At 38.5% G+C, this 72,089-nt stretch overlaps 4 protein-coding genes across 4 annotated transcripts; 2 read left to right on the top strand and 2 right to left on the bottom strand.

Moving 5' to 3' along the window:
* The first annotated feature begins 52,641 nt into the window (after nucleotides 1-52,641).
* Nucleotides 52,642-56,571, top strand: LOC106643495 (uncharacterized). Its single transcript, XM_089597517.1, has 7 exons — nucleotides 52,642-52,707; nucleotides 53,184-53,623; nucleotides 53,838-54,101; nucleotides 54,144-54,585; nucleotides 54,691-55,146; nucleotides 55,231-55,629; nucleotides 55,690-56,571. The coding sequence occupies exons 1-7, from the start codon at nucleotides 52,642-52,644 to the stop codon at nucleotides 56,569-56,571; spliced, it is 2,949 nt and encodes a 982-aa protein (XP_089453643.1).
* A 36-nt stretch (nucleotides 56,572-56,607) lies between these two features.
* On the top strand, nucleotides 56,608-57,291 carry LOC149373284 (uncharacterized). The gene has a single exon (XM_089597516.1). The coding sequence runs from the start codon at nucleotides 56,608-56,610 to the stop codon at nucleotides 57,289-57,291; it is 684 nt and encodes a 227-aa protein (XP_089453642.1).
* A 7,048-nt stretch (nucleotides 57,292-64,339) lies between these two features.
* LOC149373283 (uncharacterized) lies at nucleotides 64,340-65,965 on the bottom strand. The gene has a single exon (XM_089597515.1). The coding sequence runs from the start codon at nucleotides 65,963-65,965 to the stop codon at nucleotides 64,340-64,342; it is 1,626 nt and encodes a 541-aa protein (XP_089453641.1).
* A 614-nt stretch (nucleotides 65,966-66,579) lies between these two features.
* LOC149373282 (uncharacterized) lies at nucleotides 66,580-67,566 on the bottom strand. The gene has a single exon (XM_089597514.1). It carries the CDS (start codon nucleotides 67,564-67,566, stop codon nucleotides 66,580-66,582), a length of 987 nt encoding a protein of 328 aa, XP_089453640.1.
* Between the last annotated feature and the right edge of the window lie 4,523 nt (nucleotides 67,567-72,089).

The raw sequence follows: 72,089 nt of genomic DNA, 5'->3' as shown, positions 1-72,089 counted from the left end.
CTTAGAAGGAAACAAGACAATTTAGTACATACCAGTGAGCCTAACTCATTGGACGAAGAGTCAGCAAACACGAGCGATGAAAGGGACCTTGACATGCGCTGTAATATTAGAGAAACTAAAGAGTTGTTTGAACATAGGTTAAACAACGTAGCGTATTTCGTATCCACAACAGGAGCCCTGTGTGACGAAGGTGCAAGAAGGCTCATTAAGGCTAACAAGGTACCTGCACAGCAAGAACTAAGATTGGGTGAGATAAAAAAACAAAAATTAACAAACAAACGATACCAATTCACCCTGTGTGTCACGGATAACGAAGTGAAATCTCAATCTCTGATAAACGATAGATTAAGAAGCCTATTTAGGGATTTACGATCAATTCTAATAAAAAAGAGCTTGGCCACGTGTAGCATTACTAAGGCAGAATAAATCTGTAACTTGGACTGGATGGCCGTAATCAGTATAATGAAAGACACATTCAACATCAACGACATAAAGGTTATAATTTGCAAAAATACTTTGCAACATGTAGAAACCAGAGATTGAAACACAATATCTTACGAAATGCATAAGTCATCTATAGAACGATACAAGCAATTCTAAAATATTTGCCAGCATTTGCGAAGAATATTACTGGGAAGGTTTGAAAGATGACATCTAGCGTTGAATTGGGCAGCACTTAGAATGCCAACTGAGGAAATCAATTAGGCTAAAAACTTAGCAACCCATGTTAATAACAGATACCCCTGGAACTGTATTCGACAAGGTCGCGTTAGATATCGTTGGGTGCGTACCCAAAACGAAGAATGGTAACGAATATATCCTAGCTATGCAGGATCAGCTGTCGAAATTTTGCATGGCAATACTAAAACAATACTAAAGGACGCAACATCTACAACAATTTGCAATGCTTTTGTAAAGCATTTTATTTGTATTTTTAGAGCTTTTAAAGTGATACTGATCAATCAGGGACAGAATTTCCTATGCGATTTGATGAAGGGAGTCGCGAAACATTTTAAGATCTGAAAGGTAAATACAATAGCCTTTCATCTCTATTTTAACAGATCATTGGAAAGATCGCATCATTTCCTGGGCGAATATTAAAAGCAATACGCCAGTGATAAAAAAGACTGGGACGAATGGGTAGAGCTAGTAACTCTAAATTACAATACATGCGTTCAGGAGAGTACCAAACACAAGCCATACGGAGTTGTATTTGGAAGATTAGCAAGACTACCGTCGACAATCCCTCTGACAGAAGGAAGTATATAAGCAACATTAGGAAAGTCGTGTATGATAACCTTGTCTTATCAAAAATAAAATTCACGGGATATAACGACTAAAAAATAAACAAGAAATTTTTTAGGGTAGATGATTATCTATACTTATTAAAAGGAGTTAAGTAGGGCAAATTTGGATATTACTTCTCCAGACCCCATAAGATTCTAGAAGTATTAAATAACCATAATATTAGGATTTAAGTTGGTAAGGAGCACAAAATTATTCACGCAAATAGGTTAAGAATTTCCCATATGTTACCTAAGAAGAAAAATTCCCTACTAGTGATAGTAAATTAATTAGCCTTAATTCTGATTTCAGAACTCTGAAGATGTTGGTTTACGTCCTCACTCGCTTTGCCTTGATCCATACCAGCAACGAGTTAATACGTTACGTAAGAACGGTCAACGTTTCTACTATACAAACCTTAGAAGTAGAACCATGTGACATCGCAGCCAGCACAGTAAACGAAACTGAATGATACATACAACTCTTACAAATAAATGAATACGTGCGTACCCCAATACAAGCATGTACGATAAAGATAAATAGATCAATCACCTACTGCGGAAAATTTTCATTCAGTTTGGTGATCAGAAACGGAGAAGCTAGCTTTATAGAGAGAGTCAGCCGAGAAGACTGTAAACTGATGATGAACAAAGGAATTTACGTATGTGGTGAGCTCCAATTTACTGGTATCCAAAAAAACATATCGAAAAGTAGACCAGCTACCTTCACTAAAAAGGCAACTGCTGACACGCACTGTGACGGAACTTTTTACTCCGATCGTTACGGTTCGTGGGATGACGTCTCAGTCATCGACGAAATCCAATTTGGTGGATAGGAATACGAAGCCCGTGTGGATCTGAACCAAGACGCAATAATTCTACTATCAGGGACTAGAGGCGCGTTTGAGGCTGGACACTGCCTAGATTAAGATAGAAATAGTATATTTTTGCAAATCTCACCTTTATTCACTTGTAACTTCAAGAAATATAGTATACTATTTGAGGGGATAGTCAAAAGAATGTACGATGTAGAAAATAGAGAAGAACAAGTCGTCTACTCCTATCTATCAAACGAGGTTACCTTCGCCTCAGCCGTAAAATCCAGGCTGAATATTTGTGGATACAATGTGATCAAAATTGAACACCCCAAACTGCTTATTTATGAAACAGTAAGAGGGCAATCATTTTTAATCAACTCCCGCAAAAGTACAGACGATATGGATCTCTTTTCTTATGTAAACTTCAAATTCAGATACGTAGAAAAACACATCTGTGACCGAGTACAACTACTGTATAGGGATATGATGATACAACGCTGTAGAGTAGAACGTTTGACACTGGAAAACGACCTAGCTTTCGTTTACAAATCTCCTGATCTTTTTACTTAAAATGTAATAAAAGGACCTGGATTTACGGCAATAGTGACAGGAGAAGCTATGAGGATAATCGAATGCATCCCAATTGAAGTCGCCCTGGCCAGAACAAAGAACTGCTACGCAGAACTACTGGTAACACACAACGAAAATACGATGTTTTTGACACCCAAAAACCCATATCCTACAAGTGCATGGAACTACGACCACATCCAATGCTGTATTTTCACCTCTCTACAGAATAGACGGAGGACGGTTTCCAGTGCAAGGAGTCCCAGTGGAAGTAAAACTTCCAAGAGCGTTAAAAATGATGTCAAATGCTACTTCGCAATACACCAAAGTAGCCCATTTAGCCACCAGTGGAATAAATACTAGCAAAAACCTGGACAGATTGAGAAAGCACATAACTCTTCCAATAGAGAAAGATGCCTCACTTAAAAATATCGCAAGGGAAATGCACTGTAAACCAACTACAGATAGTTACAGTACTACCTCCAAACTATTGAGTGAGCGCACCTTAGACAAAATAGTTATTTTAATATGGAAATGACTGTGGGGCAAATTCTTAGACTTTGAAAATGCTAGCGCAGGCTTCATAGGACTTTTCGTTATTCTATACGTCTCGCCTACAGATGGTCCACACATCTATTGGGCGCAATTGGGACTTCGCTTGCAAACTTACTGCTGTTTTTAGCTAACGGACCCACCGACAATCCAAACAATACTGCTGAACGAGGGTCACTACCACAAAGTCCTTTCATCTCATATCACCAACCTGAACCTCCTGACGACCCCATCATGATCCATAGAGACGACCACCACCAAATTCAGTTAAAAAATAAACAAGATAAACAACCCGTCATCTATACCTTAATGCAAAAGAGCGAAAGGACGATAACCAGTTCTTCAGGACAAACTAAGAACATACTATAACTAAAAGAGCGAGCAAGACGGCGTAGAAGTTAAGCTATGATTTAATGTGAGGAAATATTGGTTTTTGTATTCAATAAGTAAATTTAATGTACTCAGTGTACTGTTTCTAGGTCATCATCAGAAGCCGTTTCAGCGGGGGGTGGGGGGGGTGTAACATTTACAGCCAAATCTTCAAAAATTTTAAATTATCAGATACACTTACTCCTCTACACTGTCCTTGCTCTCTTCTATCCTTATTCATCCGCCCAAACAGTATCAAAAAAGAAAGGAATTTAACGTTTCTTATCGTTTTCAAGAAGAAACCATTTCAAAGAAGACACATCTGCTTGCAGTGCACCTTTATTACTCTAGATAAATTTTCCGTGAGAACTTAGACGCTAAAAACATGCCAACTTGGGGAAAAGTTCCAAGAAGTGACAAACAATAAATGTTGTTTTAAGTCAAATAAAACAAAGCTACACATTTCGTTGGCCATTGGTGCCCTCCTCACTTCCACACTGAAACAAGCAATCCTATGCCACCACTACGACGTACAACTAAACTGCCTTTTCCCCCTTTCCTTCACACTTACGAATAAGCACTCGTGAGTATTATATTAAAACAAAATATATATTCAAAGAACTGTATAAAAAATAACAATTACTCGTGGGTGCATGTGTATATGTGTGTGTTTGTGGACGCTTGTCCAGCGCAAATACTCGACGAGCCTGCAGTGCAAAATTGTGGACGGGGCAGACCTACGTGGGCTACTCGAGGGCCACTGCTCTTTAGAAATTACGGTCAACAAGGGATCGATACTTACGGTATCACGAACGTCACTCCTTGACGATATCTCTCGTAGGCCAAGTTTACTCGGGAGCAGTGGAGCGGGTACGCTGAGGTCAGTAGGCGTCTCTACTGGCAGCGTTTGAAGGCCAAGATCGACGGTATCAGCCCTGGTGACCCTGAGTCCAGCGTCGCTTGCTATCCTGGCAGGACCCGAACACTCAGCACCAAGCATTGCACCAGGAACAGCTCAAGCACAGCCAGTAGAACCACAACCGCAGAAACAAAAAAACTCTGGAGGACGCTTCTCACGTCCACCAAAACAAAATTCGCTTCTCACGGGAAAATCGAGAATACCTAAAAGTTGCTTCTCGCGCGCTTGCAGTCCCAAGCTAATTTGCCCTCTTTTTGGCTTTTACCCTTTTATCTCTTTTCCTAACAGTCCTCTTCGCTTTTTCTCCTTTCCCTCTTTTCCTATCTATCCTAGCCTACCGATGATGGCTCGACGGTATCTCACCGTCACAGTTTATTGTTATTATCATTATTATTGTTTGTATTATCATGGTACGATTACTATTACTACTATTGCCACTGCTGAAACTATTGCCATTATATTTGCTATTGGTATTTTTATTTTTATTATTACTGTTACTGCTAAGCAATTATAATTATCAATTTTTACTATTGCTTTCATCGCTTACTCTTCTATTAATAATTAGCACTACTTTAGTAGTGACATTAGTTATAAGAAATGCCAGATGTAAGGAGAGATGGGAGGGAAAAGGAATATTGTTTCCCCTCTCTCTAGTGTGTTGGACTGGGAAAAGGATTTTCTAAAATTTGAAAACCATAACATTCTCGAACCTGAATGGTGGCCCCGGATCATGTAAGGGCGTAACCTAGAAATCAAACTTTCCAATTCAATGATCGCTTTCCCAATTTGCACTCAGGACCTCTTCCCAATACCCCAACCATGCATGAACACAAGAACGGCACCCCCGAATTGATCCATGCGAAACCATATAAAAGGCCCAAAGCCTCCCAAACTAGCCAGTCTCAATCAATCAGTCCTACCATCCTTGACTCTCTTTTAGTCAAGGTCCTCTGCTTGACTCGTGTTAGTCAAGTTCCATTTACTGCAGCTCTTAATTGGCAGCACTCTTCCAAATCGTCATTGTTTCCTGCAGTCAAAATATCGGTCGATTTAGGTTGCCTCTAGTATTGGCAACCGATACAAAAAAGATAGTAAGCAAACAAAGTTTAACACAAACATAACTTTTTTAATTGATCTGTTCACGGATACCTTTGCACCGTTTCGTGAGAGTGGATGGCGTGGAGTTGCACCTTCCTCACGTACCTTACCACCTTGCATCTCGGCCTATCTCTGTCTATCTGACTGGCCGCACAGGAGACTTAAGTGAAGGAAATTCTGAGTGGAAGCTTAGCTCAAACCTCATACGTTACGTTGTCGTAACAAAAATTTTTTGGAGGCTCTGGAGGGATTCAATTTGCTAGAGAAGCCGTGTAGGGTCATGAAAATGACGACACCACCGTGGATACAACAGTGCACTTGATTCATCTGACAGGCATATGAATAAATTTAGAAGGAATAAACAAGTTTTTTTTTGCTTAAAAAAAAAAAAAAAAATAAATAATAATAATGAAAAAATGATGATTATAAATATAATATACACACCAAAAGGGGCATACTAAAATCCGTTAAGCCAACATGTACCCTATTAGCTAACCAATTTAAGGCAAAGAGGACTTAATCGAAATTGAAATAGCCATCGAATACGCGGAAAAAAGATCAACAACCATAGAATCACGAATCAGAGAAATTTTTGTTTTTTAGAAAATCATAATAAGGATTTGCAAACTACCCTTTAAGGGCATTTTATTACTACCAGTCACTCTTAAACATAAATTAGTACATTAAAAGACAGGATAATCTACTTAGAGAAAAGAGCATTAGGGTTATTAACAGACACTTGGAAAAAGCTTAATAATTTACAAGTATTTTCATATAAATTATATAGCATAGTAGGACGACAGAATATATATTAGTGATAATAAAAGTTATTTAAAAAAAATTAAAACTCTAGTCAAAGTAAAGGATCATTTTAAATTTTCACTAACCAAAGAAAAATTTATTTTGTAAATCTTATTATGAAGTTTACTTTAACCTGGAGCCCCTGTTTTATCGTGTACTTCACGGTTATTTTTTTTCTGACCACCCAGCCTCTCTGTGCCTAACTTTAACCAATACCTTGGTTTATGATAGTCAATGAATTTTGCTGTATTGTCTATAACAGAGTTATATTGGTTCTATGTGTGTCAACCTTTGTAGACTATGTCGTTGTGAGTTGTGTTGAGTGTACTATGTGCGGTAAAGATGCCCAAGTGATAGATAACAAAAACAAAAAAAAAAAAAGTCCCGGGCCAGCGATAGCGCGCGAATTGGTGCCCAGCTCATCCGCATCTCTAGCAGACAGAATTTAGAACTGATTCCGGCGTGGGAACCTCCTTTATTGGAAGTGGAGAAGGGTTCCGCGTACTGCCAGCAGCTGGGAGCGAGATGCTGCTTGGTCACGTTACTTTTAACGTTATGAGGGCTGGAAGAATTACCTAGTGGGTTTGCTCTTCAGCCTGTTCTTCATCCGTACCCTCTTGATCTAGTTACTCCCAGACTGCCCCCTCTTCCTCTTCCGCTGGTTCCAGTTTCAGCTCTAGCCGCTTCTCGATGGTGTTGAGGGGTGGAGGGAGTGGCTTGTTGACTTGTTCTGTTCTACAATTAAAGCGTTGAGGTCGTAGTCGTCGGCCCTAATTGGCTAGTCCAGTGACGTGGGGCTGGTTGGCGGTTCGTGGAAATGCCGCCTCTTCCACGTCTTTCTTCTCCAGTGAGTACAGCAACAGTCAGTTTTGACAGTACCTCTTCACTGTAGATTTGTCTTCTGCTGTCTATTGCCTACGGACACTTTGATTTCAGGTGAACTGCACACTATATAATGCAGGTTTGTTGTGTGACTGTTATCTTAGCAGTTTGTGCACAGCCTGAAAGGTGCCATCGACTTTTCTCCATGTTGCTTTCTTAAGAGGCAACGACGACAGGGCTGACATTTTCTTCTGTGTCTGTTAGATTACCTATCTGCGCAAGCGTGGATTTCCTGGATGGGCTACTGCGTCATAGTTTTGGTGCGCCGATTTCCACAGCTGTGAACATGCGTGAGGATGAGGGAGATGAAAGAGAGGTGGAGAAGGAAAGTAATGCTTCGAGTGCAGACAATACGGATGATGATGATGACACCACGCTGTCTGCTTCTAAGGTTTGTCTGCTGCTCAAACGTACCAAACATTATGTTGATATTTTGTTACAGCGATTGGGTAATGAAAGAAAAAAATCAGTTAAGTTAGCACTGAAAACTGCTGTAAGCTCTCTTGATTCTGCGTTGATTAGTACATCTTTTGCATATTTAGCTAAACTTGTGGTTGAAGATGAACGTCACAGTAGTGAACTTAAATTGCAAAAGATAATTGACAGATTACCTTTGACTGTCACAGAAAACTGGACATGGCCAGTTACAGGGAAAACCAAAACATTTTCTGATGCTGTGGAACGAGACGCACATAGTAATGTAGTTCTTGGTGATAGTAAGTTGATTCTAATAAGAAATGAGACTTGACTAAGAATAGGTCCTCTCAATGAATATGCTAATGAATATAAAACAGCTTTGCACACTAAAAATACGTTGAAAGCTATCTCTGCAACTGATCTGGGCCTAAAAGTTAGACGAGTTATATTGGCTTCTAACAAATCAGTAGTTGTTGAGGGTTAGGCACTACAAAATTTGATAATATGCCCTAATTTAGTAAAACCAGTACTATAAACTATGGCGAATAACACCACAAATGTAAACTCTAACAGATTTGTTATGGAACACGTAAATTCACAATTTATACCAGCCCACTTACATGACATTGAAGGACTTGTCAAAGACTAAAGCATGGTCGTATTTGGTATTAGTAAAACATTTTTTAAGCCTAGTACACCAAACAATTTGTCTCATATATCTGGACATCGTTCAACAAGACTAAAAGTATCTGACATTCCACCAGTATACGTTAAACGTCCAGAATTCTCAATTGCAGAAATCAAAAGCAAGTATTCCACTGTACTCTGTATCGTAGTGTACAGGCCGCCCAAATCTTGATTCTGGGCTAATGTTGAGACTGCAGTAAAAAATAGTGCTTGCGTATATGATCAGCTATTTTTAATGGGTGATTTAAACATTGAGTAACATGCCGATTCCACTCATAAAAATATTTTCCAGTGTTCTTTGAGTTCCATGGGTCTAGAGAGGTTACCTTTTAATCATACTCATCATAGTGCAGAATCAAACTCAACAATTGACTATATCTGCTTGAATGAAGTCCACTATGTAAAAACTTATGAGCAACTGAGACAGCTATAGATCTCTACATGTAGTGTACCTCCAAAGGCTGAGAAATGTCGATCCTACAAATGCATTGATGAAAATAACGTGCTTAATGATTTAAGTAAAGTTGGTTGGAGTTTCTTGTAGAATGTATATCTTCAAGACAAAATGAGTCTTCTTATATAAGAATTAACCAGAATACTGGACCACCATACGCTCTTTCGAGCAGTAACCATGAAGAGTAGGCCTAAACATGGCTTTCATCTGACATCAGGGAATCGATCAAAAAGCGTAGTTAGATATGGCGAGATTATCAACGTTATAGGACTGATGAGTTTCATACTGCTCACAAACAACTGCACAATGAAGTAAAATTAAATGTAAAAAATGCTATGCATGCATATTATTGATGTATTTCTTTAGAATGCAAAACAACTGCAAAAACTTGGAATACAGTTAAGTCATTGGGCTTAATTAGACACAATGAGCCCCTTACCGATTTCCCTATACTTTCTACAAAACTTAACAAGTGCTTTATTGAACCGCAAGAGTCTCGATTACTACCACTACCCCAAGGGCCGAGAATCTCACCAGACCATCGCTTTTACTTTGGTGATGTTGCATTACCGGATATACAGGAGGCCTTCAGCTCTGCACATTCTAATGCAACTGGAACTGATGGATTAAATCTAAGATTTCTTAAAATATGCTTGCCAGTTACTTTTCCATTTTTAATTGACATATTTAACTCATTAATTCAGTTTGGCATTTTTCATGACGTATTGTATCGAGCATTAGTCTTGCCAATTCCCAAAAAGATTAATCCTACTCTGGTATGCGACTTCAGACCAATCAGCATATTGTGTATTTTGAGTAAGATTTTGGAGGCAATTGCATTGAAACAAATAATGAGTTATCCTAATGGAAATAATACACTTGAATGTCTTCAATCTGGTTTTCGAAGGCAGAACAACTGCCACACTGTACTAGTGACCGCATAGTCGACGACATTGGGGAGACTATGGACAGGAACTGTGTTACATTAATGATAAGCCTTGATCGGTCACGAGCCTTTAATGTGGTCAATATTGACAAACTTATGCCAAACTTTTGACCATTGGCTTCTCTGATGTTGTGGCATCGTGGACTGGGTCTTACTTAACTGAAAGATCGCAGACCGTTTGTACACCTACTGGTGAACTTTCTCAGACACTCTTTCGTAGCTCGGGTGTACCTCAAAGAAGTTTACTTGGGCCATTGGTTTTTTCAATTTTTTTCAATCACATAACAGTAATTTGTAGAGATTGTAATTATCATATTCATGCTGACGACTTTTATTTTTATATGTGAGGTAAGGCCCAAGAGACCAGAAATATTATACAGAAGGCGAATAAGATTCTAGCAGATATCTCAATGTGGTTAGATATAAATGGCCTTATTGCTAATGATAAAATAACAAAAATGACATGGTTTGGCACTAGAGGCATACTGCCGTCTCATATAGGAAAGTCGTTAAGTGAAATTTTTTAAAAACTTTGATCTTACACCAAAAAAAGACGTAAATGACATGAAATTTGGAATTAGCGTCGGCAAGAAGGCGTAAGAGCACCTAATGCCCTTTTTACTCTGTAAAGTCAACGAGAAAGCGCATGGATTCCAAAATAAAAAGTCGTTATGTACTTGAGGAAGTTTTTGTTCTGGAAGTAGCATGAGCTGGGGCTTTGCTTACAAAGAAAAAAGGCCGTAAGTACAGAGCAAATGAAGACTAGGAGTGTAATTGTACTTAATGACTTTCTTGTATTGTAAACGCATTGGTTTACGGGGGGTCTTTGCAGCCAAAAAAGTCATTAAGTGCACTTGACGTCTTTCTTTTGAAGGAAATTATGCCAAGCAAAAGGCGCAAGTACATTTTTTCAAATTTTCCGTTGGAAAATCGACTTTTTTTAGTGATCAATGCAAAGATCTTGTCATGTTTACCCCAGAATCATAATTTCTGCAATTTAAATATTTTATTTTTATCATATTTGGAGCACAATTAGTTTTTATTTGATATTTTCAGTTCTGAATAAAGTGCACTTATCGACTATCTTTCTTGGGACGGCAGTATAAATAGTAGTCTGTATGAAAATAACTCATTACCTGATATATTATTTGACGGTGTGATTATTAGACTTGCGAAAAAAGTTAAGCTGCTAGGAGTCACGCTCGATAGTTTATTAATATTGTGACCACATTATATGATAGTCGCAAATAAATGCTTCTCTGCACTAGCACAGATAAGGCGCTTTAAGGACAGTGTCTTGAGTAACACTAAGCTGCTCCTGGTATGTACACTTATATTTCTACACCTAGATTACTATGCACTTCTTTTTATGGCCTACCATCGGAAACGGAGATTAAGATGACTCGTTGCCTGCATGCTGCCCTTTGCCTCATTGATGATATTCGAAAATTTTGAGGATACTACACCAGCTTCTAAAAAATATGGTATTATGCCATATTCTAGTAGAAGAAGATATGTTATGCTGTGCCATATACAAAGAATCCTTACATCGCAGAAGCCTACATACATTGCTGATTTATTAACTTTCAAATATGTCTCACCAACTGCAGCCAACCTCAGAAATTCGAATACTACAGAGTTACTTGCGACAGGTGTTAATCAAGATGCTTATAGACATTCGTTTACCATTAAAGCTTCTATTGAACGGAATGCATTGCCTGCTAATCTACCAACCATCCCAACTCCAGCATCGGTTAAAAACAAATTATTTAAACATATCATTAGTAAAGATTTTAGACTAGACATATATATATATATATATATATATATCCTTGTATACGTTGTTAAATGTGCAGTTAATCAATCCTATATTTTTAAAACTTTTAGAACACTGTAAACAGTAGATTTTATTGTATTTGATTTGTACTTTTTAATTTATTTTAAGTTATTTTAACTATTATTTTGTACTTTATCTCAATTACTTTTATTGTAATTAATTTATGTGTGATGTATCATGTATTATTCTGACCTGCATGTCACTTGCCTTATATAAACTGATTTTAGCTGTCTTGTCAAAAATTAAGCCTAGACTAGTACAGACCGCAAGTCCTTAGTTTCAATGAACACACTCTATCCACTCTACCTCAGCCGTTGCCTGTCCCTAACTTCGTCTAAGTCCGGGAACAGCATCATCTTCCAGGGCACCAGGACCCAGTTTCTCCTGGTTCGTAGGGATGGGTCTCTATCACATTTACATGTAACACATATGTATTACATGTGTAACACATGTGCAATGCATGTGATACAACTCGTCATGTTGATAGAGATTCTTTTTACCAGTTAATTGCATTTAGCGCAACTAAGCAAGTGATTTTCTGTCAATAAGCTTCTGTTATGCTCGGTTATTAAGAAAGATTGTCTTTGTTGACAAAAGAATAGGAGAGTTTTATTAAGTATCATTCATTTGTGTGTAAGTTAACCTCTGTTACTTTTTTATTCTTTTACAGTAATTGAAGAATTTTAGACTTAATATACTTAAGGTTATAGAACAAACGCTCATTTTTTATAATATGAAGTAGAAGACTTAATAAATAATTCATACCATGTAAGAGTGGATCAGTTACCTTAGACATTGTTTTTACAGAGAAAATTTCCATGTAGAAAGATCATGAAAAATTTTGTTTTATTCGTCATGCAATAATATATTTATGTTTTAATTATTCCCGGAGACATAAATATTCAGCAACTCTTGTAACTGTTTGGAGTTGTACGTCAATAATGATCAGTCATTATTGTGAAAAATATTCTAAAGCATTGAAAACCTTGAAGTTACAAGTTTTTTGTACAGGTTTCATCTGATAGTTGGAAAGTTTAAAAACAGGAAAGCCCTGTCATGACAAGGACTCACTAAAATAAGAGATAGTAAAAGAGTTATTAAGAAGGCAAAGTGCAATAACTGCTAATCAGTGTACTCCAATCATGAAAGTAAATTTCTTAATCAGCATTGGTATGTTCTAAGAAGAATGTATTACAAAGCTTGCAACGTTTCTATGCATGTAAGGATTTTTACAGAGTTATTTGTAAGGTTAAAGCTAGGGACGACCTCAGCTTACCTGTAACTTCACATAACGATGAAACTTATAATGCTACACAGGTCATTACGCCTCCTATGGAGGATTTTCAAATGGAAGTACAAGGATCGAAATTAGTAAGTTATTTTTTAATAAGTCACTCTTATTAAAAATAAAACTTAAAGTTATTGTACAATTATACACTGTTTTAAGAATGTTTTAATTATGATTTTTCTGATGTTTTAATCATTTAATTTAAATGTATGAAATAAAATGTGGTTCAACAATTGCAGATCTTACCCAGCTCAGAATTTTGTGTCGTGGGTATTGCTGGTTTAAGTCATCAATTGCTTGAATCTTTCTTGCTGTGCAATCGAAACTTTGAAGTTATCAAGAATGAAGCTTTTAAAAAGTTTCTAAAATTACTCAATCCTTTGTACATATTTCCGAACACTAATAATCTGAAAAATTCTATAGCCAATGCCACATTAAGTGCAATGAAAAAATATTTTTCGTCAAATTCGTATCTCATGGGTGTGTATTCCGAATGAGATGATAGCAACTTGTATGTTGTAAGTTTTTTGATACAACACAATAAATACCTGTTTCTGGATTTTGGAATTTTGACTGTTATAGATAGGTTGAAGAAACCCTTGAGTACCTTCATTACTTTTTGTATTATATTAGCTGTGGATACAGTTGGAGTAAATGTTGAGTATATCCTTTTACATTCTGAAATCACTCTTAGTCATAGAATAAATTGTAACGAAAAAGATCGCTATATTAGCTGTACATTCATCAACCTTATTGAAAAGTTGAAAAATTTACATTTAATGACCTAGCACAAACACCAGAAGATAGACTAAAACTTAAAATGTATGATAATACCTTATTGGCATTTGAAAGCTATTTCAATGGAACTGCTGATATTTTTTTGCTTGAGGCTGTAGAAAAATTATTAGAGTTGACTACTACTGATGCGTTCAGGTTTCACCGTTCAGTATTGTAAACAATAATAATATTTTCTAGCCCGGTTTTGTTTGTAGCTAACTATTTAGAATCGAAGTAAAAAGGAAGGTGTTTTATTTCACAAGACTTTTTAAATCAGTACATGTATTCATTTACTATTCGACAATTTGACAAAGAGATTTTCAAGGGATTTTCTACGTACGTCAGGAACGATGGCTTGGTTGAGACAACATCATCTTTGAATCTTCAAGATAGTTATGATTTCTGGGATAAAATATCTGTTGAGCATAATCGCTTTAGTAAAACTGCTCTAAAATTAATTACTTTACCGGAAAACTTGAAAAAAGTTAATTTACTAAAGGCTTTCTAAAAATTACACGATTCTCAAATGATAACAATTTTTATTTATGCGTTTCTTTCAATTTAAATTAATTGCAAATTCGATTCTTATACAATATGGAACGCACTGCCGTGCATGAAGCATTCAAGCGTTTAGTCTGAGATTAGTACAAAGTAAATGACGTCAGGTGCATGGCAAGCATGTCTAATAATTTGTACATGTAATGTTTCTTCATGTCAAATGTAATAAATACAAAAATATTTTCTTAATATTTAACTTTTTTTTTAACATCTTCCATGAAATTCTTACGGCTTTCTCACTTATTTTTTGTAATTCATGTTTTAATTTCATATTTTCTTATACATTAACAGACCCTTCATACTCTACATTACACTAACATTTAATTAAAAACATTTGAGATTTCTTGAATACAATACGAGTTACTGATTTGTGATTTTGCATATTCATTCAATGAAGAAGTTCATTCCAGATATAAAGTTTTTTTCTGCCCTAGAGTGCAAAGTGTGTTTACGGACGAAAAATTGCACTTTCGCCCTCGATGAAAAAAACTACACAAGGAACCCGGGAAGTTGGAACTTTACATTATAGTGACGATACGTACTATTGATGTCCAAGTTGAATGGCGTGATTTAATCGCGATATTTGTTGAACCTTACACATATGTTGCAGGGACTAGAAGCGTAGGGCCACGACCTGGGGCGAGGAAACGCAAAAATGCCCGAATACAGGCATCGGTTTTGGCGGCTCACCACAGGGAAAGAGAAAAACAGAGAGAGGCTAGAGAGCAGAGACGGGAGAGGCATTCAGAGTAAAATTTTCTCATAAACCGGACCTAATCAAGTGGGACGGTTGAGGGGTGTTCAGCAACCGTTGGCTCTCTTCTCTTGATCCTCTCCGGGAACACGGTCTTCTTCGTTCCAAGCCTCTCGCCTCTGCTTGTTTTCTCTTCTCGGTGTGCGTAAGTAAAAGGGGCTATCTAATCGGTTGTTGGAAAGAGTTTGTGAATTATCATTGCGATAATTCCTCGTCGCAGAAGCGATAAATCCCTTGCGGTGGCTTCGTAGGCGTACTCATCTTTCTTTGCTGACTGACTAGCCTATCTTTTTCTTTTTGAGGTTCATTTCTTTTGTTGTTCTTATATATCGTATTACCATGTCGTCTAGCCAATGTATCCCGTTGATTCTGCGATGAGCCCACGATTGTCACTCTTTATTTTTTTTATATATTATATCTGAGAAATTATTAACTCCGATAGAGTATAAAGTGTAAGGGATTTCAGTACGATATTTAATTATTATCTACCAATGCATAAAACTTGCTCACGAGAGAGATCGTATATGCGAACCCAAATTTTGTTGTTTACAATTATGATTTTGTGTTTAATGGCGATTAAACCAAAATAAAAACTTAAATTTGAAGTATGTTAGTATTATTAAGTATTGTTGAACTAATTAAAATTATGATTTGTACTAAAGCCACTTCAATCATAAATATCGTGTAAGACTCGTATGAAAAAGGCGTTTTCTCGTGATTTAAATATTGTATCGTTGTTATAGGAGAAGTAGTGCTAATGCCCTACAAAACAAGTTTATTCAAAACGTTGTATAATTTTAAGATAGGAAATAGTGAGTTGTACGAACAGAAAAAGCAAATTATTGAGTTTATTTTAAATCCACGATTAAGTGAGGTTAAATAGTGTCTTATGACTACGGTATGTTTTCTCATTTTCTTTTTTCATCATCTCGATTAATTAGTCAATGCGTTAAAATCAAATCTTGTAACTAACTTATAAGACAAAAGATTTGAATATACTTTGAAATTGGATTATAATCGCTTTGTATTTCTTTCTTTATACACATTGTGCTCCTGGTTTCACCATATACCTTACCCCACATAAAGAAAAATTCCCGCTATGTATTCTAAAAAAAACCATGTAATTTTTAGTAAAACACGTCACTTACAAAACTTAGACTAGGGTTCTCCGCATGCTCAACCACGTATCTTATCTCCTAGATGAGAGCACGATTTTTTATAAAAAAATTTCTACTGTACAAAAACTTCATATGTTTTCTTACTTTCTCATAGAGTAGATCTTATATATAATTGTCAAAAAATTATACCAAGAGATAACATGTTATAAATGTTACATAGAAACGAAAATATAAAGCAAAGTCGCTAAAACCGTTGTAGTCGCTAACCACAAAAACTACTGAACCGATTTTGCTCAAATTTTGCACACTAATTCTTGACACTTCCTAGATAGTTTTAGTATAGTTTTTATCTTAAAAAATTTAATAATAATAGCAATAAATAAGCTCAAACTTTTTAAAAAATACGCCAGCTCTTCACTCTAGATCAGTAGGATCTGCTAACTGACGTTGACGTATAATCAAGGCTATCTGCAACAGAATTGAATAAGTGTGGTTATAATAGGCCGGAGTATCTCAAAAATTTCTACAGTCGTTTACCGGATATTTATCAAACTGCATCGAAAATAAGTATAATAGTCGTGCAGCTGGGTATCCCGGTTGCCGATGGCACTCTTCTCTAGTGGGCAAGTGACTTAGGTCTACATCCACCCTGAATCTCCAGGATTAACAAGTGACACCAATAAAAAATTATTCTAACCGATAACATCTCCGGCGGAATACCAAGAGACGTATCTAGCCTGAGCACAACCTGCTCCAATACTTCAGAGTTGGGTGGCCGTTCAACTATCCCGCCAGGTGCTGTCAGAGAATTTTTGGCTACAAATGTTAGACAAGGAAAACAGCCCTGAAGGGCACAGGCAGCCGTAACGGCTACCTTCTCAGTGGTCGCGTCCCCAACGGCTAAGCCAAATTTTTTTGACTAACGATGAGTGGTTGGTTATTCGGGAAACGTTTCAAAAACGAGATATTCTTTGTTCAGCGGCGTACCTCCCTCCATCACAGTCTCCATACATAGAGACTTCGAGGGTAAGAGTTGAGCTAGCTCTTCATCATCGGGAACAATAATAAGAAATAGCAGGAAGTTTCACTACTGGCCCTTTTTAGGGACATTCTAAGTATTTACGTTCTCTACTTAACCATCAATCTCATCAGTTTTTTTAAGGGCCACTTAAATTTCAGCCACCTTGCCAACAGATACATTTTTACAACCATTTCCGAAAGCGATTCATCGACTACAAGACTATGTTAACTAAAGACGGCCACTATTAAACCAAGTCAGTCATTCACTGGCAGTCGTCACAAGCGGAGTTATTCTCCGCAAGGCTAGAGATCCCGGTGACCGACGACCCTATATTATTCTCTTGACTCTAAGCATTTAACCAGAAATCACCGAGTCTCTTCAAGGCCTGCGCTGAGAAAACCTGATAGCTATAAAGAAAAAATAAACTTTAGCAAACGAGATAGTCTCCAACGGGCAAGCATCACAAACTAATCTCCCCACCTTAGATCACCAAAACTGACTGAGTCTTACTTATTTATGAAGCAAAGTCGCTAAGACCGTTGTAATCGCTAACCGCGAAAACTACAGAACCGATTTTGCTGAAATTTTGCATACTGATTCTTGATGATTGCGAGATGGTTTTCACATAGTTTTCTTCTTGAAAAAGTTAATAACAATAGTAATAAATAAGCTCAAAGTTTTGATAAAATAAGCTAGCTTTACGCTTTAGTTCAGTAGGATCCGCTAGGTGGCGTCGAGATAAAATTGAAGCCACTCACAACCAAAGATAGTAAAAAGTTGTTTTAACATGCCCCATCAAGAGTCAATCATTTGCACTACACCTAGAACAGAATGTTCCGTCGTACAGCTGAGCATTCCGGCTACCGATGACACTCTTCTTTTATGGGCAAGCAAAACAAATCGGGTTGAACTCCGGATTGCCTAAATAACCGACTGTCACGAAAAAATGGGTGTTTGGGACGTCAACATCTTCAGTTGTATCTTACCAGGAGACCAGTATAGCCAGAGCACAACCTGCTACAACACTTTGGCCGTCGTGTGGCTGTTAAACCATTTGACCTGGTGCTGTTAGAGAATTTTCTACTTTAAATACAAGCCAGGGAAGACAGCCCTGCAGAGTACCGGCAGCCAAAACGGCGTTCTTCTTAGGGGTCATCCCAACGGCATACCTACAGAGAAGGTATTCTCCAGGCCCACTTTCCTGACTAACGATGAACGGTTGATTAACCGGGAAATGATTTGAAGAAGAGATATTCTTTGGTCAGCCACGTACCTCCTTAATGTACGCTCTCCGTACACAGAGACTCAAAGGATAAGAGTCAAGCTATCCGCAGCTGGCTCTCCATCATCAAAAATAATAATAAAGAATAGCTGCAAGTTTTACCACTGGCCCTTTTCAGGGCCATTCTAAGTATTTACGTTCTCTACTTAACCATCAATCTCATAGGTTTTTTTAAGGGCCACCTAAGTTTAAATTACTTTGCCAACAAATACATTTTCCACCTTCTAACCTCAAAATAGCACCTTCACCACTTGATTTTGGGTTCTCAGGTGGAAAAATAGTGTACGAAATTCGAAAAGGCTTTTTTACGAACCTCATTACGGCCTCTTGGTTCGTAAATCGAAGCCTTTGCAAACTCGTACGTAATATACTATTTTACTACGACATCCAAAGACGATTCACCAACTCAAAGACTATGTAAAGCCGGCCACTATTAATCCAAGTCAGTCATTCACTGACAGACGTCACGAGCGAAGTTGTTCGTCTTAATGCTGGGAACCCCAGTGACCAACGACCCTATATTATCCTCTTGACTCGAAAATAATAAACCTGAGCTAACGCGACAGTTTCCAACGGGCAAGCATCACGAGCCAACCTCTCTACCTAAGATCACCAAAACAACTGATTCCGCAAAAAAGAAGGTGCTTTAGACACCAACGTCTTTGACGTTATACTAGGAGACGTTGGGAAAGAGCTCTACAACTACCTCTAAAGCTTCAAACGTTGTAGTTTTCTTCCTGATCAGTGTGGTGCTGCAACAACAGATCAGAGAAGATCACCCTGAGGTATTCAGGCAGTCACAATTGCTGTTAACTTCAGTAAAAAAAAAATTTAGTTAATAAGCTTACTAGTATTTTTTAGGGCAATCGGACGTTAAACTACCTTGCCAACAAATATATTAGAATCTAACAAAGTTGACAGAAAACAGCCTTTAGGGGTCACAAAAGTCGTAAGCATGCCAAAAGTCGTAAGAGGGTGAATTGGAAGAAAAACTTAAAATGTATCCAATAAATACAATTTTACGCATCAAGAAACTGACGCAGAAAATTTATCGAGATTGAAACAGCAGCATCAAAATTGACAAATATAGAATCCATTACGTGAGAGATTAGCTTTTTATTGTACCCAGATAGTAATCTCTCAAATCTTCAAAGATCTAAATTCAGATTTATAAATAAGTATAAAATTTGTTTGTGTTTTTGTGGCAATAAGAAATGTAGAGTTAAAGCTCCAGGACTTTGTTGCTCTGGTAATAAAGTTGTGAGATAAAAGAAAAAATATTTTTTTTTAGTATACATTTTTTAGGAGTTTCAAATTTTAACGGCTTTAAAAATAGCCTTTTTCGTAAATTATAGGAGAGAAATTGCAAATCAACGGCTTCTTATGGCCAACGATTATTTTATGGCATAAGGAATGCACAGTACTTTTAAGCGTAATTATATTTTTTTGTTATTTCTTACAGCTTATTATTTGACCAAATAAACTGTATGGATTCCGAACAAATTTGTTGTGGATAAGAAGATTTTTGTTCTGAGAAGTATTAGGAATAGATCTTTAATTTCTTACTGAAAACGTTCGACGTTACATGTTAACTTACGACGGTGTTCCATTTAATAAGTCTGGGGCGAAGCCAAGACGGGGGGCTGCTAGTGTTATACAGAAATCAAAATTTTATCTTTTATTTTTAAGTCAAGTATTTTAGTTTTTTACAATATTCCTGACTTTTGCATCTGATTGAAGGTTATTATTATTTATCGTAAAATAAAATTCAGAGAAAAGAAATGTAAGATAAACATCAAAATAGTACATTATGTGACGAGTGCGCGAGGAACGTGATTGATGCACGAGTGGAGCATCTGCGCGCATCGCGTCTTGCGCACGAGTTACATATAAGGTAAGTATACTAATGCTTGGGCCACCAAAAAATTGGTCCCAAACAGTGGCCACAATCACAATTTTACGACTCGCGCGAATTTTTGGAGCTGTAAAAAATATTTTAATTAATATTCACGCTTAAAAATCATACAAAGTTCATTGTTAATAGTTATCTCGATGATACTTTAACCAAGAAAATAGAAAAAAGTGTTGCTAGAAAGTGATTTTGGTTGGCTGGCCAGGCTTTGGGACATTTGTCAACGTATTTTCACTTTTAGTGTGTCCTAATAACTGGCCAACGTTAATTGCGTGCAATTCACACGACTGGCCACTTATTGGGACTTGAAGTTTTGGCCACAGGGACAAGTTTTTTCTACAGTGGCCAAGAATTGGGACATTCCATCGTGTCATGTAATAAATAAAAGCTTTTTTTCTGAGTATGAAAAGAATCATTTCTTTTTGGTACAGCTTAAAATAGTGTTATAACTATAAAATAATACCTATTGGGACTTGAAATTTTACTTTTTTTTTCATGGAGTACTTTAGAAACTTTTCTACTTAGATGGCCAACGTTTGGTACATTTACCTTACGACTTTTTGAAACAGTATGTGAGAAGATCGACTTAATCCGAACACAATTTCAGCGCCAATAGATAGTCAAATATGATACTGACTTTACTGCGGGTAAAATCATACAAACCCTTACAGAGGTAAAGAAAGTGTTTTTTAGTGCTTACATCTAAAATATCAATGAAGAGCTTTGCAGTGCTGCTCGTATTCAGCTGCAAATGGATCCAAGATTGAGTTTTCATTCTCTGTTTGAATTATGTGTTCGCGACGGGCTCCGTCAGGCTGCGTATACTCGGAGTCTTGAACTTCCAGGACCAGCTATAAGCCCGTGTGAGTGTGAGTGAGAAGTAAGAACTTTTATTTTATCATCTATTACTTTTTTTCTCGCACTAACACGGGCAAATGGGCTGGTCCTAGAAGTTCAATAATAAGTATTATCATCAGTACACATCACATACACTTATAAAGCGCTAATATTGCGCATGAGCTTATATAACGTAACACAGGAATAAGTCTGATAAGCAAAGGCGTAGGGTTATGCTTAATAAATAATACAAATGTTTGTTTATACAAGCAACTAATATACAAACTAACGAATCCATAAATTTTTTTATGATTTAGCAAGGGATTATGGAATGGAAGTGGGTATTTTAAATTTTTATTTTAATTTACTTATATCTGTAAACGATTGTGAAGAAACAAATCCTGACATGAATGACATAACGGATACTATGAAAATGTAAAATAAATTGTATCCTCTATTAAACGATAAACAAAAATATTTTTTCGATTAAATATGTAAGAATGCACAAAAAAAATATTTTAATTGACGTTCCTAGTGGTACGGGAAATACATTTGTATACAACTATAATTCAATACTTTATTTTAACCGAAAGAAAATTTTTTTCTATAACATGGATAGGTATTTCTTTAACATTACTTTCTAAGGAAATGACATAAATAGTGACAAGTCATGTTAGACAACGTTGAAAGTACATTCTTGAAACCACAAATAGTTGATGAAATTCTTACAATACTTACGTGATTTTAATCATAAAACTTTAAGAAATAAATAAATTGTTGAAAGTGATTTTTGACAAATTCTATCTGTTATTAAAAAAAGGAACAGAAGTAAAATAATATCAGAAACAATAAAATTTTTACAATTGTGCCTATCACTTACAATATTATAATTGAGGGATAATCTTTGGTAAACTGACACCAAATTTTCAAAACTATTATTAAAAAAAAAAAAATGAGAATGTAAAAAGTCAGTTGTCGTTCCAACAAAATTGTTAAAACATGATGTATGTTTTAAAGTATTAGGTAAAGAGTCAGATCTAAATTTGAATAGTGTTATTCAAACAACACTCAAAGAGCATACTTTTTTTTTAAATAATAAAACTTTGAAATTCATTGAAGGAAAAACCATCATTTATTATACTGCAGATAGAACAAACATATAAAGATGTTGATAAGGCTGATGATAATATTTATATAAATTTTTCAAGAGAAGTTTTGAATGATGTTTATTAAGGTCTTTCATTTATATTATTTAATTAAATGTCTTACACTAGAGAAAAAATTCCTCAATCCCGTAAAGAATTTTCACAAGAATACGAAAAAAACAGTTTTGTGCAAATGAGAGTTGGCTTATTTTACAACTTATCAACAAATACCAATTTTTTTTAGTTTTCAGCTTATATCTCCACTTCTATTGCTCTTAGAGAAATTTAACGACCGTTAAAGTGTTCGTTATCAAATTTTCTACACAATAAACACTTTTGCGAATCCTTAAAGTGAAACATTGAAGTGTTATTATAAATTTTATGGTCAGTTTATCGACATTTCGCTTTGGTAAAAATATTGTATTTGATGTAAATAATGATGAAAACAAAAAAAAATCAATTTTGGTTGATTTTGACGTTTTTCCACGAAAAACTTTATTTTACAACTTAAACCATTGCAATTATTTCAGTCAATGTTTATATTTTTTTTCAATGAATGGCATTTTAGTTGTAATAAAAAACACGAATTTAAAATAAAAGAATGCTCTAGTTTACTCTGAAGCCGAGGTAAAAAAAAATGGATGTTTCTTGCAATAATGGACTAATAATTAAATTTTTTATTGTAAAAAAAAAGTTTGCATCATCTTTATGTATTTCTGCATCACACTGCCAGAGCACTTTATTAGTTTCATTGAAAATAAAGCTAAAAAAATATCAAGAAAGTGGCATCGTAACAGCTGGTGGCAGCTCTGCGCTTACATCTGTGCACCTCTGTTGCGACTAGGTAGTCGACCGATTGCAGTGCGCATGGGGAAAAACACGGGCAGTGGCTGGAGTTTGAACTAAGGTAACTTATTGTACATAATTTTAAGCTAACAAACATAGTATATTGCAATAAACAAATTTTTTATGTAGTGTTTTAATCCTTGAACTAGGATTTTCTATCCTTACCGAGTATATTTTCATTGTAATACAGGAAAAAAGTCGATACACTAAAAATCAAGATTTTTATTTTTCTAATGTAATGGGCAATTAAAAGTAGACCTGACAAATTTTTTTCATACATTGTTTTAAACAATCCTACATCACAATTGAATAAAGCCCTATAAGAATAAAAATCGTAGCTACGCTTCTGTACAGCTGTAAATATCCAATACATTTTGCTAAAATAATTTCTTGTTGATATGGAAAAGGCTGTGAAAATAATTGTAGCTGCAGGAAAACTTGCACAGAAATGTGTAAACACTGTTCAGGATACAATTGCTCTAATGTCGAGCACGTTGAAGTTACTATTAAGAAAGAAGACAGCATATACGGCGGTGTATTCAAAATACCTTTAATCCCGGACAGAATAATAGACAAAATGTACGACAAAACTGAAAATTTTGGTGTTAATTCAAATCTAAAAAAAAAAACAAAATAAGACAAAATCAAAGAGAAATATAAATCGTGTTTTTTATTACAGCGTCAAACTCAAAGAAAAACATTTTAGTATGAAATGAATAAATAAATACGGTATAAAAAAAACTGTGTTGTTGACATAATAAAAAATCATAAGGAGTATAATGCTCAAAATTCTTATTACTGCCTGAAATAAGCTCTTATGCCGAAAAATAAATTTAAAAAATCCACTATTCAGATGTAATCGCAATCATAAAAATTAACAACAAAAACATTTTTAAGAAAATAATACCTAACATCTAACTAATTTTACGGAATGCTTCCTATACGTTTCCAACCCCACTTTGTGACGTTTGCCAGACAAAATTGTTTGTCTTTCTAGTAAGCTTACAATTTACCTTAAAATAGGAATGAACAATAGAACGCTATTCATAGTAAAATGCGTGAAATTTCGTGTTTACTATGGAGTTTAGCAATATATAATTGTCAATACAAGAGAGCTATACATAATACGCAGACTTAGAATGCACTAGGGCTTGATTCTTTATTTTTTTCTTAATAAACCAAAATTCATAATATAAACAAAATTTATGAAAATACAGATGGCTCACACACGTACACGTAATACTACTGCATCGTCCGCAACACAAAAACGTCGTTCACACGATCAAAGACCCCAATAATAAAATTTATTTTTGACAAGAAAAAGAAAAGACCCCTAGGGATCAGTGTTGCGATATGAGGCTCTTTTACAGTCAAGCTTGAATCAGATGGCGCCAGGGCACGTCGCGGCTGTCATGGCCGTCGCACTTACACACCGTCAAATTTACAGTTGTGTATTGTGTCCGTGAGCCTATCTGTGTGATGAGCAAAGCAGAAGACATAACCTTTGTAAAAAATTGCTGTTGTTTGCAGACAATTTTTGTTTGCATTTACGTTTAAAGATAGTAAGAAAAATGAAGTGCAGTGTAATATCCTGCGATAAAAAAGTGAAATTTAAATTTCCTTCTGATAGTGTGATAAAAAAAAGTGGCTCGAAGCAATTGGGAGACCAACATTTTTGAAGCTCCCAAGTCATGGCTTATGCCTCGACCACTTTGCCTCCACGAGTTCTGCTTTTCTTCCACTGACTCTTGCTCCTTTTCCTTTTAAAAGCTTTTTCAATTCTGAAACTTTTAAGCTCCCATAATATTCTTTCTTGTCTTCCTTATTCATTTCAAAATTTCGAATATTGCGCTTTACCACTGCACTTTAATTTCCTATATACATACAATACTGAAAAGTAATGTTGTGTGAGTGAGACGGCCATGACAGCCGCGACGTGCCCTGGCACCATCTGATTCAAGCTTGACTGTAAAAAAGCCTCATACCCAAGACTTCTCTTGGGTGCTCTCAGCTAGTAGCGCAAGCGCAGAAGAGCCGTGCTCTCTCTCTCACTGGGCAGGTAGGAGTAGGGAAGCTCCCCTACCTATCCTTCAACTTAAGCTCCGCCCACTTCTCACAACTTAAATACTACCTTTGATCCCTGCTACTCGTATCTCTTGATGGTTGAGTGGATTTAGAGTTTTGCTACGGCTTGACTCGTAGCTGGGTACTCTACGATTCCTGACCATGACACTTTTTTTTTCTATTATTATTATTAGTATTATTTAAATCATTATTATTAATATTATTATTATTATTCTTCGTAGTATTATTATTATTATTATTATTATTATTATTATTATTATTATTATTAATATGAATTATCAGAGCCGTAATTAAATGCGCAATAAAAATACTCAAATTAGCAGATACTCTTTCCTCATCACGTTGCGGTAAGTATAGGGGCACGTTTTTTTTTTCAAGAAAAAATTAAAAAATAATTTAATTACTAAGAAAGAAATGATAAAGCTGTGACTAATGCTGAAAATTCGTTAAAAAAATTTAGTAGCTATGAAAAGACTTATAAATAAATGAGCAGTTTTTTTTTAAATAAAATTTCGCGTAACTCTGATTCAGTCATCGATAATTTGTGCTGCGGTCTATTATTTGTACAAAATTATTTATACATCAATGAAAATATGCATCTATTAAGAGTTGAGAATCCTTAAAAACACAGCAGTCATTATAAGCTACTGCATTGCATGAGAAAAAAAAGTGCGCCTACAGGCAGCACAAAAACAAAAGCTGCGCGTGAAAATCGCGGCTCACTCGAAGCATTTGCGAAGGTTGTTTGTTTTGATTTCGTGACAAGCGTTGTTTTTCAAGTATACATGTGTGCAATACTGTACTGCAGCGTGGAGGACTATTTTTTCTTTCTTTTAGCGTCAGCCGTTGGAGGAAGCAGGTTTGGATATCACAAGGTAATTAAGTCATCCGTATGTTGTTTTTGTTATATTACATTAGTAGCGTAGTATTAGTGTACTTTTGATGTAGTGAGCGTTTAATACTATGTATCGTGCATAATACGTCGGTAATTATCTTTTGGCATAGTATAAAATTTTGCGAGTTCGTAAAGCAGTTTATTTTACTTTTTGATTAGATAGTTTTGTTCAATTTTCGCTTTTTTTATTTGCACTTGCATTTATTATTGTACTTATTAAGGAATATTTTTATTTTGGAGCCGAAATCATGTTTTCAAAGCAAAAATCAAAAAAGAACAGTGATGTTGATGCATCAGAAAGAAAAAATAGTAGTTGCATTTTTGTTTTAGCGTGGTTAGTAGATCCTTTGTTTCGAGATTGGCTTTTACATGACGTTTTAAATGCTGAGAAATCTGCTCATTGTTTTTTTTGTAGTATCAATATCACATGTTATAACAGGCAAGAATTGGTCAAGCACGTTACAATAGAAAAACATCAAACTAGGGCAAACATTGAAAAACAAAAAAATATTTCCCATAATGATTCTCCTCTTAGTGGTATAATTTCTCAAGTTAAAGAGTTGGAACTGAAAATATCTCTATTTATAGCAGAACATAACTTGCCAATTCATCTTGTAAATAACTTGATACCTTGTATATAGGAGCTCTGCAAAAAACCAAAAATTGTAGAGCAAATGGGCATGAAAAGGGACAAGTGTGCAAGTTTAATAAAAATGTTTTGAGCGCTTATGAATTAAAAAACTTAGTGAATACTCTCAAAAATCAATGATTTTTAATTTTAGTCGATGAATTGACGGATATTACGTTAAAAAAATTTTTTTGCATTGCTATTCAATATTTGAATTATGAAATGGGTAAAGTAGTTTCTCATTTATTTCATTGAATTCAATTGGACGTGAAATTGTGTGGTGCAAAAAAACTGTTCCAAGCGTTTAAAACCATTTTTACAAAACATGGAATTCCTCTCAGCAATATAGCAAGTTTGGCATGCGACAATGCTAGCATTATTACCAGCTCAAAAAATTATTTTTTTTACCTTTATAAAAAATAAAGTTCCTTATGTCATTTTGCTTCCTTGTATTTGTCATACTTCAGCTCTAGTTGCAAAAAAAAGTTACACCAAAATTCCAACGTATTGCCAGACTTTGCTACAATCGATTGCTAAATACTTCTTTAATAGTTCTAAGAGATGCGAGAACTTAAAAATTTATGTGCTTGATAATTTATCAGTTTTAAAAGGCTTTTTCTTACTAGAATTTTATGAGACGTAATAACTCAGTAGTAGCTTATCCGCATTTTTTACATTGTACTTCACTTGATTTTAATAAATTTAATGCATTTTTTCAAACTAAAAAACTAGTCATTAATAAATTAAGAACCAAATGTTCAAAAGTCTTAGTAGCAATAGGCTTTCATTTTCTCACCGATACAGCACTAAAAAAAAAACTTAAAATTTTAATTACAAGGTAAACGCAGATGAAAATTTCAAGCTACTGAAGGGAGTGACTGTTGGTGATAATTGTAACAATATCTTGAAAAGTCTTTGAGAACAAGATACTGTAGATGTTCAAAAAAGTTAATTGAATTTTCACGTGACTGCCTTCAACCAAATCCAGAAAAATTGTTTTAAAAACGATGGTATGCTTCGAATACTTAATTTTCTTGAACCTACAAATGCCTTGAGTAGTGAGTTTTAGAGTCAGAATCCTAACTTGATTGACGACTTATAGACTAATTTTCCGTTTTCAGATATTGATTTTGAATTATTGAAGAAAGAAATATTGCAGCTGCCATCACGTTTTGATTTAAATGGTTCAACTTTTTGCAATGTTGAAATAGATGAGTTTTGGAAAAAAATTATTGATTAACGCTTAGAAAATGATGATTTAGAGTTTCCAAATTGAGAAATTTAAATTGAAGCAATCTTATCTTTTCCGAATTCTAACGCCGAAGTGGAAAGAATTTTTTCGATTGTTACAGACACAAAACCTAAGAAACAAAACAAAATGGAAATTCATTTACTTAACGTGATTTGTTTTATTCGATCTTATTTTCCTATTAAAAGTATTAACGCAATCAATGTTAAAATCTCAAAAAAACATTTTGAACTATTCAAATCTAAAATGTATAAACGCGATTCAATAGACGATCCAGAAATCAAAATTTAAGGCAACTTGTAATCAGTTAGGTGTTTTAAAATTTTTTTAACTTCGTACCTATTTAGTTTAAATTGTCTCCTATACTTTGTGTGTTGCATGAAAAATTAATTCTTAGCTATTTTAACGATAAGGTACCAAATTTTATATTTATTTTCTTATTTTTAAAGCTATAATTTTAAATAATTAGACTCTGTGAAATAATTGCTTTGTTTTGTATTGATTGCAATTTAATTCAATAAGTCATATTTAAATGAGAAATTACATTTATTTTAAGTATTTGTAATAAATTTTATTAATTAATTTATTTATTTACTCTCACACTATGAATCTTTTTAAAAAAGCTTTAACTAGTCATTAGATTTATGTCACTTTACAGTATTATTTAAAAATCTAAGATTTTTTTTGTTAGTATCCAAATAAGTTGAGTTAAGGGATATTTCATTAAATCGTGTATTATAAGTGTTCATACGAAATAGTTGTTGTTTATCAGAGGAACGTTGAAAGTCACTTAAAAAAGACTGCTTAGAGATGTAGTTATTTATTTATTTATTAAAATTATTAATTTGATACTAACTTACAGTGTTTATGTCGATTTCTAAATCGATGATTGCTTTAAAATAGATTGTAACTTATCAGTTTTAAAATTAAGGTTAAATATTCTGATATTGATTCAGACATCATCATTAGTTAAGTAGGCCTATGTGGGATACCACTAAAAGAAAAAAATTACAGTAATTATTAATATTTTTAGAACGAAGTTCTTTATGTCACGTTACTCGGGGGGCTGGAATTTTAAAACCGACAGATTTTTTTTTTTTTTGAAACGAAAGTGGTTTACCCAGAGTTTCTTCCTCTCAAGTTTCCCCCCTTACCCCATCCTCCTCACCTACTGTTCTCTGTACACTTCCCCTCTCCCCACTATATATGTATATCTGCCAACCGTGCCATGTTACTCTTCTGCACACCTTTACCCACCATTCCCCCTCACACTTCCAAGCAACTAATTGTGAAACAAGTTTTAATTTTATTTTTCCCACAACAATTTTTATTTAAAAAAACATTTTCCAATAAAGAGATTTGAACCCTCGACCTTCTGCATATAAGTCCAATACCTTACCCACTCTGCTACGAGCGCTGCCGACTATAGGACCTCGGTTTTTTGTACTTATGGTGTGGTTCGTAACTATAACATTCCATTTTTAAATGTATTCACTGATAATACATTTAATTATGTATTTGTTTTATAAATTATGTATTTGTTTTCTAAATAATACATCTAAAAAAAAAAAAAAAAAAAAAAAAAAAAAAAATTAAAATAAACATGTAGAATAGAGTTGAAGAACGTATCAATTGAAGAACGTATCAATGGTTTTTAAAGGCGCTTATTTCGAATTTGACAAACAAATTATGTTACATTATCACATAATTACATAAATAAAGTAATTTATTGAATCAATTATAAATAAATTATGTAAGATCATTAAAAAAAATATTTAAAGTTTCATATCACTTTAATGGTTTTTATGGGCACTTATGTTCAATTTGATAATTAAATAATGGCACAATGTCATTGAGTAATTTTATAAAAGTAAAACAAAAATCGTATTAATGGGCTATAAAATCGCAAATAATAAGTGGATAAAAAAATTTTTTTTTAATTGATGAAATGAAATATAAATATAACATAATATAAAATTACAAAAGACATGAATAAATACGATGGAATGAAAAAAAAATGAAATAAAAAAGGGAATGCAAAAAAAAAGATTGAATATGAAAATAAAAAAAGAAAATTAAATAAAGGAAATACAAAAAAATGAAAAAAATGTGATAAAACGAAATATGAAAAAAAATAAAACAAGCAATGAAAAAAAAAGAATACAACAAGAAATGAAGAAAAAAAACAAAACAAAAAATTAAAAGAAAAAAATGAAAAAATTATAAAAGGAATTAAAACAACAAACCAGGGGGTATTAATGGGTCATGGGACCCACGGTAAGGACGAAGTTCTTTAAACATGAGATGGGTAAAGACACAATTTCTCAGGTAACAAGGGGGTCGCCAGACCTACAGGAAGAACGAAGCTCTGTAAACGTTAGTACTACATTCATGTTGTTTACTAAAACAAAAACTTGAAAAACGAATGAAAAAAAAAAAAACAATAAGTAGTTTAGTACTGTATTTATGCACGACGTTCTCACGAAGTTCAACCATTGTGAGTACTAAACTACTTATTGTTTTTTTTTTTTTTTTCATTCGTTTTTCAAGTTTTTCTTTTAGTAAACAACATGAATGTAGTACTAACGTTTACAGAGCTTCGTTCTTCCTGTGGGTCTGGCGACCCCCTTGTTACCTGAGAAATTGAGTCTTTACCCATCTCATGTTTAAAGAACTTCGTCCTTACGGTGGGTCCCATGACCCATTAATACCCCCTGATTTGTTGTTTTAATTTCTTTTATAATTTTTTAATTTCTTTTTTATTAGTCCAGTTAATTCAAGTTGTATTTTTTTTGTAAACTTAGTTTATTCTGTAAAAACTACTCATTTATTAATAAATTTTTTTTAAGTTACATAATTTTTTCAATGTACTTTTAGTTTTAGTCATAGCTTTATTACTCCTTTCTTAGTAATTTAATTATTTCTTTATTTTTTCATAACAAAAAAAAAAAAAACGTGCCCCGATACTTACCGCAAGGTGGTGAGTAAAGAGTATCTGCTAATTTTAGTATTTTTGTTTCGCATTTAATTACGGCTCTGATAATTCATATTAATAATGAGAATAATAATAATAATATTAATAATAATGATATGAATAATACTAATAATAATAATAGAAAAAAAGAAAAAATTGTCATGGTCAGGAATCGAAGAGAACCCAGCTACGAGTCAAGCCGTAGCAAAACTCTTAATCCGCTTGACCATCGAGAGATATAAGTAGCAGGGATCAAAAGTAGTATTTAAGTTGTGAGAAGTGAACGAAGCTTAAGTTGAAGGCCAGGTAGGGGAGCTCCCTTACTCCTACCTGTCTGGTTTGAGAGAGAGAGCACGGTTCTTCTGCGCTTGCGCTACTAGCCGAGAGGGCCCAAGAGAAGTCTTGGGTATATCGCAACACTGCTAGGAATGACTGAGAAAGCGGTCGGTAGGTCACCTCTTGGTTGACTAAGCAGACAGGGATTTTTACCTACCAACTAAATGATCTCACGAAGTGGGATCGACGCTTGTCATTCACCTGTTCATACGGAAAAATACTCAACTCCCCAACCACGAATCTAACACCGGGAAAAATGTGACACACGAAAACAAGAACCCAAGGAATCACCGGAAATCTTCCTCCAAGCAAAACCAGTATGCATCGAGAGACTTAGCAAAAAAAAAAATATTTCTCCGTTGTCACTGGTCACCGACTCGGTTGGACCACCTTTTGGTTGGATCAATTAGGCAACCAGGGATAGTTTACGTCCTTTGTCTGAACACATCAACATTTGTTGATGAGAAGACGAGACCAGAATAGAAGGAAAAACTTACTAAAATTTTCTTATTGTGCAGCAATGTGTAGTGACGGCGCTAGATGTTTGGCAGCAATCAAAATTGACTGGAGCTGGATCGATGCTGCATGGACCCGTCGTTCCTTACCTTGTGTTGTCCCCTTGGAGTTGTCACTTCGTCCTTCCTTGTCGATCTCCCCTTTGAAGCCTTGAGTGCTTTCCGGGAAAGCGATCTTCCGAGACTAGACCAGAGATAAGTAGGGAGATTGCCAGTGCCTATGTTAAAGAGTGTGCCGATGTTTTGGCGCTGAGCGCCAATCCATCGTGGCCAGCAAAGGAACCATGAACACGTTTTCTATTGGCCGGTGGCTTGCAATCTTGGCTTGCGGGGAGAGGTAAGGGGAGATGAGTGAGGGAGACATGAGAATCTAAATGTGTGCAACTGTGCATCGGTGATGGAGAAAGAAGAAGCTAAACCTATATGTATATGCATACAACGGGCTATATATCTATAGCTACAGTTGTACACTGCTCATGCGGAAAAGAGCTGCGCCTAATACTTTTTTCGCTTTTCCTCCTTAAATGAAGGTAAGCTTTTTAAATGCAGTTGATCATTCGTTCAACTATAAAAACAAAAACATAATTGTCAGGTTTTTAACAATTTTTTTTCGTTTGTAAAAAAATGACAAGCTCAACGCAATTAGTATGTTATTTTGTTTTATTAATAAACGAGTGCCTTTATCCCAATTATCCAGTGCGCTTAATTGTTATTCACTTTCATAATAAGTGAAATTATTGAATAATAAATAAAGGCATTCACCACAACGACACAGTATGCTCAAATATTTTTTGTACTAAGTAATATTATTAACTAATATACTGAACACCTTTACCCAAATGCTCCATTGCACTGATATCTTTGTTTGTTAATTTATATTTTTTCACCATTAAAACATAGCTTAACGGCAATAATACGATAAAACTTTAATTAAATCTCAAGCTTCGGAACTTTACAATAAACATATGTAAGTTTTAGTCATCCCATAAACCAAGCTTTGTTAGCTCAGGTGGCTAGAGCAGGAGGATAAAATTTAATTTTGCGGCTCCAGGTTCTAATCTTACTTGGAGAAAATTTTTTTTTTTTTTTTTATTCGAACATTACTTTAAATGTTTCATACTTTTTTTTTATGATTACTTACGTATTTTGTTTTACCAGTGACTAAAACAATTTTTTTTTTTTTTCAATTTTGGTACACGATCCAAGAAAATTTTTTTCCATTCATGGCTAAAAAAATCATTCGACGTATTAAGTAACAGCTTTTTAAGTTAATCAGTTAATCATTTCTATTTAATAATTTACTTTATAATTAATGACGTTAATGAATTCTTGAATTGCTCGAAGGTACTCCAAAAAGTAATTTTAAACTTTTTTTTAAAATTATAAACAAAATACTTTTTTTTCCATATTTTGTACATTAAAAGTGATTGATTAGTATGTCTTAGATAGTCATGTAGAAAAAATTACTTGTTTCATTGCCAAAGAATAAAGACTGTTTTTGTGTTGTCTAAAAAATTTACTAGACATTATTATTATTATTGTTATTATTACTATTATTATTATTAGCCGTAATAAATTAAAATAATTTCTCGCTCTAAATGGGATGAAAACAAGATAGGATGCGCTACTGTGTGTGATAGAAGTCATGAATTTAAATTTCTGTAAAAATTTTGTTTACTACACGATATTTATTATTTTTATAATAATGTACATAATGTATGCGTCACTGAGAATTGTATTACACTTTTTAATTCAAGTCGCAAAATAATCGTTTAACGAAATAATTATAGTGCTTTCGAAAAACAATTCAACTTACAAATCACTACTTTAAATAATAACAGTTACAAAAATTTGCAGTATTTATTAATTCGTTGTTGTACTTAATCACTAGTTTTCATTATTGAATTTGTCTTAAAGTAGTATTTTTAATAAATTCGTTGAGCACTCAACAAATAAAAAGAAAAAAAAAGAAAACCCACGTAATGTGGCCACATTTAGTGTGCCTGTCTCTAGCCCGGAAAAACTACAGAGAGAACGTGCATTTTTTCATAATAACCTATTATAAGTATTACCACACACAAAGCTGTAATGACTTTTTTTTTTGATATTTACTTCTTCATAAAAAGTAATTGAAAAAAATGATTTTGGTTATTGGTAAGACAAAATACGCAAGTAATCATAAAAAAGAAGTGTGAAACATGTAAAGTAGTGTTGTAATAATAAGAAGAAAAAAATTTGCTCCGAGTGAGATTAGAACCCGGAGCGGCAAAACTAAATATCACCCTCCTGCTCTAGCCACCTGAGCTAATGACTAAAACTTACATATGTTTATCGTAAAGTTTCAAAGCTTGAGATTTATATCAAATGAAATGCTCTTACCATATCAAAATGTCAATAAATAACTATGAAAGTTGTAGTAACACTGCCAAGTTTTACTTAAAAAAGTAACCAACAAAAAACTGATAATTATTTTGCAGTTTTAGAAATAGCTTTTTGATATGCAACCTCGTATCTGTATTTTCTAACAGGTACGTTAAAATTGACATATTTTTTTTCCACGACGATCGAAAGATTTTTGGCACAAAATTTTTTTTTAAACTTTTTGCCATGAATGTTTTTAACAATAAATAATAGATTTCCAAAGTTATTTATTTTGTAAGAAACTTGATGAGAAAGAGATCGACGGCCGTGCAGTTTCATTAATAGCAAGAGAAGTGGAGATATAAGCAAAAATTTAAATAAAAAATTGGCATTTGTTTATACATTGTTAAATAAATAAATGAAACCAACTTCTGATTTGGACGAAGCCATTTTTCCCGTTTACCTGAGAAAATTCTGTAGGGAGTTAGCCAATTTTTTTTTGAGTGAAAAACATAAGATTAAAAAAATTCCTCGGCCCATGGACTATTCGCTATGAGCATGACATGTAGCGCCTCAGCCCGTGGCAAAAGGAGGAAACCTGGAGGGAAGCCAGTGGCATCAAATGTATGTAGTCAGTAGATATCATTGAATATTAAAAAAACTAAACAGTGTAGGATGGTACATGAAGTGTGAAAGTTGTTGTAAATTTAATTGTAAGTGTGTGCCTTTTTATTCGATGTGAATTCAAGCAGGCGTTTTCATGTTACTGCTGTTAAAAGTAAGAAAAGTCTAGAGTGCCTCTAAAGAAATATGATTTATCAACGCCTCGTAGAAAGTCTAGCCTTATTCACATTTTCTCATTTAAATTACCATTGGAAAATCTGAATAAGGATAGACTTCGTACGAGGCGTCGATATATAGTACATAGTGTGTCCGAAGTGCGTCAGCTGATTGTTGTTGTTTGCGTCTGCTCGGTACGGTCAGTTAGTGCCTAGATCAGAGATATAAAAATATTATTGTATTCAACAAAGGTATCAAGAAAATCCTTACGCCGACTCACGTTGGATAAAAACCTATGTATCGATTTTTTCCTATGCTACAACTTTACGATTCATGTACGTATGTAAAACTTATAATTACAGAGACATTAATTGATTTTGCATCGTTTGTATGTTATTGCAGTAACTTTCTTCCACCCAGGTTTCACTGTTTTCTCACTCAGGCTCATTCTCATAGAGAATATGTACAGAAACGAAATTAAAAATAACAAAATTATTGAATTATATTGTAGAAGCAAAAATAATGATTGGTGAAAAAAGTCGGAAATGAAGTATTAATCCTACGTAAGACCTTATACAGAGTAAATTAAACAGCTTTACCATTTTTAATATATCGAAATCAATTCCTGCTTGTTTAAGCGTTTCCTTCGACAGTTAATTAATCGCAAAGACCATTATATGTTGTTTTTTGCCAGTATAAGAATACAAACAATATTTTTATATATTTGAAGTCATAACATGATTTGCAATGAGATAATGTAGTGAGAAAAGTAATGTAGTAAAATATGTACATGCATGTATTATCTATATTTATTACATATGTTTTATATATATTACAATACTCAACTCACATGTTGTATACAATATAAAACAACTCTTTGCTTTGATTCATTGAGTGGTCATGTAGCAAATCGTTTAAATAAGCATGACATAAACACTAATGATTGGTGTGACATAATTATCATTGACATTAACGTCAATGGAGTATTGGGGCACGAAGCGCATAAGGGGGTAAGGCCCTACTAGAACGTGTATACATGTCAAATATTTTACATGAACGCGAACGCTAACAAAATAGATTATTTGTTTACCAAGCACAATCAATCAAACTCATTGGAAAAAACAAGCCCCTAATTTTTTGAAATTTTGTGAACCCCTCTATGACCTTGAGAGACGATCATAAGATCAGAAATTCTCTCACTATGACCATAATCATTTTTTTTTCTCTGAAAAATTAAAAGCTAGTTTTTTATGGATTTTCGTACGTAGATAAAAATAAAAATGTTTTAAAAAATTTTGAGAAGTGTCTTCAAATCTTTAAATTGCAGTTGTAAAAATGAGAGTCAAAATTTTGAAACGTATGCCACGATTTTTTTTATTTAATTTTTTTCTTATTTTTTTTATCGCCTTTCAATTCATCAAAGTCACTTAACGGGCGTCACCCGATAACTTACCCAAAATAAGGGTCGAAGGCCAAAATGCATAAAATTATCATTCTATCTTCGTGCATAACACAAAAATAATCGACTTTGGTATGTGTAACACTGTTTTTGAGGTTGCTAGTTACAAAACAAGTGTTAAATTTTTAAAAAAACGAATGACAAAAAAAAGTTAAAAATATGGTCCTCCTAATAGATCCACCGTTTTGTTTTTGAAATTTTAAGTCTTTTTTTCGTAATTAGTGACCCAAAAACCGTAAATATTCTTACCAAACTCGATTATTTTTGTGTTGTGCACAAAGATATAATGGTAATTTTATACACTTTTGCCTTCAACCCTTATTTTGGGTAAGTTACTGGGTGACGCTTATTATGCGACTTTGATGAATTGAAAGGAAGAAAGAAGGAAAAAAAAAAAAAAAAATCACTGCATATTTTTCGAAATTTTGAGGTTCATTTTTAAAATTGCAATTTACATGTGAAAACCATCCCCCGGAATTTTTGAAAACATTTTTATTTTTATTCACGTACAAAAATCCACAAAAAACTACTTTTTAATTTTTAAGAGAAAAAATAATGATTATTGGTGTAGTGAGAACATTTCTGATCTTATGACCGTCACTCGAGGTCATAGGGCGGGTTGACAAAATTAAAAAAATTAAGGGATTGTTTTTTCAATGAGTACTATCGATCGCGCTCTGTAAGCAAAAAATCTGTTTTTTGAGTATTCGCGTTCATGTAAGTGTCCCATATATAGATGTATATACACATATATGCTTCTGAACATGTGACACTACTTTAACTTAGGTCTGAAAGAAAAAAATTGAGTTATAGTACCTTTGAATATTATGGGTAATTATAGTATACTTAGATGTATTATAAACATTGTGATTAACGACTAATTTACACAAAAAGATATATTAATATTGCAAAGAAAAACATAAACATCAGTAAATAAACCTCAGACAATAAATTGTTCTAGATTAATATATATTTATTTATTGATCAGCCTATTGGCCCAGAAAAAGGACTTGGTTTACAAAGAAAATAAATAACTTATCCGATCTCACACATTCCATCCACATCTTACAATTAAATACTCACATGTCCCAGATAAAATCATACAAACATACCTCACATACCCAGCTCTGTGGCTAATTTTCATCGCAATCCTCGCTAACAAAATCATACCGTCCGCTCTCCTTTTTTACATTCCTTCTCATACCTTATGAACAGTTTAATTACCTTATTTATTTCGAGCTCACTAGTAACATATTTATTGATCATTATTTTCATTTCCGCTCTGTTTTCATACCAATTCATACACACCTCACACCTATTTATAATATGATACAATGTACCTGAGTCTCTTTTGCATAGCATACATAACCTGTCTTCCACTTTTAACCAATATTTATTCCTCGCATCAAAATTACCACACCTTATCTTCGCAATTATACTAATCTCACTTTCTTTTCTACATCTAGTCAGGTACTTCGGTACTTCTTTGGGTATGATACTCGCGTATATAGTATTATATCTAGATTCCCTAAATTTACTATCCAATACCTGCCTTTCTATATCTTTCATCCTTTGACTGATTTCCGCAATAATATCCCTATCAGCGTTTAATCCTTGGTTAACAATCATTGTGCTTAGAATTACGTAGTTACAAAATGTTTTTCTTTCCACACTATATAAATCACACTCATTCCATTCCTCTTTCTCACTTCTACACACCTTTAATAATCTATTCTCCTCTAGACTTTGTATTTTCCGTTCAAATTTTAACGCTCTCACCTGCCACGCATCACATAGTTTATCTATACCGGTTTCTCTATAGACTATGTGTCTTGGTGTACAAAAATCCAGCCTTAATACCCATCTAAAATAATCCAGCTGTATTTTCTCCAATTCATTTTTTTCCTCAAAACCCCAGATCTCCGCCCCATATGACATAACACTTCTAACCAGATAATTAAACAACATCTTCCTTCTCCTGAAATCATTTTTACACCTTCTTTCCCCCAGCCCCCACACTCTTTTCGCCGCAATAATCCCCTTTTTTTAAGCTCCTCTATATGATCTTTAAAATTCGCTTACCTATTAAAGATAAAACCTAAATATTTAACGGATTTAACCTCCTCCATCTCCTCTCCCTTGTACAGCCATTTTTTTTCCACTGTTTCTGCCCTTATTAAACACTAGAATAATTTTTGTCTTTACTACGCTTAGAATCAGATCTCTGCCTTCCAAAAACCTCTTTAATACCCCCAACATATCTAACATTGCCTCCCTGTTTAATGCTAGAAGGACTAGATCGTCCACATAAGCTAACGACCATACCCTTATTCCTCCAATAACTACCCCACCTACTTTCCTATTTTTATATTCTTTTTCTAAAGCAGCTATATAAATGCAAAACAGGATCGGGCTCAGCACGCACCCCTGCCTCACACCTTTCGAACTCCAAAATTTGTCGGAGTACGTATTGTTCACTTTTGCCGTAACCATCGTTTCTTCATATAGTTCTTTCACTCTTACAATTAAACCTTTGCTTATGCCTTCCTCCTTCATCACCTTCCATAGCCTCTCTCTATTAACCGTATCAAAAGCCGCAGTTAGATCCACGAAGCTTGCAAAAACTTTTTCTTTCTTAGACCTTGCCGTTTGAACCACATGATTCAGGATATAAATGTTATCCATAGTAGACCTCCCCTTACGAAATCCGGCCTGCCCTTCCGGGAGAATTCCTTTTGCCTCCACCTCCCTCACCAGTCTACACCTTAATACTTCTGTGTACACCTTATATGAGGTCGGCAGCAAGGAGATCCCCCTATAATTATTTTCCTCGTTGACGTCACCTTTCTTGTAAAGCGGGACCACTACCGCCAACTTCCAATCTTCGGACAAACCTTCTCCAGCCCATATCTTCTTTAACATAAACATCAATCTTTTGGATAATTTTGGTCCACCGTGCTTCCAGACTTCATTCGAAATATCATCGCAACCAGCTGCCTTCCTTTTTTTTAACGAATTAATCGCCATTATTACCTCCTCCTCCATTAGACTTTCAGTATCCTCTGCCTCCAATTTCCTTCTTGCTCCCCCCATTCTCTCACAGCTTCCCTCAATGAGAACTCTAAAATATTCCTTCCATGCATTCATTGAAATGTCATTCTCAACAAAATTTTTCTTTTTACCAGCGCCTAAGAACTTCCACACATCTTTTTCGTGCTTGATGCTCCTAAGCTGTGCTACTTCCATCTCCTTAAGGTTAGCTGCCTTATCTTCACACATCTTCCTCCATTACCTTCTCTCTTTCAAATATACTACTTTTCTTACCAGATATTTTCTCCATTTATAATACGCCTTCTTCACCTTTCTTTTCCTCTTCCTATATGCACTATCCCACCAATTTCTTCCGCCTAACCTCCATACCTTGTACTTGATCTCCTTTTTTATAACAGATCTGTCTACTATACTCTTGATTCCATCCCAAATTTTCTGTACGGAATCCTTCTCCGTTACTATGCATTCTTCGCACAAATCTTCTGCCGCCTGCTGGAATTTCGCTGTATCTTCTTTCGACCATGAACAAAACTTTTTTTTCATTTGCGCTCCGCACTCCCGCTCCACTCTTCTTTCAGCATCGTGTACTTCGAGGCAGAGGGGCAAGTGATCCGCATCCACCCTTCCCTTTATATCAAATTTATTAACCCAGTCCAACGCAAAACAATTAACTAGCACGTAATCAATTACAGTACTTCCTCTCAGCCCTGTGTATGTAAACTCACCTTTCTAATCCCCCTCATGCCACCCGTTTAAAATATGAAACCCTTTATTTTCCACTACCTCTATCAAATGCCTACCTTCATTTCCAATCCCTGCATCTTTGCTTTTCCTTCCTTCAAGTTCACCCAACTCCCCTTCCACAAAACTACCTAGCCCTCCCGTTCTGATATTAAAATCCCCCCCAATAATTACCTTCTCCCCCTCAACAAATTCATAAGCCTCTAAAAATTCGACCACCTCCTTTCGATTACTGGGATTGTACCCCAGCCATACATTTACAACCTTATTATTATTTATAAAACTACTTATCAAAATATTTTTTTCAACTGTTACATTCAAATCATTTCCATTCTTTAACCAATTTTTTCTAATACCTAACAAAAATCCGCCTTTCGCTCTACCCTTTTTATTTTCTCTTACCGCATCTATAGATTTCCAAATAAAGTTTTTTGACAGTTTTCTTTCTAAATTTAACCAACTTTTATTTTCCAACCATGTTTCGCATAAGCTTATAAAATCATATTTTTCAACGAAGTTCCAAAAATCTCTATCTTTATTTAAAATTCCCGCGCAGTTCCAAAAAATGAAATTTCTAGAACTTCTATAATTATTATAACCTATTACGTTCTTACATGCATTACCTTTCCTCTTTCGCACAGCGTCCAACAAACTTTTTCTGGGCCCTACCGAAAAATCTCTTCCATACTCTCGGTAAGCTCCGGTTGCGTTAAGTTACTTTTCTTCTTCTGCTGTCGCACTGTACCATGTTCCCCTTCCACACTCCCCATTGTCTTCTGCTCACCGCTTTTATCGCCGTTGCCGTTACTTGCACGCTCTATTCTCACGCATACTTTCTCTGCTGCTTTTTCACCTAACCACTTAAACCATTTGTCATTTAGCCAAAAACCACCCATGCTACTTTTTATTTGATAACCTACCTCCTTTTTACTTTTTACCCACTTCCCTAGCAACTTCTGCCTCTTTGTCTCTTCATAGCTTAAATCATTGTCCATGTAAAATTTCGAGCCCCTTAGCTTATGCTTATTTTGCCAAACTAGATCCCTATCCTCCTTCTTGCTAAACCTTACTACGAACACACTTCCACTCTTTCTCACATGCTTTACATTCACATCGACATACAATTTTTCTTTTAAAAACACATTCATCCCAACTCGCCACTCACCGTGCAGAGACAAGCCTCTAAAGACTAAGTTTGCTTGTCTCGACATCTCATCCTGCCATTTGACTAATCTTTTCATCGCGCTTACTTCAAAATCTGAGAAACAGCTCCTACCGGCCAGCGATTTCCCATCGTTAGATATCGACCCTCCCGATTGTCCCGAAGCAACACTACTACTCGTTTTACTGCCTTCCCTCTCCTCCGCCCTCAATGCCTCCTCGATGCTACCTGCTTTATTAACCATTTTCTCAAAATTATCCATCGTAGCTTTGACTTAAGCCCTGAAATCCTGCCACCCAGTCTCCAATTTCTCGATTCTTTCAGACAAACCAACTTCTATCGCCTTAATTTCAACTTTGTTTTTCTCACACACAACATTTTCCTGCCTTATCTTTTTCAGCTCTACCTCCATTCTTTCTATCATACTATCTCTCACTTTGTTAAACGCCTCCCGTTCTTTATTCAAACATTCTTTTAATTCACACACCTCCTCCCTCAACAATTCACAGCTCCCGCATTCCAACACTTTCTCTCTCTTGTCGAATTTCACCGTTCTCGCAAAGCTATCCGTTATAGCTTGCTGCCTGCTCGTAGTCACGCTTGCTTTGTTTCGCTTCGTTTCCCCTATACCTTTCACCACCGCCTTCCACCCCGCACACACCTCCACCGCCACACTTCTCTCTTTCGCACTGTCCTCGCTCTTCTCACCCTTCTTCTTAATGTCCATCGTCTTCTTATCAACTTTCTCACCGCTCTTCCCTGACATATTGTCTTCCGTATAGAAGAAAATCCTTTTCTATACTTCGTCTAAAACGCACACAAGCAGGCCGCGTCTTGCCGCACCGCACGCCCTAACGTATAAAACACACACCTTCACCTTTTCGCTTAAAAATAACCGAGAAGCACGGTTTCCACAAAAACTACCTGCATGATCCGATCTATTCTTATAACTCACTCAAAATCACACAGTTAACAATAATAAAGAATGCTTAAAACACACGATACAGATCGATTGCCACAGAGCTTCTCTCGGATGCAACCACTCACTCGCGCGGCCATTAACCAAGTCCTTGTTCAAGATTAATATTATGGATGAAAAAAAAATATAAATAAAAATATTTATAATTTAAAATTTCTCAAAGAATGATGTACACCTACCAGGACCCCAGATTTTTCCACAGACAATCTGTTTCTGTAAAAGTTATGCACATATGTGCAATGTAAAAATAACCCTTTGAGTAATGCTGGTGATGCAGGGATTCAAAACAACTTGAATGCAAGTGGAGATATTAGTGAAAAAAAGGCTTCAGACAGAGTCCAAAACGTTAATAGATCATCAGATAATTTTTCTGCTAACTCTCGTACTTGTGAATTGTCTTCCAAATACCTATCGAATTCTTGCATGCCATTTTCATCAAGGTTTTTTTGAAAAAAATTCCTAACAACAACTTCTTGTGCTTCATCTAAACGTTGTCCTTGGTGTTTTGGATCTAAAAGATTTGCAGCATACCCAACGGGCCAAACAGATTTATTGACTCTAAAACTCAACAAGGTAGAGAATTCGTGTGAAATAAATTTTAAAGAGAGCCATTATTCAGTGGAGTCAGCAACGTTACAAGATGGACTTTGACACACATTGATGAGCTTACAAATTGAATTCAGACTATCAATAGTTTTAACCAATTGACTTTCAAAATTCTCACTGTGCAGAAAATCTACAATTTCAGTCGGTATACTTTTATTTCCCATTTCAGATATATTTCGCAAGGTTTCAACATTTTTTAAAATACTAAAACAAGATTCCCTTGCATAACAAAATCTTGTGCGTGGATGGTTTTTAAATTTCGTTCCGCCTTCTTTTGTTATTAATGAATTTAATTTAGGATCCCTAAAGCCATTTACTACGTCGCAAACATACTCCAACAAAGTATTATCAACTAGATTTCTTAATAAAGATTACCGTTATGGCTAAAACAAGTTGATTGCACAGTTCCTTTCTTTCAACTATTTGAGCAAGCCTTCCCACACGCACAATTTTGCTGTCATTATCACTAATAATGGCATAAACGTCTACATTATACTTTAGTTTAACTGTTGCAATAGATTCGTTGATAACCTCAGATAAAAACTCTCCATCTTCTTTCTCCATTCATGTGTCGGGGAAAGTCAAAAAAAGTTTGGGGGGTGTTGATAATGCGAATAGTGCATACTAAAAACTTTCTATTTTTGGATTTGTTTCTCCAACCATCTATTAGAAAAACCCTCGGAGTTCCTTGCATCATTATTATTCGTTCAGTATCTACTTCTTTGTGGATGTTAAGAAGTATCGACGTTCCTATGGATTTTCTGCACGCAATTCGTATGAAATGCGACATTTTAATCACGATTTGACAAAATAAAAAAAAATAAAAATTTTCAACAACTTTAAAAGGAATGTTACAAGAGTAAAAAGATTTCCATAATTTCGTGTCCAGCATTTTTTTCATATCATCATGATCATCGTTTTGATTTAAAACGTAGTAGTCCATTCTTTGAGAATTGGTATTATGAAGAGGTGATGGGTTAACCTGTAACAAATATTTTTATGATTTATGTATGTAATTAGTAGTTTAAAACATTGATATTAGTGCGTTCAAACCACAGTTTCTAAGTACCCAATACTTTTCGGGTACACTCTTGCATAGCTTTACTTTCTTTCTCTCCCTCTCCCTGATCAGAAGTAAGGGAGCGTCTTCTTCATAACTTTCACTGACATCCCAACCTCTTTTTAAAATTTAAATGTAACTCTCAACAATGAGGAGTTGAAGTGCTTGATAGCTCAGTTGGTGTTTAAAAGTTTTGCTCGTACAGGACTCACCCAGTAACTCTTCCATTCCTGACTCATATATTACATATTATTTTCATTTTTTAATTGTTTTTACTTAAAATCTAAATAAGTAATGAAATTTACGACAGAAAATTATTTTTTTACATAAATAACTTTGTTTCAAGTATTGAACAACACGGCAGAAAACTGTCAAATTTATCTTATAAAAGAAATTGTATGCTAATTTAAGTAACAGTTCGAAAGCACCTGCTAAGATAATAAATTAAAATCGGCCTTTTCTACGACATACTCTATTGCATGTTTGGAAAAATTAAAATATCTAAATCGCACACATTAAAACTATCTTAGTAGCACATTAGCTGTAAAGATATAATTAGTAATAGTATATTATAATCATAAATAGCTATTAATAATTAATTATAGCTTATATAAATGAACTAAATTTGTAAAAGCATTATTGTGTTGAGATATTTTAGATGTGTGTGAGGTACACATCATAGATTTTTTCTGACATTAAAAAAGTCTGACATAGTACAGGCTAATTATTTATTTTTTTCAGCAGACGTTTATGAACTATTAATTTAATTGGTATACAACTTTTTTACCAAAGAAAGGTGTTATTTTTCGAGCGAGTTTTTGAATACTTCAAACAAAATTTCTTCTATGAAAAACACATCGAATGAATCGAAAACTTGCTAGGTGAGTCTCATAAGAGCAAAACATGAAGCTAACCATGGCTCTGTTAAAAAATGATGCGTTGGTTAAGTATTTGGTCGGTACCTACCCCAACCCACTTAACTAATTAAGTGGGTATTCGCGTATGGAAACAATAATTAATCAACTAATCGATGGTGTAGGACTCAAAATGTGACTTCAAAGCTCTTAAAGTATGCCAAAACGTGATCAGGTGATTAACTATTGCTTACTCGTGCGAAGACATGGTTGGTTAGTTAAGTCTGGGTAAGGGTACACAGAAAAAAGTTTTAACTGATGAGAGCTCGTATTTATTTAGACTACTAGAGCTCTAAGGCTTTCAAGCTTGTAAACTACTGATTTTCACTTATCGCGGCTCAAATTCCATTTTTTATGTACGAAAACTAACAACAGCATGCACAAGGAAAATGTAGGACAATCGCAGCGCTTATCTCAAAAATAGTAATATTACAGTTCGTCGATAGATAAACTGTACTGTGTCAGGAGTAGGGACGTAACAGCTCAGAGTTTTGCACTCCAGAGGCAAAACTCTGGGCTGTGGTATCCCCACTCTTGACACAGTACAGTTCATGTAGCTCTGAGCTATTGTATTACCAATTTCGAGGTGAGTGCTGCAAATGTTCTACCTGCATGCATAAAAATTCTGAGCTCTCATCAGAGACAATTTATTTCTGTGTAGGTATTAACCTAATTCTTAACCTAATAGATTCCGAATGGAGACTGAGCTATCGAGCACTCTGGATTTTCAAAAAAAAAAAAATAAAAACAAAAAAAAAATGGTAAGTTATTTTGAAAGTCACGGAAAGGGTCGCTTTTGTACCCTTGGTCTGAGAGACAGAGAGAGAGAGAGAGAGAGAGAGTGAGAGAGAGAAGATGTACGCTAAAGTGTACGCAAAACGTCATGGGTAGTTAGAAAGTTTTGTTCGTACGCATGTTAATTTTTTAATACAACAAAAAGCATATAAAATTACAAAAATTATACTCCTAACGCTTTAATACAACAAATTAAGAATTTTATCTTATAGCACTGAATCAATGATAAAACTAAAAAGTACATTTACAAAAAAAGGAACAGTGATATAGTTTTAAGACGTACTGAGGACGCAGTATTTAAAAATGTTGAATGTGATACATTTTAAGATTTGAATGTCAAAAAAAATGAACTACATTGAATTGCTAAAAAGTTTCACTGCATTACATACATTACATGCAGTACAATTTTAAATCGGCAAAATTTTTTTTTTCAAATAATTTTTACGACCAACATGATTAATATTCAATAAATGTCACACATTATAGGACAGCTACATAGCTGTGTCCGTGTGTGTCGCTGAACTGTGAGTGGGGGTAAAGTAGGAGAGCGGAAAAGGAAGGCTTTTCCCTCGTATGATTAAGAAATAAACAATTCAATATAACATTCTTGTATTTTTTTATGCGTCACGTAAAGCTACCAACCCCTACGTAACGAATGACTTGATAAAAAAAAAATATGGGTCAATCACAAATTACTCAAAAATACAAAGTACATCACAGAAATCATCGTTAACTTTTTCCGAAATCGTTGAAACTTACTATGAATTTTTTATATGCATACCATTATGGTACACGGTCTGCTGTTATACTAAACTAATCTTATACTGCACATATAAAAACCTAATTTTTAAATTTAATAAGAATAGTTTACTAATTTGGGGCTTTAATCTGACCTAACTAATATATGTGGCGGTTGATTTCCGTATTTACTAAGTATACAAGCACCAAAGATACTTTATGCATTACAGTTTCAGCCCGTATGAGGTACTATAAAACATGGGCCTTACACCATAAATGAACTAAAATTGTAAGGGTAACATAGTTTGAGCATACAGAATTTATTTTTTATATTATCAGGAATCGTAAAAAATTATAAATTGATAAAATATATAATAGACAGATTTTTTTTTCAACAGAATAATTTGTTTATAAAAGAGAAATTAATATTGAATTGGTTGAACCTTAATATTTAATTAGTTTATTAAGTTTAGTATTTCTTTTCTTAAAATTTATTGAGTGTTTTTCTAATTTGTATCCCTATGATCTCAACTTGTTGTACGCTGTATGACGACTTTTTAAATGAGATTTTTAACTTATCGATGGTAAATTTAAAATTGTGAACTAAAACAGATGTATTAAACAGACTTTCATCGAAGATGAGAGAGTAAGAAAGATTATAGGAACACATAGACACTATGGAATGTATAACTATAAACATGGATAAAAAGGCAGACAACTGACTAATTAATGTAATAATTAATAAACTCTAAGCAACTGATTTTCACGAAATAAAATTAGAAATCATAAATGCTACTCAAATGAATAGCGTAACATAAGGAGCGAAAGCAATATGAAAAAAATTAAATAAATTGTATATCTTTTGGCACAGTTCGAAAGAATTTCTTTATTACTGCTACATTTTTGCTATAACCACAATATTATCTATGAAAATATCTGATTTAATTGATCTTGTTTTTGATTACAAAAATGAACTCTTAATGAGTAACAATTCTTCTATTTTTTCAGAAAGTTCCTTAAATTCTTTCTCTTTTACCAGTTTACCGATATTATAGGTTATTTATTTTATATTATCTTACGAATATATAAAGCAAAGTCACTTAAACCGTTGTAATCGCTAACCATTAAAACTACTGAACTGATTTTGCTGAAATTTTGCATACTGATTCTTGACACTTCCTAGATAGTTTTAGAATAGTTTTTATCTTGAAAAACTTAATAACAATGGCAATAAATAAGCTCAAAGTTTTGCCAAAAAAACGCCAGCATTTCACTTTAGTTCAGTAAGATCCACTACGTAGCATCAACATAAAATCGAGGCTACCAGTCACAAAATTAAATAAGTGTTGTTATGATAGGCCAGAGCGTCTATGTCCGATAGTTTACCAAGCTGCATCGAGACTGTAGATGATAGTCGTGCAGCTGGGTATCCTGGTTACCGACGATACTCTTCTCTGATGAGCAAGTGACATAGGTCAACATCCATCTTGAATCTCCAGGATTGACGAGTGACACCAATAAAATATTATTCTAACCGATAACGTCTCCAGTGAAATACCAGGAGATGTACCTAACCAGACCACAACCTGCTTCAACATTTCAGAGTTGTGTGGCCGTTTCACCATCTCGACTGGTGCCGTCGGAGAATTTTTGGCTACAAACATATTCCAGGGAAGACTGTCGGTCTAGGGCTTCAACAGTAGGTCAGAGAAGATCACCTTGAGGTATCCAGGCAGTCCCAATTGCTGTTAACTTCAGTCAAGAAAGAGTTTGCTTAAAAAGATCACTGGTATTTTTTAGGGCTACCGGACGTCGAACTACTTTGCCAACAAATACATTAGAACTTAATAAAGTTAACACGAAACAGCCATTAGAGGTCACAAAAGTTTTAAGCATGCCAAAAGTCGCAAGACAGTGAATTGGAAGAAAAACTTCAAACGTATGTAATAAATGCAATTTCAGGCGTCAAGAAACTGATGCAGAAAATTTATCAAGATTGACGGGGGGCCGCTAGTTAGTATATTTTAATTCTATCGATGGGTCTCCTAAACAAAGTGAAAAAAAACTAAAATTTTTTTTTAACATAACTGTTGCCATATTTTATGAGCATTCCCAGTATTCTTCTTATAATCGTGAAATAGATTATTCTATGTACATTATTGTGGTGAAGGATTACTGGGAACATGTGGGGAGCCTGTGAGTGAAGAAAAATTGTGAAAGGAGAGTGGAGAGAAATTTGGAGAGAATTTAACTACAATATTACTGGGTTTAAACATTAGAAAAACACATTTAATTTTCCCTTATTTGGCGGGGGGGAAGGGTGAATGTGGTGGGAAGGTGAAGATCAGTTTTTAAAAGCCTGTAAATAATAATTTAAACGAGAACGGTATTAAACTTAAGTAGTAGAGTAAGACCAACTTATTCTTATCTGATTATCACCTAAATTTTAATTTTTTTTATTAACATGGCTCGTTTGTACACAACACCTTTCCATGCACATTTACTATAAAGTGGGTAAAAAAGAAGGAATTTCAAGGAAAGGAATTAAACTCATGTCGTTCTCGAATACTCAGTAGCTGAACTCATCAGTACGCGTGGTACTGTTCATAACCATAGACAAACATGACTTATACTTGCTTTTTACGCGCTTACTTGAACTGACTATGAGCAAGTCTCAGGTGGTGCCACCAATGCTGGAGCTTAGAACCAAATTTTCCCGCCCAAAAGCATTGATTCTTATAAGAACTGTTCTGTACTTCTTACGTGATAATGGTATACTTAATCGAATTAAAACTATTTGAAGGGATTACTAAATTTTTTTCGTTAAACAGACAAAATTAATCACAGACTAGCGAGGCAAGGTCAGTCAACTCATTTAAAGTGCCGTATATCATATAGGTACAGCCGATACGTGCTGTTTACCTGAAGAGCCCCGTGACCCTTGTCTCCTTGCTCTTCTGCTGATTTGTTTTCTTTTGAATGATTTTTTTCGAATAAACTATTCAAATGTCTTGTTATAAGTGCTGGATTTATAAACTACCATATGAATATAGAATTGCAGTTAACTACGATAAAACTGTTGCCATAAGATCTAATGCTTTTTGGCTAGAAAATTTGGTATTGAACTCCGGCATTGGCGGCGCCACCTGAGATGTGCTCATAGTCAATAGTAATACGTAACTAATGTGCAATACAAATAAAAATTTAAGTGGTAATAAGATAAAATTAGGGTTATTTTACCCTACTCATATTATATGACAAATTTTATTACTAAAAAAATCGCAAAATTAATGTATTAGAAGATATTATTCTGAGTACAATAAAAAGCTTTCAATAGTTAATTACTAACTAACAAATACATCGAACGTTTATTCATTACTCATGAAGCTGAGTAGCAATATTCAAGTATTGTTACGGCTTGTTATTATAATATTGCTGATATTTTCCTTGACGAAGAATTCTTGTCAAACTAGGTTGATGTAATCCACGTGGATCGTAGATATCACCAGTGGGAAGTGGTCGTTTTTGTCTTAGACAAGTTACTATGTTACTTATTTAAAATATGTTTTAAGAGCTTACTAAATAGGATGATAACATTTAAGTTACATTTTTTAACGTTAAAAATATACCAAAGTTTTTACGAAAATGTATGTAACGTGTTTGATAGCCGGGGATCTTTTGTAGCACATGTTGCTCATGTGTAATCGATGCCCGCCCCGACCTTTGCAGGCCGAGGCAAAGCCGAGGCTGTGCTGGTCAGGGGGGGCGGGCATCGACGACTTTTTTTACTAACATTTTGTAAGAAATCAAAAATTAAATACGATTCATTGAATAAGTGCAGTAGGAAAGCTTTATGAGTATGAAGTAATTATTATTTCTATCCGAATGATCTTTATTAGATAATGAGATTTTTCTTGTAAAAAACCAAATTATACATAGTATTTCATAGTAGATATTTATAGATATTTTGTAACAAGTGGTAAATTGAAATTTTATTTTTTTTGTAAAAATAATATTTTCAAGTACAAAATTTTGCAGTGAAAATTCTTATTTGTAGCAATATTTTTACAGGCAAACAAAATTTTTGAAGCTGTTTCTTTTCATTTACATTAAAAGTACAATTATGAAAATTACAATCTCGATGACAGCATCGAGGCAAGAGCAGTCTATACTATATATATTGCGTGCACGAGTCGGGCTCGTCGGCTCGGTTCTTGCTGTTCTTGCTTCCACTGCGCGTGCGCTGCTGATAGCAGCAGCAAAAGGCACGCAGCCAATCAGAGGCGCCTTCTTTTCTGGCCGGCCACAAAAGCTACCCTTCCTTGAGTGAAATCGAGCAGGGATGCACGTACTTTCGGCCAGGGTATGAAAAAAAGTTAATCTGTGATAATAGTCAATGAGCATAAATGTCAACTAATCTCTATCTGTTAGTATTAAGGGATGTTTTGCATCATCATCAAGTAAGGCTCTACTTAATCTACCCTCAACTCTTATCAATCCGCAGTTTATAAACGGCGTAAGATTAAGCAAACGGCTAGATCGAAGTAGTGGTAAGCTATCTTCTAAGCTACGATCTTGATTTTGAGTTAGTACCTTGAACTCAGCGGAAAAGTGACATTGTTGATGCTGATAAACTAGCCACAGTCTAGCACAATCAATTTCTGATGTTAAAAGGTGAATCGAGTCAACTTTAATAAAAGAATACAAGTCAATAAACTGCAAACTAGCCTGTAAAGGGTGCTTAAGATTTCCAGCTATAGGTACATATGAATTCTTTTGTTTAGCTTTATGTAAACAACGGTATGTAAAACGAAGGCAATATGCTGTTATTCTTAGCAACCGTTCCCACTTGGAACAACGAGTTAATAGGGTCATATAAAAAGACTCAGAATTATTTACAAGACTATTTTCAGAAGGCATTGAACTATTTACATTTATAGAGGTTGGGGCAATCATTTCTACTCTAAACTCTGGATAGTTAAGGTGCAATTCATGAAGAATCTTAGGGCCCTGAAACCATCATATTTTATTTAGCAATTGGCCCGGAAGAACACCTCTAGAAGCTACATCAGCTGGATTTTTCTTTGACGTGATATAATGCCACTTAGCATATGGAGTCAATTGATGAATTTTGAACACCTATTAGCTATGAAAACTGGCCATTTGGAAGGAAGTCTATTGAGCCAATATAGTACATTCCTAGAATTGGACCACATGTGAACTGGTGCTTCTTTCAATGAATTAACATCAACGAAATGACTAACCACTGTGGATAACAATTCTGCAACACATAGCTCTAGTCTTGGAATGCTTAGCGTTTTAATCGGAGCTACTTTCGTTTTGGCTAATTGAAGATGTTCAAAAATCTCTCCCTCGCGTACAACGCGTAAATAAACAGCCGCTGCATAGGCGTTTTTAGAAGCATCGGCAAAACCATGAAGTTCGAGAGATTCACAATCTAGTAAAAAATGATTCCATCTAGGTATTCGAACTTCATTCAACAAAGGTGTTTCATTGAACCAATGAGTCCAGATTTTAACCAAATCAGGTGACAGAGAATCATCCCAAGACACTTGCAACAACCAAAAGATTGAAATAGTATTTTAGCAAAAATTATCATTGGAGCCAACCAGCCTAGAGGGTCAAAAAATTTTGAGAACTGCGCTAATAAAGTACGTTTGGTCCAGCGAACGGGTGTATCAACGTTTACTGTAACGCAAAATCGAAACTCATCACTACTAGGATTCCAATGCAAGCCTAAAACAGAAACAATTGGTTCATCATCGCTTAGGATCTTTGGCTTACTAGATAAGTGGCTTACTGGTAACTCAGCTATCAACTCAGATGAATTGGCTGACCATTTTCTCAGTGGAAATTAACCTAATTCACACAATTCAATTAGTTGCCGACATGTAATCTTAGCATCTTCTAACGTATGGCTACCAGACAAACAATCATCTACATAGAAGTCTTCACAAAGAACTTGAGCAGCTATAGAATGAGATTTAGTGTAATCCTTGGCAAGTTGCCTTAAAACACGTGTGGCCAAGTAAGGTGAACTTGTCAAACCATATGTAACAGTGTTTAAGACGTAAGATCGAATAGGTACAGATGCATTAGGTCTCCATGAAATGGCCGGAAACTCATGATCTTCAGGAGTTACCCAAACTTGTCGGAACATTTTCTCAATGTCAGTAGTAAAGACGAATTGGTAAAATCTCCATCTGATAATCATATCAAATAAGCTAAGCAACAAATTATCTCCAGAGTGTAAAATGGACTTGAGAGAGAAACTAGAATTACAAGAAGCCGATCCATTAAAAACTACTCGCAACTTGTTGTTTTTAAAAACTCCATGATGAGGTAGATAACAAGCTGCTAATTTGTCAACCGGTTATTCCTTCATATGGCCCAAAGATATATAATCAGACATGAATGCTGAATAAGCATCATGTGGAGACTTATCTCTCACAAACCTCCGTTCTAAATGGTGAAAAACTGCCAACGCTGATTGATACGATTGTCTCCGTAGTTCAGGAAGAGTTTTAGGATTAACCTTGAAAGGAAGCCGTACAACATACCTGCTGGTTGAATCTCGAGAGTGTGAATTAATGAAAATCTCATCACAGGCTATCTCGTCTTTACTCAAAATTTTTCGAGGCTTGAGCCTTCTCGGGACGACGAGAGGACTGGGAATCATTCGGGGACCTGTTCCGAGCCCTCATACACGACGACAAGCAGCTAACGGACGTTGAGAGACTCTATTATTTAAAGTCACTCACTCAAGGCGATGCCAAGGCCGTCTTGGACTCCGTGCAGATCGTTGGGTCCAACTACCCGACAGCCTGGAGCCTACTCGAGGCCCGCTATGAGCATCGACAGCTCCTCGTGCAGGACCACGTTGCGGCGCTCCGCAATATCAAGCCTCTGTGGGACGAGTCAGCTGGAGGTCTCCAAGCGCTGTTGGACACGCTTGAACGTCATCGCGATCAGCTTAGTGCTCTCGGCCGCCCTGGGATGATAAGTTCATCGCGTTCATCGCGTTTGCAGCAACGGGCATGGACGCCACCACAAGACGTGCTGGGGAAGACGAGCTGGAGAAGCTGGAGATTTCAGCGATGTGCCCGGTGATTCCTGGGCCACCTTTACCATGATGGCTGCGTTTCTGCGGCGCAGATGCCACACTCTCAGCTCCGTAGAGGCTTCTCATCTAGCGCGCTTAGCTGGCTCCGCCGGCTCATGAGGGCCCTCCTCGATGCACGCAGGGCGCAATTTCCGCTCTCTCACGACCCAGGAGGCCCCAGCGAACTGCCCAGCTTGTCACGAACCCCACTATCTCAGGCATTGCGGTCAGTTCCAGGATCTGAATCCAGCCGCCAAGATGCACATCGTATTCCAGGAGAAGTTATGCTTCAACTTCCTGAAGCCAGGGCACTTCCTGCATGACTGCCCCTCCAAGTCAGTCTGCCAGCGCTGCCGAGCGGCGCACCACAGTCTGCTGCATGACAGCCGCAAGCGCCGGTCCGAAGCTCCAAGATCTTCGGACCCACCCAAGCATGCGAAGCCAACCAACTCCGATCTCCTCAAGACTCCTGATGAGTCCTGGCAATGACTCGCGGTGCTTCCGACCGCGCTCGTTCAACTCAGCGGTGACCGGGGGCCCATCGTCACCGTGAGAGCACTCCTCGACCCGTGCTCTGAGATCTTGGCCATCTCTCTCAAGCTCGCTCGCTGCCTAAAGGCCCCTTTGGAGGATTCTAGAACCAGCGTATCAGGCATTGGCGGAGAACACGCCGTAAAGTCAACACTCCACACCAGCCTGCGCCTGATGCCAGGGGATGGCACCCCCAGTATGCATCTGAAGGCGCTGTACATAACCCACCTCGGTCTTTCAACTCCTGCGGCCCCGCTCGACCCCAGCATCCTGCGAGTCTGGGCCAGCCTGCAGGACCTCGCTGACCCCGACTTTGGCCTTCCTCGTGCCGTCGATATTCTCATCGGCGCCGAGGTCTACAGCCGTCTGCTACGCCCTGGGTACCGTCAGCGCGGAGAGATCGTCGGTCAGCATACAGCACTCGGCTGGACTCTAGTCGGGTGTGCTCCTGGGCGCCCCTTGGACAGCGCCATCGCGTGTCCGACATTGCACGATGAGCTGGCTCCACCCTGGCATCGCAAGCTCATCATGCTACTCTAGCGCTTTTGGGAACTAGAAGATGTGCCCTCCGTCTGCCACCGTGCGACCGATGACATCGACTACGAGCGGATTTTCGCCAACTACCAGCGCGACGCGGACGGCCGTTATCTCGTACGTTTGCCTATAAAGCCCAATGCTGCACCGCTCCTTGGTGATAGCCTGGCTAGCGCCCTGGCTTCACTGCGATATCTACACCGTCGCCTCCAGCGGGACTCAAAGATGGCGACTGAGTATAACCGCTTCATGAGCGAGTACCTCGCCCTCGGTCATATGAAGCGGCTCTCTAGCCGAGAGCTCTCTGAATCGAGCAGCATGGTCTGCTACATCCCGCACCACGGCATCTGGCAACACGGGGACCTTGGACCAAAGTTGCGCGTCGTGTTTAACGCCTCGCACCCAATCTCGAGCGGCTACAGCCTAAACGACATCCTGCACTCCAGGCCGAGACTTCAGGCCGTACTACCGACAGTCCTGCTGCCATGGCAAAGACATCGCGTCACCTTCTGCAGCGATGTCCAGATGATGTTCCGCGAAATCTAGGTCGACTCGCGAGACGCAGACCTTCAGCGCATCGTCTGGAGCCCCGATCCGAGTCAGCTGCCTGTACACTATCAACTGCGCACCGTCACTTATGGCGCGACTTGCTCACCCTACTTGTCACTGCGTGTGATTCAACAACTCTGTCATAACGAAGGACACTTGTGGCCGGATGCCGTACCTATCGTCATGAACGATCAGTACACGGATGACATCCTCTCGGGTGCCGATGACCTCAAAACGGCCCGCCAGCTTCGGGATCAAGTAATTGGCCTGCTGCGCTCAGGCGGATTTCCATGGGTCGCCAATGACGCCAAACTTCTGGCTGACCTCACCCAGGAAGCTCGCCTGCACCCTACGTGGCGTGAACTCAGCGACGCCGGCCTCGTCAGCGAGCTTGGTGTCAGCTGAGACCCAGCCTCGGATACTTTCCGGCTCACACCCCTGGCAGCCCGAGAACAGGACACCAAGCGGAGCATCCTTGCTGGTCTCACAAGCCTCTTCGATCCTTGCGGTTGGCTGGCGCTGACCATACTCCAAGCCAAGCTCCTTGTGCAGGATCTCTGGCGCGCCCACTTAGATTGGGATGAGGTCATACCTGCATCAATGGCTCGTCAGTGGTCAGCTTTTACTACTGAGTTGAAATCAATCCAAGGCTTCTCCATTCGACGTTGGATTGGATCTTCCGCTCCGTCGAAGATTCACCTCCACACCTTTTCAGACGCCAGCCGCCACGCGATGGGCACGGTGGTGTACTCCCAGCTGCAGGACTCCTCAGGGCAAGTCCACTGCCACATTCTGCTGGCCAAGACCAAACTTGCGCCCATCCGAAGCCTCAAGCCATCAGCCACGCCCCAGGCCCGCATGACGATCCCTCGCTTTGAGCTGCGTGCCGCGCTGCTTGCTGCGAAACTGCTGCGCTTGGTCGTCAGCGAGTGGAACATCCCTATTGAGCACTGCTACGCTTGGTGTGACTTCCAAGTCGTTCTACGCTGGCTCCGCTCCGCCAAGCTGACCAACCACGCTCTCGTCAACAACTACGTCACCCACATCCAGGAGGTACTGCCACCACACATCTGGCACTATGTGCCTACTCATGACAATCCTGCCGATGTGGCGTCTCGAGGCACCGATGCCCAGACTCTACACCGCCAGCAGACATGGTGGACTGGCCCTTCCTGGCTGTCCGAAAACCCCGATCGTTGGCTCCAAGAGCCCTCTGAGCCGCCACAGCCCTCACCTCCTCGCCTCTGCAGCGTCACGCAAAAGGTCGAGTTCGACCTTCTCCGACTGTTCTCCGATCTAGGCGTCCTCCTGCGCACCCTCACCCACCTGCGTCGGTAGGCGAGACTCCATCTCGGCCGAGCCCCTACACGACCGATGCTCTCAGCACCGACGGCTACCGAGTTGACCGAAGCCTACCTCGCTTGCGTGCGCTTGAGCCAGCAGCGTGCCTTTTCTGATGAACTTGCACTGCTTCGCACGGGCCGCGCCCTTCTCAAGCGGCACCCACTGACATCGCTCGCAGCCTTCGTTCATACAGACGGCGTTCTGCGTGTGGGCAGTCGCCTCCAGCACGCCGAGATGACCTTCACGGAGCGACACCCACCCATCCTTGACGGCGCTTGCCCTCTTGCCACGCTTACGATTGCGTCGGCCTATCACCGAGAGCTCCAGGGGGGCTTTCGCACCACCAGCGCGTACACCGTCAAGCGTGCTTGGATCATCGGTGGCTCCCAAAAAGTCAAGGCTTTCCTACGCAGTTGCGTTACTTGTGCTCGCCTCCAAGCCCGATCAGCTGTCCAGTTGATGGCTCCTCTCCCGCGGTCACGAGTTACTCCCTTCTGCGCCTTTGGTCGCACTGGGATCGATTACGCCGGGCCGTTCCACGTCCTCGCAGCTAAGGGCCGAGGCGTTCGCACCACGAAGGGTTTCATCGCCATATTTGTCTGTCTCACCACGAAGGCACTACATCTGGAGCTCGTAGGCGATCTATCAACCGTCTCCTTTCTTGCGGCTCTCACCCGCTTCTCTGGTCGCCGGGGAAAACCGTCTGAACTCTGAAGCGACAACGGGACGTGCTTCCATCGAGCTGATACCGAGTTGCGCGACGCGCTCCGTCTTGCTGAGCACCGGTGGGACCTCGTCACGGGTGCCCTAGCGGATCAAGGTATCGAGTGGCATTCAATTTCACCCAGGACCCCTCACTTTGGAGGTCTCTGGGAGGCCGCGGTTAAGTCCGTCAAAGGTAATCTCCGATGAGTCATGGGCTCGCGGCACCTGACGTACGAGGAGTTCTCAACCGTCTTGGTCGGGATCGAAGCTGTCCTCAACAACCGACCCCTCACTCCACTGTCGGGCGACACGGACGACCTGGGCGTGCTGACCCCCGGTCACTTCCTCATCGGAGCACCCCTCAATTCAATCATTGAGGCCGCGCTACCCGATCAGGATCTCGACCATCTGGCTCACTGGGAGCTTGTCCGGGGCATCAGAGCAGAATTCTGGGCCCGATGGAGTCAGGAGTATCTTAATACTCTTCAACAGCGATCGAAGTGGATCACCCCTCATCGGAACCTGACCTTGGGTGATATCGTCACCGTCCTTGACTCATCTCTGCTCTCGACCGATGGCCGCTGGCATCTCGGCCGCATAACTGGCGTTCACCCTGGCCCGGACGGCCTCGTACGCGCTGTGACCGTCCGAACGGCGACGGGAGAATACATAAGGCCAATCACGAAAGTCACGCTGCTTCCGGTGATAACCCAGACCGCCTCTCAGCCTGCATCGCCTGGAGGCGAAACCGCTCTGGATACGGTGGGCGGATCTTGAAGTTTCGTTTTTGGAACGAGGCGGGCGGGATGTTTCGTTCGACGATATACTGTCGGTCGAGCCCCCCTCCTGATCGTCTCGGCGCTTCGTTACTCCACTGCCGCTGGCATCGACGGCCTGTGTCCGGGCCAGTTCTGTTTGTCTCCTGATACACAGGTTCACGCATCAGCTGGACAGCTAGTCCAACAACAATATCAGCAGAGCATAGCAGAAAAATGCGCTATTCATTGTCACCGGGTTCGCTTCCCTTGTATTCAATAAATAAAGAGTTTCTCAAACAGTAACATTTTTAGCTTCTTAAGTAAACGGGTTATGTGTTTTTTTGTAAAAAAAATGCTAACATTCAGTGAACGGTAATGTGGTTCAAAAAATAGTTTACACCATTTGAAAAAAAGAGCAAAATATACGTGGAAAACGAGTACTTACTCGATTTTAACCAACATCAAATCTCGAGAAACACGGTAGTGAAAAACTGAGTGCAAAATTACTTTGTATATAGAATCTTTGTATTGTTTCATACGTATTTTTTTCTCTTCTTTCAAATGGTGTAAACTATTTTTTGACCCACATTACCGTTCGCTAAATATTATAATTTTTTTACAAAAAAACATAGAACCTGTGCTCTTAGGAAGCTGAAAGTTTTACCATTGTTTTCTACGACCTTGACTTACTTAATCGATAGAACATTATCAATAATGCAGGGGTTTGATTGAATTCTTCGATATACGCAATCGCTTTCGAACTTTACTGTCATCATATACCATTGAACATCAAAAAGTTAACTTTCTGTTTTCGTCATAAGGTCAGTAGTGTGACGGTGACTCTCAAACCGTATTGTGTATATTAAAGCACGCAATGAAACCCCACATACTTGACGCACCGGATTATTTAAAAGCCATCTTTACTGGACTATATTTCTATTGTTTCAGATGGCTCGTCACACTTGTACTATCTATTTACGTGATATTATATACTATTACACCTAAAAGCATGGGGTGAGGAAGTTGCCACAGTTCAAGTTACCTGTATCTCTGCATAAACAGTTATCTAATTGATACAATATTATAAAATGTTTCGAGACGAACCTACATTTTCTTAATATAATTAAAAAGCTTATGATTTTTATTTCTAGTACCTAATTTTATAATGAAAGTTAAGTTATTTGGAAGATATTGTATCAAATTTTATCAAAATTTAATGGCGTTCTATAAGAGACCACGTTCAACACAAGTTTCAAAGTGCTTCGTTTTAAAAAATTGCTTGGCAAATATGGTTTGAAATTGTGTGAGATGATTCCTTTAATATTCAAGTATGATTCTTGATGCAAGTTTGATTGATACTTGAAGTATTTTGATTTTGTGATAAACCACCTTCACTCATGCTATAAAAGCTTGTAGTTACAGGGTTGACTCATCACTAAAAATGCCATCAACTAACCTGTACTCTTTTCGTTTTTTTTTTTTTTTTTTTTTTTTTTTTTTTTAATATACATGTGACATTGAAAATCGAACCTGAAATATGTTATTTTGCATATATGTAATTTTGTTATTTCAAAAGTCTTATAAGATTATTTTTACCGCTGCTACGTATGACCAGTGTGTTAAACTGCTTATAATTGTTCATTATTATTCTTTTCAAGTATATTAAGAATTCTCAAAACGTGTGCAGGTTTAGAATACTTTAATTTACCATAACTTCAAGCTAAGATTAGTTTTGTTATGATGAACATACACATGACAAGAACCTTAAAAAAGTTTACACTATTGTGTAAGTTTTAGTAGTTGTAATGATTCTTACCTGCTCATCTGGACGTTTCCTTTTTCTTTGCATTGTTGTATGTGGAGTTGTCACAGGCAAATATCTCTACATGATTATCTGATAAGATTTAAATTTGTCTTTACGTATTCGTTTAAAAATACTAGTTGTTAAAAGTGAGAAAAAATGAATGAAAATACCTGTGGTCATTACATATTTGGATATTGAATATTCAAAAAATTGCAGATTTTACACATAGCAGCTTCCACCATATTAATTTTTCCATTTATTAACTTAACAAAATGGGTCCACTTTACCAACGTACGGTATAACGGATTGCCAGTCACCATGACTTCTATATGAAATAAAGAAGTCAGTGTATTAATATCGTTACATAACAGAATAATAAGGTGAAGAGTAGAACGGAGAAAGAAAAAAAGAGTGTTGTCTTCTGAGAAAGTGATAACCAATGACATTTGTAAGGGGCCAATGACAGTCAAGGGCCGTTCTTTAATTACGTAAGGATGAAAATGCAAATAATACTTATAAATAATGTTTTAAACAATTTTAAAGTGAGAAATCAGATTATTTATTAATTGTTAACGAGGAATACTTTTTTTGCATTTAATAACGAGCAACTAGATATGAAGCAATCCTAAAAAAATAAATTTTGAAATCTGTAAAAATAGAAACTTTTTCAACAATAATCCAAATAATAAAATAATTTAAAATAATAAAAGTAAATAAAAGATATAATCTTAATACAATATTCAAAATAGATGTTGTACCTATTATGTTTATTACGTTTTACCAATGTTATACCATTATACATTGCAAAGTGCACTTTAAAAAGTGACAAATCACATAAAAGCGTATTTTCTTCAGGGAGTGAAAAAACATTAACTGTGAGTTAATGTCTACAAAAACAACTGACTATCTCGAATAATTGCAGAGCCAATAAGTAAAAAGTAAAAGAAAAAATTCCACATTTTTTATTTTACTCTTAATAGTTGCAACATGCAAAACACCTATCAGACAAATGAAAACTGCGTTAAAAGCGCAACGCCAGGTAAGTTTTGACACATAATAAGACACAAGCTTAGTAACAAACCAAGTTTCTCAAAAAGTATAACGTAAATTTTGAGTTGCAAGTAAGTGATAATTTTGACGTACACGTGAGTTTCGGAATGTACTTAAAATATTACGTAAGAAGTGCTCGTACCCCCCCCCCCCCCCCCCCGTCGACGTAAAAACATGTAGAGATTTCTGAGACCCTCCCTTGCCCCTTGAACCCTTACGTCATTAAAGACCAATATTACTAAGATCATTACAGCAGAGTATAGCTGTATGAAATACTGACAGTATAAAAAATATAACTTAAATTTACCTAGTATTTTATTGGACAGTTATATTTAACTTCTTTCTAATTTTTTCCATTCAAAATTTATTCATGCATACTATGTTGAAAATTAGTGCTTTGGATGTTCTTTATATTATTGTGACCTTTGAAATTTTTATTACTTCCCACACAATATGGGAATCTACGTTCGCCAGTTCAGTCCCACACAGCGTTGGCCGCGATGGTCAAAAGTTTGATACCTAACGCAACCTTCAGGCTGAATGTTGGTGAAGCCCAGTAGAGCTCAGCGCCACTGCTGATCAAGCCGCAAACCAACATTTATAAATGATTTTTTTTTTCTTTTTATTCATCATCGCCCATAGGCTCAGAGATGGCATTCTTTTACACAAGCATAGTGTTAATTAGCCATCGGTGCACCTGAGTTATGACCAGATGTTTATAAACATACATAAACATCTGGACCAACTCAGTCTCACCTATAATCGCGTAAACGAAGAGTCAGAGAAACAGTTAATCGACCTTCGAGAATTAAGAGCACAGGCAAAACGGCGAGACCCAAATGGTGACCAAGCGGTCGCCCATCCAAGTACTAACCACGCCAAATGCAATTTAACCTCGGAGATCGACGGAACTGCAACTCTACCGTTGCGCCACCACAACCACTTTATACATAGTTACATGCAGTTACACTGAGCTCTAGTGGGCTTCACTAACATACGGCATAAAATTTTTGACCATCGCGGCCAACGCTAGTCCCACAGGTGTCGCATTTAAGATATCACCACCAGTTCTACACCAGGCCAATAGCAATAATTAATTCATAAATATGATAAAATAATAAATTGCCAGAAGGTAAACCATGGCGGTTCTGGCAGCCCCCCCAGCTCCCCCCCTGAGGTAGTGGTGGGGGGAGAGGCTCTAGCCATAGCTGTGGGTGGAGAAGAGGCGGTGGAGGAGAGGCGGTGGTGGGGGGAGAGGCTGATTGGGCGGTGGAGGAGAGGCGGTGGTGGGGGGAGAGGCTGATCGGGCGGTAGAGGAGAGGCAGTGGTGAAGGAGAGGCTAATCGGGTGGTGGGAGGAGGGGCACGGGCGGTAGGGGTGGTGGGTGGTGCGGACTACTCGGATGGTCACTTCAGGGGAAGGGGGCCTCTTCCGGATGCTGTGACGTCGGATGATACTGACAGCTCCCTTCCTTTCCGACCGCGAATCCGAAAGCGTATCCCAATATTGCTTGGCTTACTCCTCTCCACCGCAATACCTCGCCAACGAATAGAGTCAGTTAATATGATAAAGTAATTTTAATTAGCGCAGTAATATGGAGGTGTGAATGAAGAAAATCGATATAGATTCATGAAAAACTAATTTATTGCATAAGTATTGTGTATCAGGTGTACATTAATTGAAAAATATCGTTTTGTCGTTGCTGCTCTTTTGAAATCCATTTTTTAAAGCTGTAGAATTCTTTACAGCACAATGAGCTGAATTAAATTGGTGATTCATGCATTCCATATCATCCATCCTAATTTTTTTAAAGCTGGAAATTGCTTAATATCATAAATGTACCTTTAAAAATAATTATATTTTGCAAATATTTAGTAAAGCGTATAATCATACTATGAGTAATGTACCTATTAAATAGCACACGGCGCAACCATTTGATTTTTTCAAGACCTTTTACGTAAATAACATCATCGTCTTTGATAATGGCTCGAAAGGTTGTTGCTAGATCCTCGTAGGGAACTTCTCCTGAGCTCCAACGAAGATCGTGGTAATTAATCTCCAACCATCGACTTTCACATTTGTTCTTAGGTAAGAGCTGTGCCCAAGAATATGGGGGCTTAAAGACAAAAACTGAAGGTGTAGCATTTTCCTGTAGAGGTATAATAGCGACCTCTCAAAAAATAAATTTATGCATTCATTAGCGATGACTGATTATTCACCGCTTCTTACTAAGGCAAATAATGTACCAGCAGAATGTTTTTTTTTTAGCAAGAGCAGGTGCATCAAGTGATACGAGGCCCACATACACGCAATAATTTTCGTACAGCGGTGGGAGAAGGGGCACGGGTGGTAGGGGCGGTGGGTGGTGCGGACTACTCGGATGGAACGTCAGGGGAAGGGGGCCTCTTCCGGATGCTGTGACGTTGGATCGTACTGACAGCTCCCTTCCTTTCCGACCGCGAATCAAGCTCCAACGTCATCAGGATGGGTCCGAAAGGTGTAGGTGTGACAAGCCCAACGTACAGCGCGAGAGGAAGATGATCAAGTATGAACGTGTATTTCTTATCAGTAGATGTAGCGGATCGCGTATCCCGTTTAGCTGCGACCAACGTTGGCTTACTCAACGCAGTACCTTGCCAAGTAATGGAGCTATTATTTCTTATCTATACGGATGTGTTAGCCGTGGCCGATGACTTTTCGCTTCTTATTTAGGCGTATAATGTACCAGTGTAATATTTTTTTCTTAGCAAGGGCGGGTGTTTAAATTATTCTTTATTAGGACGTCGAGTAAATACAAGATCGGCAGATCAGCCGTAACAGATATTTTAGAGTAGGCAGATCGACGTGGAGGTCCGGTTCGAGAGTCCTCAGCGAAGCAGGAGGTCGAGGCGTGCACACACGTTGGTTCCACTCGATCAAACTGTTCGCTCACGCCGGCAGAGACGAAGCGAGCAGCAGCTCCCTCTTCTTTGAGCAGAAAGAGGGGGAGGGGAGGGCATGGGCGCGCAAGACAAATCTTGCACAATTCCGTGAACGATCTCAGTCTCCGCCCGCCGTACCTGGGTCAGATTCGGCCACAGGGTCTTTGGAGGCGGCGTCGCCGGCACTAGGCGATCGGACGGGCAGTAGAGAAAGCTTGCTGATGGGACGGGTGTATTCACCAGTGGCGGTCTGGATGGTGGTGGCGCGAACGAGCTCGTCGGGTCCGGGATGAACCAAGATGATGCGACCGAGCGGCCACGTGCCGCTAGACTGGAGGAGCGTGGCGTCCACCACGGCGACGACGTCATCAACCTGGAAATTACGGCGTGGGACCTTCCACTTGGGTCGTTGTTGGAGCGTGTTCAAGTACTCGCGGCTCCAGCGGCTCCAGAACTGGTCTCGGATTCCCCAGGCCAGCTTCCAGTGACTTAGGCGATCGAGCTTCTCGGGCGGGGTACTGGCCTCAAGCACAGAATTCATTGAGGACCGTCTCGATGCTGGCCAAAACGGTGGAAAACTCCTCGTAGGTGAGGTTGCGCGGTCCAAGGGCATGACGGAGATGATGTTTCATTGCTTTGACACCGGCCTCCCATAGTCCGCCGAAGTGGGGTGCCCGTGGAAGAATAAAGTGCCACTTGACGCCTTGTTCGTCCAGTGAGCCAGCAACACGCTCCCACTTTATTTCGGCATCCTGGAGAGCCTCGCGCATTTCACGATCTGCGGCGCGGAAGCAGGTGGCGTTATCACTCCAGATCTCTAAGGGCTGACCGCACCTGGCGCAGAATCTTGTGAGCGCTCCAATGAATGACTCGGTGGAGAGATCACCAACGGGCTCAAGGTGTGATGCCTTGGTGGTCATGCAGACGAAAATCGCGACGTAGCCCTTGCTTGTGTGGATGCCTCGGCCCTTAGCAGACAAAATGTTGAATGGGCCAGCGTAGTCAACTCCAGTGCGAGAGAAAGCTCGAGCAGGAGTAACCCGTGCGGCCGGTAGAGGTGCCATGTGTTGAGTGGCAGGCCGCGCCTGCAGTCGGGCGCAGACCACGCATCCCTGGAGCATGCTTTTGATTCCCCGCCGCCCGCCAACAATCCAGGCCTTGCGAGCCACATAGGCGCTGGTGACTCTAACTCCTCCGTGAAGAGCACGAGCATGAGCCCACTGGATAATGAGACGAGCGAGGCTGCATCGACTGTCAAGGATTGGCGGATGCTGCTCATCGAAGGTGAGCGCAGAATGTTGGAGACGACCACCAACTCGAAGGACGTCATCGGAGAAGATCGGGTTTAGAGACAGCAGTGGATTTTTCGCAGGGACACGGCCGCCCTTTTGCAAGCTCGCAATCTCTAGCGCGAAGAATTGTCGCTGGCTGAGGTGGACGCAGGCGAGGTAGGCATTGCGCAGCTCAATCGTCGTCAGAAGGGCGAAAGGCGAGGGAGCGGGATCTCGACGTAGCCGACGACGGATCCAGCGACGCAGTCGAGCGAGGAAGCGTAGGAGATGGCCAAGGTCTGAGAACTTTTCGAGCAGATTTGGCGTAGTGCATTGAACAGCACAACAAGATTGGAGGGCGTCGTCGGTGACTGGGTTGCAGGAGCTAGGCAACTTTGCGTTTTCGGCTGGCCACAAGTCAAGAGGGCCCGTGAGCCAAGAAGGGTCTTCCCACCAAGCACGCATTTGCTGAAGCGTTAACAGATCCGTGCCTCGGGACGCCACATCCGCTGGATTAGAGTCCGTCGGAACATATCTCCATACGTGGGAGGGCAGAAGCTCCTGGATGTGAGCCACGTAATTGTCGATCAATGAGTTGTTTGTCGGCTTCGATGATCGGAGCCAGTGAAGCACGATCTGGGAGTCGCTCCAGGCGTGACAGTGCTCAACGCTCACAGCATATTCCTCGGCAACCATGCGTAGCAGCCTCGTGGTGAGCAGTGCCGCTCGTAGCTCCAATCGAGGGATCGTCATACGTGTTGGACTAGTGGCGTCTGGCTGCCAGCTTTTGATGGGGGTCAACTTGGTCCTGGACATCAAAATAATCATGCAGACACCATCAGCTGGGTTCTCAGAGCACGAGTACATGACAGCAGCCATCGCACGTCGGCTCGCATCTGCAAATGCGTGGAGTTACAAACTAGTGGCGGGACTGCAGCTGATCCAGCGAGGAATGGCAATGCTTGGGACATTCTGCAGTTGAGTCAGAAATCCGCTCCAGCGTTGGGCCATGGTCGCAGGCGCGGGCTCATCCCATTCGAGTCGCGCTCGCCAGAGATCCTGGATGATCATTTTGGCAGTTAAGACAACGGGCGCGATCCATCCACAGGGATCGAAGAGTCTCGCTAGAGCGGCAAGCATCGCGCGCTTGGTCGGCCGTGGCTGTAGGGTAGGCGGCGTGAGATGGAAGCAATCGTCAATCGGGTCCCAGCTGACGCCGAGTTCGCTGACAAGACCGTCTGCGCTGAGCTGTCGCCAGTTCGGCCTTAGTCGGGCATCTGGAGAGAGATCACGCAACAGCTCCGGATCGTTGGCCACCCACTTTCTCAGGGGAAAGCCCCCAGCTTGCAACAAGCCGATCAGCTGGTCGTGGCGAAGTCGAGCCGTCTCAACGTCGTCAGCGCCAGAGAGAATATCATCGACGCATCGATCTTGTTTGACAACAGGCACGGCCTCGGGCCAAGCATGGCCTTCATCCTTGCATAGCTGGGAAATCATCCGTAGAGAGAGAGATAGGGAACACTAGCTTCACCGTAGGTCACAGTGAGAAACTGATAGTGCTTCGGCGGGCTAGAGTCATCAGTGCTCCACAGTATACGCTGGAGGTCCACGTCACGCTTGTCGATCCAGATCTGCCGAAACATCATCTGGATGTCCGCGTAGAAGGCAATCCGATGCCTTCTCCAGCGGAGCAAGACGGTCGGCAAGTAGGCTTGGAGCTTCGGTCCGGCGTGCAGGATATCGTTGAGGCTGTAGTCAGTGGATGTCGGTCGCGATGCGTTGAATACGACGCGCAGTTTCTTCCGGTGGTCGCCAGCTTGCCAGATGCCATGGTGCGGGATATAATGCACGAGGCCCGACGACTCGCGCAGCTCCACGTTGGTCAGTAACCGCATGTGCCCGCACCTAAGATACTCGTCCATAAAGCGTGCATATTCGATGGCCATCTCTGGGGCACCCCGCAATCTGCGCTGTAGCGAACGAAGGGATGCTCTAGCGCCGGTTAAGCTCTCCCCTAGTCGCTCAATTCCGTCGCGCTTGAGCGGGAGGCGGACGACATAGCGCCCGTCGGCAGCCCGATGATGATCGGCAAAGATGACCTCGCACTCGATGTCATCATGAGATTGACGAATTACCCGTGGCACGTCCTCCAATTCCAAAAACCGTTGCATTAGTGCGATTAGCTGCTCGTGCCAAGGCGGAGCTGAGGTGTCCTGTGTCGTCATGCAAGCAGCCAGCGAGGACGAGGTCGCTTGGTCCGGTGCGTGACCGGCGAGCATCCAGCCGGCAACGGTGAGCTGTCCGACGATATCTCCACGGAATAACTGCCCTGGCCGTAGTAGATGGGGGTACACGTCGGCTCCAAGTAGGATATCGACGCCGCCCGGTATTCCAAAGGTCGGGTCTGAATGATCTGGTAAATCGTTCCAGAGTTCGATGACGGCTGGTTGTAACGGTCCGGAGGGGGTGCGGAGTCCCATTTGGGGCAAGCAGTGCGCAGTCAGCCACAACGTCCGGGTTGAGTTCCGGGTTTGGAGCTGCAAACTTGCAATCGTTGGGGAGCGCATAAAGACAGCGCCTCTGACGCCAGAGATGCTCGTGACGGCTGGCTCGGGACTGGCGCCAAGCTTTCGAGCAAGGGCAGTGGACGTGATTGAGATCTCCGAACAAGCGTCGACGAGTGCTCTTGCTGTGACTGTCCGCCCCCCGGGGCCCATGAGCTGAACCTTGAGCGTGGGTAAGACGGCTAGTCACAACGGTGAAGCAGCTGCCGCGTCGATTCCGTCCTTGGAGTCCGAGGTGAAGAGACACTGCTTTGCCTCAGCTGGTGCTGGATCGGGCGCGGCCATGCGCTTGCGACCGCCATCATGGATGAGGCTGTGGTGCCACGCCTTGCAATATTGACATACGCCTTGGGAAGGGCAGACAGTTGCCATGTGGCCCGGCTTCAGGCAGTTAAAGCACAGCTTGTGCTGAGCGACGAAACCCCTTCGCCCAAGCGCGTCCAGTTCCAGGAAACGGCTGCAGTGACCTACGTAGTGCGGCGCGTGGCAAGCAGGGCAGTCATCGTCGACTGCGTGGGTGGCTAAAGATCGGTGGTTGCGGCTGAGTGACGTCGGCGCGGGAGGGCGACTGCCGGTCGAGTGTACAGGATCGTTCGTCGATCGGGGAGGGCGCGAGGCTTCCATTGAAGTCAGTGAGCGGCCGCGCCTTCGCAGAAAGCTGGACAAAGTGGCGAAGGAGGCCGCTTCCCCTTGTGCAGAGCTGGCTGCCTCCAACTTCTCGAGCTCGTCTACCCAGGCTCTCCGAGTCGAGGGGTCCATGGCGGTCGAGGCAACAAATGCCATCCACACATCCCAATGTTCCACCGGCTGATTGAGCGCTCGCAGTTGATCACGGTGCTTTTCTAAGGCATCGAGCAAGCCCTGCAGAACAGCAGCGGACTCCTCGCGCAGAGGCTTGAGCGTTCGGAGTGCCATGACGTGGTCCTGCACAAGGAGGCGGCGATGCTCGAACCGCGAGACAAGAAGACTCCAGGCCGTGGAATAATTGGAGCCAACGAGCTGCAAGGTGTCCAGAACTGCTTTTGCCTCACCCTGCACGTTTGCCTTTAGGTAGTAAAGCCTCTCGACGTCGGTGAGCCGAGCATCCTGGTGAATGAGCGCCTGGAACAGGTCGCGGAAAGACTGCCAATCCTCGCGACGGCCAGAGAAGAGCGGGATATTTATGCTCGGCAGGCAAGGCCCCGAGTGCGGTCCAGAGAGCGGTCCGGGGAGTAGTAACTGGTCACCACCTCCTGGCATGGCCGGGAACAGCCGACTCCTAGCGTCATACAGACACGCCTTAGCGTCGAGGTAGTATCCCTCTGTGGATCTGTACAGGGCTCTCAAGGAGGCAACTTTTTCCACAGGTGCGCCCTGAATCAGATCCTTATGATTGGCTTGGAAGTCATTCCAATAATTAGCGAGTAGCTTGAACCTGGCGTCGAAGAGTCCCATGCTCCATACTTTGACGCTCTTGGCGGATTGAGTGAATTCCGCGAGAATCTCTAGCAGGGCTTGCTGCGTTTCCAGCAACGAGAGCCAGCCTTGGTTATCCCTGTAAATTAGTCACGCGCTGAGCTCGACGCTTGTCTCTCAAACGGCGCCTTGTTACTTATGGTGCAATCGTGCGTGCCAAATGAGTCTACGTAGAATATTTGAGAAAAAGGGCGTGAGGAATCGCAAATGAATCTGTCGACCCGACCAGCCGCGGGATGACGTGAACTAGTAAATCCCGTGGTTTAAACATGAAGCAGCCTGCAATCTGCAACCCAAAACCTCTCTACAGCCTCACTGACTGAGTAATCGCGGTCGCACGCGAGGTCCACGACGCGGACTGCACGGCAGTCGCGGTGGAGCGTCTCTCGCCTGTCATATCTTGTTAAGGCTATCATAACCTTAAATCGCTCTACCACGTGGCGCGGCTCTGCACGATTGCATCACTTGCAACAGAGGCCCAATGTCTTGATACGTTCTCGGACGTAGAGAATGTATTTTCGCATGATCGCATCTCACATCGTCCTACTTACATTGCTTCGCGTAGCACAGTGGTTCTGGCTGTCCTGGGCTCGATGAGGTTCTGGCGGTTGTCTGTCCCAGTCACGCTATCCAGCTCGAAGGACCAATGTTTAAATTATTCTTTATTAGGACGTCGAGTAAATACAAGATCGGCAGACCAGCCGTAACAGATATTTTAGAGTAGGCAGATCGACGTGGAGGTCCGGTTCGAGAGTCCCCAGCGAAGCAGGAGGTCAAGGCGTGCACACAAGTTGGTTCCACTCGATCAAACTGTTCGCTCGCGCCGGCAGAGACCAAGCGAGCAGCAGCTCCCTCTTTTTTAAGCAGAAAGAGGGGGAGGGGAGGGCATGGGCGCGCAAGACAAATCTTGCACAGCGGGTGCAACGAGTCATGCTAGGATACACGTATGTGTAAGCCGTGGCCGATAACTCTTTGCTTCTTATTTAGGCGTATAATGTACCAGCATCATATTTTTTTCTCAAGAGCGGGCGTATCGAGTGATGCGTGTTGCCAGAGAACATGTATACCATTTCATAACCGAAAGCGTATCCCAACATTGCTTGGCTTGGTCCTCAAAATTTTTTGCGTCTTTGACAAGAGATGTTTGCTTAAAATATAATTTACCAGCTGCTCACTAGATAACGTAAGTAAAAAAGCTTTTATAATTGACAGTAAAGACTTGTACAATGTACATGAGGCGCTAGAGTTTAAAGTTAGGTAGTTACAGTAACACAAGTACAAGTCAGTTATGACGAAGTGGACTCTGCAAGTGGAAGCAGTAGTGATAATCATAAATACGCAGATCTCTACATGTGGCCTTGTCTCTGGCTCTCTTGGATAAGAGGATGGAGATTAAAAATCAACACTTATCAATATTTTTTTGTGATTATTTTATTAATACGCATAAAATAATATCACTCCTCTCATCTAAGAGTGAAAAAAATTGGTTGACCGTTATCGCCAACTCTATTTAATTTCATTAGAGTTGGTTCTCCCAACCAATTCTCTCCAATTTGCATCGCGTACGGCTGCTGCTGCTGCTTCTGTGGCTGAGGTTGCTGTTGAGGCTGTGGTTGTGGAAAAAAAAAGAAAATCATGAAACCTCATTTTTTTAATTAAAAATTTTAATTAAAAAAACAATATACCTGACACTACTGCTGCTGCTGCTGCTGCTGCTGCTGCTGCTGCTGCTGCTTTTGTCCCTGCTGTTCCAGTTTTGGACCCTGCTATAGAGTAAAAAAAAAAGATGTTCAACAAAATGGTTTTATTATAATTTAAAAAATTATTATCATGGATATTGCAACTGTTTATTTTACTTACAGGTATTCCGTTAACAGCATCCTTATTTGAATTTATTTTTTTTTTTTGGGTAAAGAAAAGAGCTTGACTGGTGTCGTTGTCGAAAGTTTTAGAAACAACAATTCTATAAAAAAGTAAAAAAAAAAACACATCAATAGCGCATAACAATTACAAGAAGATTAATTTTATCAGTCAATGTTAAGGAACAGCATACTACAAAACAATTTTCAACCATTGACTATTTTAAAACAATTTTTTGTTTAAAGTGTTCGAACGATAGTATTCATGAAATTGATTAAATTAAAAAGTATATTTTCATATTACTTAGAATTCTTACATCTAACACTTTGTAAAATTTTCAAATTCATTCTTTTGTAGTCAAGAACAATTTTTACTATTTCTATATCTATTTTCATATTAATTTTAGCATTAAAGAATCTCTGCATTGCATATCAGAGTAAAAATGTATTCTACAAAAAATTGTATTTTATTTTAATCTACAACTGCGTCTTAGATCGTTAGCGTATAAAATATACGTGCAAGAAGTTGAGACTTTCCTGAAATACTGTGCCTCGACCGGTCATTATAACTTTGTTTTTATAAAATAGAAGATTATCTACCTACCACTGTTATAGTTGCTCCAACTGTTGGCTTTTAATCTGACTGTTGCTAATACCAGTAGTGTGAAAGAAAAAAGGTTTGAAATGTTTTATTAGGTATGGCTATATTGAGATAGAGTAATAAAAAATGTCAAAGAAAGTCTTGTGTATAGTGGTGAAAAAACTATCATGCACTACTACTCAATACCCTTCTTTTTATCACACTTTAAGTTTATTACACACTAAGAAAAATTTTATGGCAGCAGATGTGTCATGCAATAGGATTATATTCTTTCAATGTGTTAGAATAACCTACCGTTTCAGAAGATAAATCTTCTTCTGTCCTCCACGCTGTACCTTGAAAGTTCACAGCAGCATAAAAAAGTATAAGTATCCTTTTTAAAATATAAAATTATGTGCAATGGGTTCGCATTGCTTTTAGCCGTATAGTATGAGCGATATGTCCTCCATGTATTTCTCTCCGTAATCAGTTCTGGATACACACAATTTACTTGATCCAATGCAATGTCCCACAACTGAAAAAAT

This window comes from Copidosoma floridanum, unplaced genomic scaffold (genome assembly GCF_036245765.1).
Source record: "Copidosoma floridanum isolate Cflo_tuat_1 unplaced genomic scaffold, Cflo_Japanese_pri ptg000033l, whole genome shotgun sequence".
Classification (NCBI taxonomy): Eukaryota; Metazoa; Arthropoda; class Insecta; order Hymenoptera; family Encyrtidae; genus Copidosoma; species Copidosoma floridanum.
The sequence above is the reverse complement of the archived record's forward strand: the minus strand, read 5'-3'. Positions and strand labels throughout refer to the sequence as shown.

Bases quoted from the DNA above. Each gene is read 5' to 3' on its own strand.
- LOC149373284 (XM_089597516.1), top strand. From the start codon at position 56,608: ATGCTCTCAGCACCGACGGCTACCGAGTTGACCGAAGCCTACCTCGCT.
- LOC149373282 (XM_089597514.1), bottom strand. From the start codon at position 67,566: ATGGGACTCCGCACCCCCTCCGGACCGTTACAACCAGCCGTCATCGAA.
- LOC106643495 (XM_089597517.1), top strand. From the start codon at position 52,642: ATGATCTTCAGGAGTTACCCAAACTTGTCGGAACATTTTCTCAATGTC. The intron at 54,102-54,143 runs GCAATGACTCGC...CGTTCAACTCAG, and splicing joins AAGACTCCTGATGAGTCCTG to CGGTGACCGGGGGCCCATCG. The intron at 54,586-54,690 runs GTCGGGTGTGCT...ATGCTACTCTAG, and splicing joins CAGCACTCGGCTGGACTCTA to CGCTTTTGGGAACTAGAAGA.
- LOC149373283 (XM_089597515.1), bottom strand. From the start codon at position 65,965: ATGGCTGCTGTCATGTACTCGTGCTCTGAGAACCCAGCTGATGGTGTC.